Raw genomic sequence first — 72,089 nt, 5'->3', positions numbered from 1 at the left:
CATTTGTAGGAATGGCGAGCTATTGTACACAATACATTCATGACTTTGCGTCAGTGAGCATGCCTCTCGTGTTACTCACGGAAAAAGGGCAAGAATTGTACTGGTCCAATGCATGCGAAGAAGCGTTCCAGGAAATGAAGAAACTCATTGCTTCCGCATCTTGCATGGCGTATTACGATCCAGACCTCGACACATAGGTGATGGTTGATCCCAGCCCTGTCGACCTGGGGGCGATCCTAGCCCAAACCAAATCAGGAGTCTCGCCTGATGCACAGAGACACATAGTAGTGTACGCAAGTCGCAGCCTCTCAGCAACCTAGTGTGCCTATTCTCAACCAGAGAAGGAGAGCCTGGCAGTTGTGTGGGCATGTGAACACTACCATCTGTTCCTATATGGCCGCCCATTCACCATCCTCACTGTCCACCAGGACCTCACCACCATATATGGCAAAACAACGGCCAAATGCCACCATGTATTGCAGGGTGGGAACTTAGGCTGCAAGAATATTCCTTTAAAATCATACACCACCCGGGGAAAGACAACAACCGGGCGGACTTCTTATCCAGATATCCACTTCCAACTTGTGATGAAAGACAGTCCACCAAAGCCAACCAATACATAAATTATCTGATAAGTAATGCGCTCCCCAAGTCCATCACAAGCGCTCAACTGATACAAGGCCTGAGTAATGACCACCTACTACAGAAAGTACAGGAATGCCTGCAGGTGGGCCAGTGGCACGTCAAGAATAGCCATGCGCAACCCCTATCTGCAGCTGAAGAGAAGCATTTCCACACATTCAGACTCATACGACACACGCTGTCCATGTCCCCAGAAGGACTCTTGCTAAAGGAAAGCAGAATTGTCATCCCAACAGACCTGCAGGAGCAAGTGCTCGCACTTGCACACGCCGGGCACAGAGGAATCGTCTCATCAAAATGACAACTCAGAACCAAAGTGTGGTTCCCACAGATGAATGAAAGGGTAGAACAGATGCTAGGCAAATGCATTTCCTGCAAGGCAGTTGCCCCACACAGCTTTCCCAAGCCTCTTAAGATGTCATCAATGCCTTTGCAGGTATGAGACAAAGTTGCCATCGACATGTTCGGCCCGTTAGCCAACAGCAAGTATGTACTTGTAATTATCAATGAAATGGCCAAATTTCCAGAGGTGCACCTGATCCACTCCGCCAGCACCCAGGCGGTGATACCGGCATTGGACAAAACATTTGCAGACTATGGAATTCCGTCCATAGTAAAATCAGACAATGGCCCTCCTTTCCGCGGACAACATGTTTGCAGAACATCTTGGCTTCCAACATCGCAATATAACGCCACTATGCCCCCAGGCCAACGTAACCATGGAGAGATTCATGGGGAACTTAAAACGCACCATCCAGGTATGCTCGATTACCAAAGGAACATTTATGCAGGTAATATGTACCTTGTTGCGGGACTACAGAAACACACTGCAAAGCTCGACAGGTACATGTCCTTCGGCGCTAATGTTTGGGTGAGTAGTAAAAACCACACTGCCACACAATCCAAATACTTCTCTCCGGACAACATACGCTGATGCCGTAAGGACAAAAGACAAAAAAAGCAAAACCAAGATGAAGGAGTATGCTGATCTACGATGAAGAGCAAAACCCAGCAGTTCCCAAATAGGACACCAAGTACTGGTGAGACAGACTCAAGACGCCAAAGACGTCCCTGCCTTCAGACCCGAACCAATGACTGTGACCCACATACAAGGCTCAACCGCCATGGGCACAGTGACCCGAAACTCTTCATTCTTTTGAACTTTTAAAGGTGACAGATGCCGGGAAAGCAGTGGCGCTGAAGGGCCGCTTATCTAGGGTGAGAGGATAGGTAAAGAAACTGGCCCTATCGCTATTCTATCACAGTCACTGTTACCATTTAGTTTAAAAAACACATCTTGGTGGCCTGGTTCGACCTTTTGTTTTGAAGCGATAGACCACTGGGTTGGTCAAAGGGTCTTGTCTTAGAGGATAAGTAGCCTCTTCTAAGAACACGACAGGAGAATGAGAGTACATTACCGTGGTAATGTCAAGTTGGCACACCGATCGAGCACGGTCTACCAGCCGATGAGAGCTTCTTTGGACATTAATGGTGTTTTATATATTGATTGTTGTTTTTAGACGCTAAGCAAAGAAAAAGAATAAAGTAGAACAGATTTTATTTGCAAAGCATATGACACATGACCTAAAAACCAAGATGTGTTTTGTAGACAAAATGGTAACAGTGACTGTGATAGAATAGCGATAGGGCCAGTTTCTTGACCTATCCCCTCAACCTAAATAAGCGGCCCATCAGCGCTACCTAGGCATAGCCACCACACGAGGGATTAGTTAGATTTGTTGGAGGGCAAGCTATGTTAGTGTTACACTATTGGTAACGGTTAAAAAAAAAAGTAATTTTGAGTAGTGACCTGATGTCTCATTGTGTGATACAATACTAGGGGAATTGTCAGGTACGAGACCCCAAAAAGTCCAAAAAGTGTGTTCCGGGAAAGCAGTGGCCACACTAAGGGAGAGGACTCCTCTGATTTAGACTCTGAGTACAGAGAAGACAACATGGACGCAGATAACAGTACCAGTGACTGCACTATGAATGAAGTCCCCTGTGCACATAGCCCTTCTCAGAGAGTGGTTTGCAAGCCCTCACGGTGGATCGAAGAAATTAACTGACAGAGCTATATTTCATGATAAGCAAGGGGGAGCTGTAACGTCCTGTTTCTATTGTTCTTGTTGAGAAAGGAGGCCCCCGTCTCCTTTCTACTGTTGTGGTGGGTCGCAGCACACATGTTTAGATGGGCGGGGTTCCGCCAGGGTGCCAGTTTGCGCCTCATTAATAAAGGAGTAACAACTGGATACCTTGGCTCCTCATTTTATTGAATATTGTCTCATTGATATAAAATAAGGTAATCATTGTACGCATTCCAGAAGTCAACAGGCTTATGCTAAACTCAACTCTTTACTTCTCCGAGCAGCCAAACAATACTTTCAATTAAAAACAAACTGTCAAATGAACTACAACATCCATAAACACAGGAGAAATTTGAAGTTTGTGTTCCATTGGTTCCACATTCCACGTGATCACCAAAGTCCAATCACGTCCCAAAGTCCATTATATACATCCCCGTCTTCCTTCCTTCATCCTTTCTTTTCTACTCGAGCAGCTGAGATAAATGTATTATGATTTCTTTTAGTGTAATCGTATATTGTTTATGGTGTGTATGTTGGCACGCAGTGTGGTGACGAGCGCATAGCGCGAGGCTTGGTGGAGCGTATCCGCAGTTAGGGAGCATGACGGGGCTGCAGCTCTGGTGTTCTAAGATCAGCAGGAGCCAGTATCCACACGGAAGTTCGTGTCGGGCGCAACAGGACTGTGAGAGGTTCCGGGGCGCACTAGCGAAGCTTCCGCGAGGAGACGGCCTGATCTATTGTGGCAGTTGTAGTATAACTTTTCCCCGATAGAAGACAGGAGCCAAGCAGGAGTTTCACCAGTACTTTATTTCTCCTGGTTGCTCCGGAACGTTTCTCATATAAACAGAGCCCTGGTAAGTATGGGGCCAAACGTGGCCAACTGGGGTCGAGCTGCAGCAAACATAATATCTCTGCTTTAAGGCAGATTGAGTCCCGTGCTCGGAGGAGCCGGGAAGACGCAGCTGTCCGCGTCCTCAGCTCGTCCCGTAATGCGCACGGAGCGCGCGGGGGCGGAGTTGTCTCGCGGGCGAGATCTCGCGAGAGCGGAACTCTCGCGACATCTCTACACATCTCCCCTTTTCAATGCAGAGCGGGTTCACTGTAATACATAGTCATTGTATCTCACCGGTCTTCTGTGCTCCCTTCTGGGCCTCTCACTGGTTCCAGGGCACGGTCCCTGCTGAACCGGTTCTGGGCTTACATTCGGTTCTTCCAGTTCTATATCGGTTTCTTCTCTTTCTCCGTCGTTTCCTTCGGGTTCTAGTTCTTCATTTCTCTTGTCGTTCCTCTCACTTTCTATGTGTGGTGTCTCTGGGATCCTCGCTTTTTCTTGCCTTCGCTGGTATAATGCTACTCTTTCCAAGTTCCACATGCGCCCGTCTTCTGTGCGGACGTGATTGGTTCCTTTGTGAGTTACTTTTATGGGCTGACTATATCGGGATCCGGTGACTTGATCTTTTCTTGGTAGCTTGATTTTGATCCAGTCCCCTTTTTCTATGTTGGGCGCTTGTTTCGTTCTCCTTCTTTCGTCACTCCACGATTTCATGCGTGTCTTGTTTCTTTCAATGCGCCAAACCACTTCTGTCATGTCTACTGCTTCATCTTCCCTTACTTTCGACAGCCATGGTGGGATGAGCGTAGATGCCGCACTCCTCCCTCTCAACATTTTGAACGGGGATATTTGAGTAATTCCATTTGGCGTGAGCCTGTGGGCCGCTATTGCTTCTTTGACGGTTTTGAGGGGGTCCATGCCCGACGCTGTTGCTAGTTGGATGGCCCCCTTTATGAACCTGTTCGCCCTCTCCACAAGTCCATTTGCTTGGGGGTGATATAGGGCCGCCTTCTTTTGTTTGATGTGGTTCCTTTTTAAAAATTCTTCCATGTCTTTGGAAACTAGTTGTACTCCATTGTCCGTGACAACTTCTTTGGGGAGGCCTTCCCTTTGAAAGATTTCAGTGAGTACTTCTATGACTGTCTCAGTGGTTATGTTTGGAACAAACTCAGCTTCCACCCACTTAGATAGATAGTCGACCAGCACTATGCCATATCTGTGTTCCGTCGGCATCGCCTCAAGGGGCCCTATGAAGTCTATGCCCACCTTGGACCATACTGCTTCTGGTATCTCCGTGGGTATGAGAGGTGCTTGGCGAACCTTCAGTCTTTTGTCGCTATTTAGGCATTCGTGGCAGCGCTCTATCATGGAGCGTATTTCTTGATCCATGGACGGCCACCAGTACGCTTCTCTCACCCTGCGGCGGGTCATCGTGTTCCCGAGGTGTCCCGCGTGGGCCCTGCAGAGAATTGTACGTCTCATTCCTGTGGGGGGGATGATTTGATCCATTCTCATGATTATCCCCTCTGTTTCCGACAACTCATCTTGCACCTTCCAATATGGTCTCATGCCTTCGGGCAGCATTTTCTCATTGGGCCACCCTTCTCTGATCCATTTGCGAATCTTAGCCATGGTTGGGTCGTTCCCATCTTCTTCTTCCCAATGTCTCTCACTGAGTTCCAGGTAGCCTGGTGCCCTTATGTCTGAAATGGATGCAACGATGCATTCTCCGTGTAGGAATGTGGTGGGCTTCTCCTTGTTCTCAGGCAGTCTTGACATGCAGTCGGCTTGCGAGTTTTTCCAGCCTGAGATGTGATGGATTTCAAATGTGTATTCCTGTAGTTTCGCTGCAAGGCGAGCTAGTCTGGGCGTCGATGCTTTGGTGCCTCCCGGACTGAGCATGTGGATGAGCGGCTTGTGATCTGTCACCAGCTTGAACTTTGTGCCCCACACGTATGTTCTGAAATGTTCGACTGCCCATGCGCATGCTAGCATTTCTTTTTCAATGGTGGAATAGTTCCGTTCCGCCTCTGATAGTGCCTTTGACGCAAAGGCCACCACATGTTCGGTGTCACCTCTCCCCTGCGTTAGCACAGCTCCTAGTCCGTACGCACTGGCGTCAGTGGTGATGACTGTATCCCACTCTGGGTTAAATGGTTGGAGACATGGAGCTTTCATGATATGACGCTTTACGGTGTCTATCGCCAACTTCTGGGGTTCTTTCCACGAGAATTCTGTCTCTTTTTTGAGTAGATCGCGTAGGGGTGACGTGGTTTCTGAAAACTTGGGTATGAATTTCGCATAGTACTCAGCCAATCCTAGAAATGACCTCACCTCTTCTTTGTTGGTGGGTTCTGGAGCTTTGATGATGGCTTGCATGAGATTCTGTTTTGGACTGATGCCCTTTTCCGAAATCTTGTAGCCCAGATATTCGACTTCTTTTACCCCAAAAGAACATTTCTCATGGCGTAATCGCACTCCTGCTGCTTGTAGCTTGCTGAGAACCAATTCAAGCGCGGCATCGTGCGTCTGTTTATCGCCTGCGTAGACTAATATGTCATCCTGAAAGTATACCACATTTTTAACATTCCGTAGAAGAACGTCCATCATACGTTGAAAGGCTGATGCGGCGGATGACAACCCGAAAGGCATTTTGGTGAATTGAAACGTGCCAAATGGAGTGATAAATGCCGTAAGGGGTTTCGATTCTTCGTGCAGCTGAATTTGGTGATACGCATTTCTCATGTCTAGTTTAGAGAATATTTTGGCCTCTTTCATTAATAAAATGAGTTCATTTATACTTGGGAGCGGGTAATTGTCCGTGATGACTTCTAAGTTTAGGCTGCGTAGATCTATGCACACCCTTAATTCTTGTGATTGGGGTTTCTTTATGAGGACGACTGGGCTCAGCCATTCGGACGCTTCAATTTCTTCTATCACTCCTTCCTTCTTCATTTTGTCTAGCTGTTGTCTAAGGGCATCCCTGGCTGTGGCCGGTACTGGTCTCACGCGGTGCTTGACGGGGACAGCATTTCTTTTGAGCACAATTTTGTGAAGAAAACTTTTAATGTGCCCCGGCTCCTCCGAGAAAAGTGTTGGGTAATCGCTCTTGACAACGGATCCGCTCCTCGTATTGACTGATAGGACTTGATCTTCTGTGCTGGGGTCTAGTCTGATTTTTAATTTGTCTTGATCGTCCCAGCCCAACACTGCCGGCCCTTCGTGGCTGAAGTAGACCCTGGTGATGGTTTCTCTTCCTTTGAATTCGACTTTGCCGTTGATATAACCTAGGAGTTCAACTGAGGCTCCCCCAAACACTGTGGGCTTGTGTCGCGTGGTGAGCACTCTCACTTTCTCTTTACCCACCATTTCTTTATATGTCTGAAGGGGTAAGATGGTGAGATCTGAACCGGAGTCTGCCATGACCCTTGTCTCTCTTCCATCGATTTTGATCACGCAGTGGGGCTTCTCTCTCCTGGCTCGTGTGCTGTTCACCATGATGACTGTGGGTCTTCCTTCCTCATCCGAGGAGGATTCTCTTTCCCTTGTACGATCTGTGTTGAGGCTGGCGACTTTCTTGTTTCTCCATCGACACACTATCGAGAAATGTCCAATGCGTTTGCAGACGGAGCACTCCTTGTCTGTGGCTGGACACTCTCTGTCGAAGGCCAAGTGTTTGGTACTGGTGCACCTATGACACTTGAGGGGTTCTTTCTTGTTGCTTCTCACTTCTCTCGTGTCTGGTGCCAATCTTTCTTTTCTTGAATGGAACCCCATAGCTTGTATTTCAGTGGGACCTTGGGCCCCTGTAAACTCTTTCCTTCTTCCCGCCGTTTCTTCCACAGCTCTGGCGATCTCAACGGCTTTCTCTAACTGCAGCTCTTTTTCAAGGATGAACTTATCTTGAACTTTCCGACTGTTGGTGTGGACAACTAGCATGTCGCATATGCGGTTCTCAGCATTGGTGCCGAAGTTACACAGGGCTGCTAGTTCTCTCAATTTCGTGACGTAGTCATCGACGGGTTCGGATTGTTCTTGTTTCCGAGTGTAAAACCGTATCCTATGGAGTACTGTGTTCTCTTTATTGGCGAACCTCTTGATGATTCTTCTAACCGCTTCCTTGAACACATCATCATTGTCATCCTCTACCGGAATCGGGGTAAGGCCCTCGAATATTCTTTGCCCTTCCACCCCTAAGGCATTGAGTAACATGGCCCTGCGTCTTGCCGCCGAAAATCCTGCTCCGCCCATGGCCTCCACGTACGTCATGAACAGGGGCTGCCATTGTGGCCAAGGAATGGCAGGCCTACCTGGCGTTTGTAAAAAGGGTGGCGGCGGTGTGGCTCCCTGCATGCTTCTGCGCGGATTCTGGTGGTGTTCCTCGTCGCCAATTTATGTAGTATAACTTTTCCCCGATAGAAGACAGGAGCCAAGCAGGAGTTTCACCAGTACTTTATTTCTCCTGGTTGCTCCGGAACGTTTCTCATATAAACAGAGCCCTGGTAAGTATGGGGCCAAACGTGGCCAACTGGGGTCGAGCTGCAGCAAACATAATATCTCTGCTTTAAGGCAGATTGAGTCCCGTGCTCGGAGGAGCCGGGAAGACGCAGCTGTCCGCGTCCTCAGCTCGTCCCGTAATGCGCGCGGAGCGTGCGGGGGCGGAGCTGTCTCGCGGGCGAGATCTCGCGGGAGCGGAACTCTTGCGACATCTCTACAGCAGTGCTATTTCCTTGTCAGGGGAAACAAGTAGTGAATTAAAATTTGTAAGAGCATAACAGAGCGGTCAACTCCGGACTAACAGGCGAGTGCAGAGCACGGAGCCGCAATCACTACACGCCATCTACTGGTGGCGAGGGTGCACCGCAGTCAATTAATCAGCCTGCAGAGGAGAAAGAGGTGCACGGACGGCCACAGTCCCAGGGGAAACTGTACAACCTCCAAGAGGCCCCAGACCCAAGAACAGCTCCTATATTTGACATCACAGTCCCAAGTAATATTGTTATTCAAGACCTGAGCTGCCTAGCTACAAAATAAAAACAGGATTGATCGGGGCAGCCCAGGTAAACTGCATATATTGTCAAACCCGGCACAGTCATTAACATGAGTGGAGAGTACTCTGAGGAGGACTCTGACAGCCCACACGTAGGTGGCATCAGAATGTCATGAGGTCCGGCAGAGGCCCCATGCGTGAAGGCCGGGTCATTATGGAGGACCTCGTAGCTTTATCTCAATGCATAGCAGAATTGAGGAGAGAAGCTTGCAGAGGCAAAGGGGGAAGAAAGAAGACCTGCAGGGTTCATAGCAGCCAGATCTCCCCCCCAGGCTTGCCACATAAGAGAAGGGGTGACAAGAGGAAGGCATGGTCAGGGGCCAAATACGGCCGAGATAGCTCAGAGGATACCTCTGAGGAGGACTGCATGAGCAACAAAGAAACAGAAGATAGGAGCTCTCAAGAGTCTGAGGACTCATCATCGAGCGACACAAGAGGACGCAGGGGCAAGAGGTGCAAGCCTATGGCCGAGAAGCCTCAAGGTGACAAATTCGATCCACATGCCCTAGTGCACCCAAGGTCATCAGAGTGGGACCCTCCGGAGAACATTACAGCCTACATAAAAAGAAGGCTCAGAGCACCCTTGAGTAAAGAGGCCATGAGTAAAATGAGGGCAGAATGGCCCAGGCCCAGAGTGCCGAAAGGGGTAGCCGAGACACCCGAAATTGATGACCGCATGCTGACCTTCACGGGAAGGTACAGCAAGGACATCAAAAAAGGCATTGATCGGTCTTGGAGGAGGTGCCAGAACAAACTACTCGATGCGGTTGGGCCATTTACAAAAATATGGCAATTGGGAGAGGAGGCTAAGCAGAGAAAGGAAGCTATCGACCCGGAGGTCCTCTCAGGATGGGCTCAAAGGGCAATATGTCTTTTGGGCAACGCAAATAGTGCCATTGCAACAGGGAGGAGGCGCTCCATTCTCATGAAGATAGACTCCACATTGGAAGAACTAGCACCATCAGAAGCAGCAGCAGCTGCCAAGGGCAAACTGGGGAGACATTCATCAAAGACATGGCAAAGTTTGCTAGCACATACGCCAAACTTGATAAAGCACAGGCCTCTCAAAAGAAGATCTTTGGGAGGAATATTTTCGACAGGGCTGGCAGAGGCAAGGGCCCCTCGGCCAGCCGGTACCCCTACTACAGGTCCTCGGGCCACAGAGCTCATTGGATAGAACAGGAAGACTGGCGGGCCAACCCCTTCTTTCCATCGAGGGCAAAGGGCAGGGGCAGAGACTGGAGAGGCAACGGCAGGCAGCAGCAACAAAACAACGCAGATAAGAGAAAGAATAGCGCTAGCAGGGACACTAAACACAGAGATCCCTCCAGTGGGAGGGTGGGGGTGGCGCAGCATATGCAAAGATGAAAAGAGTTATCCTCAGATGCCTGGGTTTTGCTAACAGTATAGGGTTTCCTCTTATAATTCTGTCAGGAAACAGTACAGAGGTACCTTCCGACAAGGCCAATCAGGTACAGCAGGTACGACAAATTATTGCTAGAATCCGAGTTAGAGAAGCTGTGGCTAAAAAAGGCCATTGGACCGGCGGTCGGAAATCAAGGAGGCTTCTTAAGCAACATGTTTTTAGTGAAGGGCAGACGCGAAGTCAGGCCAGTGGTCAACCTCAGAGCACTGACTTCATTGCTGGTGTACAGACACTTCAAGATGGAGAGAATTCATCTACTAAGAGAGATACTCCAGAAGGGAGATTGGCTGGCTTGAATAGACATCAGGGATGCCTACCTCATTCCCCATTCACCAGAGTCAACGGCGGCTACAGCAATTCCTCTGAGAGGTCAGAGATGGGAATGTGTAAGTCTCCTGTTTGGACTAGCCTCAGCCCGTTGTTGCTTTACCAAACTAATGAAGCCAGTGGTGGGACACCTCAGAGAGCAGAGTGTTGGGTTGATTATTTACCGGGACGATATATTAATCATGTGCCAGGACAGGGAACTGATACCACGACAGACTTGTTACAACAACTGGGGTTGCTGATAAACTGAGAGAAATCACAGTTGGTCCCATCCCGGTCGATGGAATTTCTAGGGTTCATTCTAGAAACAATGCAGGGCACCCTCACCTTACCATTAGAGAAGGTGAACTCTATCAAGAGGGAGATAAATAACATGATTTCCTTGAGTGGGATAGCCAGACTGGTAGGCCGTCTGTCATCCTCGATTCAGGCCATTTTCCTGGGGCCACTTAAATACCGGGCATTACAGTGCCTAAAGATAGAGCATATCAGATGGGGATTGTCATACGAGCAGAAAGTCCCCATTTCTCAGGAAGCAAGGACGGAACTAGAGTGGTGCTATCACCACATGGAAGCCTGGAATGGCAGGGCGATATTTGGCTGCTCCCTGGACGTCGTGATAGAGTCGGATGCCAGCCACTGGGGTTGAGGAGCCCGATGTGGTGAACTTCCAACCAGTGGGAGGTGGTCAGAGGAGGAACAAGCCCTCCACATCAATTGCCTCAAACTGCTAGCAGGATCATTTGCAGTTCATTGCTGGACTCAGGAAGGTGCAAGGTGTACCAACTTTCTCAAAATGGACAATGTCTCCGCAGTCAGGTACATCAACTGCCTACGGGGGACAAGGTCTAGAATGCTGGCTAAGCTAGCCAAGGACTTTTGGCACTTATGCCTTCAGAGGAAAGTCAGCGTAACGGCAGAACATCTGCCGGGGCTACAGAACCAGGTAGTGGACTTGAATTCGAGACACCTGAGGGACTCCAGCGATTGGCAGCTGGAGGAGTCATTTTTCCAGGAGATCATGAGATGGAGAGGTCCATGTCAGATGGACCTGTTCGCTTCGAGACTGAACAGGAAACTGTCCAGGTGTTTTTAGTTGGCGACCAGACCCAGAAGCATTAGCAACGGAGGCCTTTCTCCAGGTCTGGCAACCAGCGACGGAATACGCGTTCCTGCCATTCGCCATTATAGTACGAATGTTAGCGCAGGTCAGAAGACAGGAAGCGAGAATGATACTGGTGACCCCCAATTTGAGAGGTCAGGCTTGGATCCCAGACCGGCTCGAAATGTCTTTCGATGCTCCAATTTTGCTTCCACGCAGACAAGACTTCGTGCTGGGCCTGGCAGGGGAGCATCATCCAATGGTTCAAATAGGGGGTTTGAGCCTGATAGCCTGAGAAATTTCAGGAGATCCTGGGCCAAGCTGGATCTTCCCAGAGAAGCTCAAGAATTCATCAGAGAATCCTGGGCCCCGGGCACCGGGAAGGCTTACAGAGTTGCATGGCATGTGTGGAGTAATTGGCGCTGGGAGAGGAAGGTACATCCCGTTCGAACATATGTAATTCAAGTGGTGAACTTTCTGACCGGCCCAGCAGCACAGTCCAAGGCTTACAGAAGGATAAACACCTACCAGGTTTTCGGCAATCAAGGCCGGACACGAATATGTTGAGGGTAGACCCATGGGGGAACATCCCTTGATTTGTAGGTTCCTGAAAGGAGTTAGGTGCAGGAGACCTCCAACTCTGAAGTATCCTTGGCTCTTGGATGTGAGTGTGGTGTTGAGAATGTTTGAGTCATTGCCAGATAACAAAGAGCTATCCAGAAAAGCTCTTTGGGCGAAACTAACTACATTGCTATGTTTAATTTCCTGCAGGAGGGTTTCAGAGGTCAAGGCTTTGGAGGTAGACAATCTTTTTCACCTATGGGTATTACATGCTATATAGAAAAAATAACTAAAACAGGAATCTGAACAGTAGATTATGCGGCCTTTCCGGACTGACCCAGGGTATGTCCAGTCAGATGCATGAAGGCTTATGAGAGAATGGCAGAACAGTTCAGACCCATAGGAGAATCTCAACTGTTGATAGCGGTAAAGAAGCCATTTAAGGGTGTGGCATCGGCTACACTATTAAGATGGGTAAAATGGTGCATGAGTCAAGCAGACATTGATGTGGTCAGTTTGGCTCTCACTCGACTAGAGGTGCAATGGCATCCACAGCCTTTAAATTGGGAGCACGCCTGGAGGACATTTTGAAGGCGGCAGATTGGTCAAACGAGACGACTTTTTAAAACTTCTATGTTAGACCAGTAGATCAGGTGGCTACGTTGGTGGTAAGCTTTAAGTGAGCATAATCCGAGCTTCTGAGTCTTGACATAGAATACAGATTTTCAATACATTTGTTATAAAAAGTCATGATTCTATTAAAGACACAGAGGCGAAGGATTATTCCACCCTTTCAATCGCTAGGTTTGATATGATTGGTTATTTGTAACATGCTTAATATCCAGAGGTTTCTAAGCACGCACCCGAGGATCGAACCTGTGTTGCTCCGTGTCATCTTGCTTCCAAGACGAGCACGTTGCCCCCGAGCTATCCTCCCGAGATAGGTATGACTGATAACATGGTGTTTATCTATGTAATGCTCTACGCCAATTCTGTCAGTTATGTTTGCGATTGCCCACCCATCCTGGAATGGTTGTTTAATTACTGTTATATATGTTTCGACAGGTGCAGAGTCTAAGCCTGTGGGCACATGAGGTTTGATCGATGGTGATAGGAGAGTTCAAGCATTTACCGGTTGGGACGCAAGTTTCAGTTGTCGACCAGCTTCAGAAAGAGGATGAAGGAAGGAAGACAGGGGTGTTTATTATGGACTTTGGGATGTGATTCGACTTTGGTGATCACGTGGATTGTGGAACCAATGGAACACAAACTTAACATTTCTCCTGTATTCATTAATGTTGTAGTTCATTTGACAGTTTGTTTTTAAGTGAAAGTAATTGTTTGGTTGCTCGAGAAGTAAAGAATTGAGTTCAGCATAATCTTTCACCTCCGAGTCTTTAATAGAATCAAGACTTTCTATAAAGAATGTATTGAAAATCTGTATTGTATTGGGGTTGGAATTATTTTAGGAGGCAGAAAATCAAAAATAGCAATATATTTTAATAAAGGAATCGGGTGTCTCCCGCCTAAATCAGGATGGTTGGCATACATGGTGGACTTACACACAATCCACTCATTTTTTTGTCATTCTTCCAGACAGTTCTGTGTGGAACCTGCTGGGCTCGCTTTCACACTCTCTTTGACTGTTGGGCTCCTGGGTGTCCTGCTCAGCTTGATCCCCAGTGGAGTGTGAGGAACATGAGGTCAGTATGGCTGTTCCCCTTTGACTTCAAACAGGGCAGGGGGCTCAGCGTGGTCACGTTCTCATGGTACAGCAGCAGCCTGCATTGGTGATGGGCTATGCACGCTCAGGGATCCCGGAACATTGCCCCCTGTGATGAATCAAGTTACGGGGAACCAGTGGTCCAGGGATGAATAACAGTTTCTAAACCATCAATCAGCCCCACACTGTAACGCTCACCTGGTTCCCACAGGGGCGTAGATCGAACCCGGACAGCTAAGGCCTCCACAAGCATGAAGCGTAGGGCAAAGATGACCATCTGGACGGACCCCCTTAGTCTCGTAAGCTTGACTCGTAGAAATATTCTCCTGTAGATGGAGAATGGTATTTAGCCCTGTGGGTGTGAATGCAGACCCTCCTCCCTGCTCCCGTTCTCCCCACTTGCCACCTCCGATATTCCCAGTCAGTGTCCTCACCTTATGTTTTTGATTGGTGAGCTCTCCATCCTGCGTGGCATGCAGGGGCGCGTAGATACCAGTTACTTCACTGGTTTTAGGTGCTGGAGTTCTGGACGATTATTGAGTCCGGAGTTCGCCAAGTTTAAAGAGTTCAAAATGTCCAATGTTCACTCTTGCACTTCCCTGTTGATTTGCGGTGGCAAATTCTGTCTGGGGGTTGCTGGCGGCGTTCAGGTGAGAGTCTGTATCACCCAAGTTGTCCAGTAAAGTTGCGTGAGATTAGCTCACTGTCTTTTCCTTTTTTCCTAGATGAGGCGTATTGAAGGATAAAGCCTCCGGTGATAATCAGGTAAGTCTTGTAATATAAGTGACTGGGCCTCATTCCGAGTATGGCGGTAAGGGATAGCGGCCACCGGTAACGAGACCGGTGGCGGTAATCCCTTACCGCCATACTCCGAGGTTCCCTTTGCGCCCTCGCCCTTAACGCGTGCTTTGAGCAGGTGTTAAAGTCGAGGGCGCAAAGGGGCCTCCAAGCCAATAACGGTGACCGTAATGAACGGTCACCGTTATTTGCATCTTCCCCATTCCCATTGAGCCCTATGGGGGCTCATTTGGGAATGGGGAAGAGCCTTGGTGAATGGGGAATTACCGCCCCGCCAACCTTGGAATGGGGCGGTAATTCCGCCATCCACCAAGGCGCTGCCGGTCCGGGTACGGCGTCAACCAAGGCGTTAATAGCGCCATTGGTTAGCGCCGTACTCGGAATGAGGCCCATTGTCTTTTTAGTCTCTTTAGGCTCACCTTGCTATTTCTTGTCTTTTCCCCAGAGGTCGAAAATCACCAAAAAAGTGACGGAGGCAGCGCCGAGTCGGAGATGCTGTGGGCTGGTGAAAATGGAGAGGCGCTGCAGCTGGGATGCGACGCGTGCCGGAAGAATGTCCCTTCAGGCTCGGAGTGATGCAAAATCCGAAATCAGGTGAGGAATCAGATTAAAGTCTGTAATCTAACCTCTTCTCCTATTTTCCTTTCTCTCCTAGGGGCTCCGTGTTCGAGGCGGGCGTGGCAGAAGACTGGATGCAGGTTTGCAGACACGGTGAGCGTTACGCTGCTAAATGCAGAATAACGCGAAGCGTGTGTTGAAGATTGGGCGTGGCTTAAATAGCTTCAAAAGTAGTCCCAGGTAAGAAGTCCCTAGAACCACACCCGAATGAAAAGTAGTCCTTGTGGAAAAATAGTCCCTTCCAGGTCTCACGTTGGCCTGGATGCATGTGCAGCATGGTCTGCCTGAGGTAAGTGATGACTATGAACCTGGCGCATTAGGCGCCAGGACTGATTTCTACTATGAGCCTGGCGCCTAAGGCACCAGAACTGAACCCAGATAGCCCCTAGCCGGGTCTTCTGAGGTTTAAACAAATGTCCGGATGCCTGCTTCTGGGGCGGATGGGCTTGGTCCAGCTGCCCGGTGGTAGGCATCATGACACACACTTCTAGTACACCAGAAGGGACTCAGACAGATTGGAAACACAAGCAAATTATAAACCTCCTTGTCCAATTTTGGTAACGTGGACAGAAAGACTGTTGATTAGTTACAACACAGTGAAAATACAATTCTATGTCAAGGCCCGGATTATGCTTTACTCTCAATTTTACTTTTCGAGCAGCATCATTAACTGTAAAAACAATAACCATAACAAAGTGAAAAACTACTATCTCGATGTATTTTAAGTCCTTTGTAGTCCTTAGTTATTGGTCCTTCCAAACATGTGACCCTTCTCAACCAATCATCCATATCCATTCCTATAAAGATTGTCCACCATCTTAAATCCTCTTTCTTTGCTGCTCGTGCAGCCAGTTAAGGGCATTAATTGTATTACTAATTAGCTGTGTGAAGAAACTGTGTTCAATTTATATTGTTTAAAGCCAGCGCTAGTGTTGTCAGGGCAACGTGAACGTGGCACGAGAGAGAGTTGGCGGAGCATATCCGCAGTTCAGGTAGATTATTTCTTGAAAAGCCGCAGTTCGTGACGGGGCGAAAGGTTCCAGCGACCGCAGCGTTCCCAGAGACTGTAAGGGGGCACTGCGGTCACAGAAGTGATCAGAGCGTGACGGGACTAATTACAATTCCAGCGTTCAATTATCACTGTATCGTGACCATTACCATAGCGGCCAGCCCCGTAGAGGAAAGTTGTAGGCTTCAGTCTAAGGCGGAATAAGAAGGAGGTCCGACAGATCAAACTGTGAGCAATAAGCATTGGGTGTGTGGAAGCCTCAAGCTTCAATAGAACTCTCTACGGAGTGGTTCAGCGCCTATATATATATATATATATATATATATCTATTTGGATGGGTGCAGGCCCAAGAATCCTGTTTTATTTGGTGGCTAATCTCTCATGGTGAGCGTGTAATGATGTCCAGCTCCAGTGAAGAAGGAAGGGATCAGGACAGGCAAAAAAGAATTCAGCCCAGTATGGGGCAAGCCTTGCAGCATACTCTGGGAGTCAGTTTGGAACATGATCCCACCAGTTGTCCATCATGGAGGAATGGCTGAAGTTCTCCAAAGGTATGGAGGAACTCAGAAGTGGACAGGCGAGAGAGAAAGGGGGAGGAAAGAAAGCCCATAAGGCCAGAGAGGCCAAGACCCCCAAAGCCCCCAGACACACCAAAAAAAAAGAAAGGGCAATAGAATGGCAGTGAGCTCTAGCGCAAAGGGGAGCAGATGGCCGGTTGCAACCTCAGAGAGCTCAGAAGAGTATGAGGAAGACGACGGGCAGAGTCAGTCATCAGAGGAATAGGTTGAAATAATATCCTCTGATGAAGGGGGGGGGGAGAGCTTCCAAGAAAAAGAAAGTACATGACAAGGAAGAAGAAGCCGGGATGATTTCGACCTGGACCCATTGATTACCCGACACTCTACAGAATGCGAACAGACTTCGAAAGTAGAGGCATGCATAAAGAAGCGTCTCAGGACCCCCTTGGCAAAGGAGGCCAGGAATGAACTACAGGCGGAGTGCCCAAGGCCACATCTGCCTGAGGGGATAGCAGAAACCCTGGATATTGATTACCGGATGGTCACGTTTATGGGAAAATACGTGAAAGATATCAAGAAAGGTTTAGACAGGTCGGGTGCTCTTGCCAGGACAAGATGCTTGATGTGATCAAACCACTGGCTATGATTATGAAAATGGCAGATGAGGCAAAAGAGAAGAAGGAGGCCATCGACCCAGCGATCTTGTCTGGGTGGGCCCAGAGAGCGATTTGCTTACTGAGCAACGCTAATAGCACAATTATTGTAGAAAGGAGGAGGTAGATCCTTGTGAAGATCGACTCAAAACTCAGTGAGCTAGCCACATCCCAGGCTGCTGCAACAGCCAAAGGGAGACTGTTTGGAGACTCCTTCATAAAGGAGTTGACGAAATTTGCAAATTCGTATGCAGCCATCAACAAAGCTCAAGCATCCCTAAAGAGGGTGTTCGGCAAACAGGTTTTTGGCTGAGACTGGGAGAGGCAGGGGTTGCTCTGCCAGTCGCTACACGTTCAACAGGTCTTACAATGACAGGTACCAGTGGGAACAAGACGAGAGAAAGCCCAACCCGTTCTTCGCTTTGAGTGGAAGAGGAAGAGGGAGGGGTTGGAGACAAGCAGAAAACCAACACCAAGCTAACACAGATAACAACAAGCAATCAGGCACAAGAGTTGACCATACATATTCCCCGCAGTAGATGGGAGATTAGCGCAATGCATAGAGAAATGTCATCACATATCATCAGATGCTTGGGATATAGACACAGTTCAAGGTTTTCATATAGACTGGCATAGCCTACTTATGCCAGAGAGATAGCCAAACGAGTTAGTACAGAATGAAACAGACAAGGCACTATTAGATACAGAATGAAGAGGTCTGGTTCTAAAAGCAGCCATTGTACAGGTGTCAGATACGACAGGAAATGTTATAAGCAACATGTTTTTGGTAAAAGGGCATCACAAACTGAGACCAATCATAAATCTAAGAGAGTTAAACAGTTTTGTGGTATACAGACACTTCAAGATGGAGGGCATACACATCCTGAGAGACATGTTACAGCAAGGGGACTGGCTGGTCAGAATAGACCCCAAGGATGCATATTTGACATTACCTGTTGCTGTAGAACCACAGAAATGTCTATGATTCCGATGGAAGGGTCAGATTTGGTAATTCACTTGTCTACCCTTCGGACTGGCGTCAGCCCGTGATGTTTCACAAAAGTGATGAAGCCAGTAGTAACCTTTCTGAGAGAACAGGAGATCAGACTGATCATTTACCTGGACGACAGATGCATAATGTGTCAGGACAAGGTTCTCAATAGGGAACAGGTGGACACCATAATAGATCTGCTGCTACACCAATGTTTCCTGCTGAATTGGGAGAAATCTATCCTTCGACCAGGGCAGAACATGGAGTTTCTGGGTTTCCAGGTAGATAATGTGAAAGGGATGCTGAGTCTCCCCTTTAACAAGGTAAACAACATCAATAAAGACATAAGGAGTATGCTAGCGAAGGAAGTGTTGTCCCTACGAGAGATAGCAAGGCTGGTGGGACGCCTGGCATCTTCATACGAACAAAGGATACCTCTAATGCAAGATGCGAGAGAGGAGCTAGTGTGGTGGCTACTGCATATTGATGCATGGAATGTAAGGGCAATATTTGGCTCATCCCTGGACCTTGTGATTGAGTCTGATGCCACTAGGGAGGGTGGGGAGCCTGATGTGGAGATCTGACAACAGGGGGAGGAGGGTCAAAGGAGGAATTGAACCTTCACATCAACTGCCTGGAAATCCTGGCAGGTTCATTAGCAGTGAAATGCTCGACACAGGAGAGAGCACAATGTTGTGTTCTCCTCGAAATGGAAAACGTGTCCATGGTTCGTTACAGAAACATACTGGGAGGCACGAAATGCAAAATGTTAGCAATTCTAGCGAAGGAATTATGGCACCTGTGCATCCAGAGGGAGGTTTCAGTGACAGCGCAATATCTTCCAGGCCGTAAGAATGAAGTGGGCGACGGGAACTCCAGATTCCTCATGGATGTTAGCGATTGGAAGCTGGACAAAAGAGTTTTCCAGAACTTGAGGGCAAGATGGGGTCCATGCCAGACAGATTGAACAGACAAATTGCTTGGTTCTTCAGTTGGAGACCAGACCCCGAGGCGGAAGCGATAGACGCATTCCTTCAGACCTGCGGTCCGAGCACAGAATATGCGTTCCCACCATTCTCAATGATAGCGAGAACACTGGCACAGGTGAGACAACAGGTGCCCACGCTTCTAATAACCCCAGATTGGAGGGGCCAAGCTTGGGTCCCAGATCTGTTAGGGATGTCCCACGACAATCTGATAGCTCTACACAGGTATGAGATAATAGGGAGGGATCCCTCAGGGGGTGGTCACCCGCTGGTGAAGACGGGCAGTCTCAGCTTCATTACATAGGCAATGTCAGGAGATCCATGTCTAGGCCAAGATTATCGGTCCAGGCTGAATATGTCATCGAAGAGACCTGGGTGCTAGGGACCAGTAAGGCATACAGTTCAGCTTGGTCAACCTGGCATAGCTGGTGCATGGAAAGGAACATACATCCTTCTGGAACAGATGGGGGGGCGTAGCTAGGTGGCCATGGCATAAGACGCGCTTCTGACCGTCTCCTGCCAATCCGAAATGATCCTTGAGTGCATGGGCACCTTAATCCTGAACATTCGCTACCAGAGACAGACTAGAGTCGGTGAGAACGATAGCTGCATCGAATGATGGCACTCCGCTCAAAATTCATCAAGTATTTGAGTGCCTACCGAGGCAATTGTGCTGGCGGCGGAGGACGGCGCTCGGAATCAAAGATGGCGGCCGTGCAAGCTTGCCGAACAAAGGAACGGATGGACTAAGGAGGAGGGTCCGCTGTGCACCTTGAGAGGAAGCGTCCCTGGTCGGCCAGGACAGCGGCCCAGATGACAACGTGAAGAGCCAGAGCTGTGCTGCTGCGGAACCTAGAGGAGTGGACGCCTCAGTTGCTGATACAGGCGTCCAGCGAAACGGGAGTGCACGGCATCGTGGCCAGGGGCCAGCAGGCCTCGCTTAAAACCGGAGGAATGCCAGACGGCAGGACAGCCTCCAAACTTCTCAAATCCAAGGTGAAGCAGCCTACAATGGAGGACTTCACCAAGACCCCGCAACAGGCAGAGGGGGCGAGACCTAAGGACAAGATTCCACCTGCAGACATCACCCCTACACGCGTCGACCGGCAGATCCTGGAAGCAATTGCAGACCTTAAGGCATCTTGGGAAAGCAAGCTGGAGGCAGCCACTGCTGAATTTAAGGCAGCGCTGGAGCTCAAAATCGGCGCAGTACAAGAGGAGGTCAACTTGCTTAGATTGTTCGTGCGGAAAATGGCGGAATGCTCAGATGAGCTGGAGAAAGAAGTGGCCATAAACACGACTGCCCGGACCTCTCACGCTTCGGAGATCCACATGCTGAAGCAGCAGGTGATCAACCTGGAGAACAGCGCAGAGGAGTCCGAAGGGCGCGCTCGAAGGAACAACGTGCATATAGTGGGCCTCCCCGAGGGGGAAGAAGGCCCTAATCCAACAAACTATGTCGAAAACATGTTGTTGCAGGAGATAGGAGCTGGGATCTTCACGCAAGGCTTCGCTATGGAGCGAGCACACAGAGCGCGCACGAGGAAACCCCCTGTAACGCTCACCTGGTTCCCACGGGGGCGCTGGTCTAGTCTGGATTGCTGTGGCCTCTTCTAGCGTGATGCGCAGGACCCAGAACACCAATTGGACAGGACCTCCAAATCGTGCTTGCCTGGCCCGTAGGAATATCCTTCTGCAGATGAGAAAGGGGATTAACAGTCTGCAGAATAGTGTGCTAGCTCCCCCCTTTCCCCCTTCCCTCTTCGTTCCTCTCTAACGTCCTCCAAACCCCGGTTTAAGCTCACCTTATGGTTTGGAAGGATGAACTCTCCATCCTGCTTCTGGTGCAGGGGCGCGTGTTCGTCCAGTTACTTCACTGGTTTTCAGAATGGCGCTGGCAAAATCCACTTGACTTTCCTGAGCGATGCGCCGTAAGTATGAAAGTTCAAAGTTCAAGTGAGGCCCCCTTTATGTTGTCTTTCTAACCTGTGATCTGTCCTTTATTTCAGGTGCAGAATGAAGGCGATGCGTCGAGGGGTTAAACTGCCGAGGTGAGTAGTGATGAGGGCGATCCCTCTAAATGTCCTTATCATTCCCCAGAAATGTCTCTTGTCCTTTCCCCATAGGGGCCGGGGTACGGTACCTGCCAATGGGAGGGCGCCGACCCGAAATGTGGAAGAAAAGCCGGTAAGTATTATGGCTGTTAATCAGGCTTTCCTTCTGTGTTCCTTCTGCTCACCTTTTGTTTCTTCCTCTCTCCCCTAGGTGCAGAGATGTGGCGTCCGATGCTGACAGCCGCGATGGAGCCGGGAGATGTCTCGAGGACAGGTGAGTGAAGCGTGGTGCTGCAGCGAGCAACGCGATGCTTTTAAATGGAAGTCTTTCTTCAGGGATGCTGGCGAGAAGATTCCGGATGCAGGTAAGAAGTTTGAAATAGTCCTTGGTTTTCACCTTTCTCTTCTCTTCCTTCCTTGCAGGTCTTCCAGGTTCGAGGCAGGCGTGGCTGGAGTCCAGGAGCAGGAGCAGACACGGTGAGCGTTAAGCTGCAGGAAGCAGAACAACGCGAAGCATGAGCTGCTGTCTGGGCGTGGCTTAAATAGCCTCCAAAGAAGTCCCAGGTATGTATCCTTCCCCAACTAGGTATGTATCCTTCCCTGGCCACGCCCGAGTGAAAAAATAGTCCCTATGAAAAAATAGTCCCTTTCAGGTCTCAGGGAGGCCTGAAGCGTGCAGCATGGTCTGCATCAGGTAAGTGCACAAAACACCTCCCTTTATGAGCCTGGTGCCTATGGCGCCAGGACTGATGTTCAACATGAGCCTGGCGCCAAAGGCGCCAGGACTGAGTCCAAAGAGCCCCTATAAGGGGCCGCTGGGCTTTTACCCGAGGGCATGATGCCTGCTTCCGGGGGTGCTGGGCCTGGCCTGGTGCTCCGGGGGTAGGCATCATGACAGCACTCCCCCCCAAGGCCCCTCCCAAGGTCGTTCCTTCTGGAGGTTTTCGGTTTGTTTGGGAAATTCCGATGGAACCTTTTTACCAGCCGAGGTGCATGTACGTGATCACTGGGTTCCCAAGACCTTTCCTGAGGCCCGTACCCTTTCCAATCAATTAGATAGAAAAGTTTTGATTTTGAGATCTTAGAATCCAAAATGTTCTTCACCTCGAATTCAGGCTCCCCATCTATCTGAATCGGTTCTGGTGGCTTTGTTAATCTGGTTCCTGGGTGCACTGGTTTCAAAAGTGACACATGAAAAACGGGGTGAATCCGCATGTTAGCTGGTAGATCGAGCTTGACTGCCACTGGGTTGATTATAGCTTTGATCGAGTAAGGGCCTAAATACCTTGGATTAAAAGTTCGAGGCGCCTTGAGTGATAGGTGTTTGGTAGCCAACCATACTTGATCCCCTATTTGGTATGGAGGCGCCTCTCTTCGATGCAGATCCGCATTCTTTTTGTATTTCCCTTTCGCATGTTGCAAATGTGCAGTTGCATCCTTGAAGGCTTGAGTAATCGTAGAATGCAAATGGTCCACTGCGGGCATTTCAAGGCTCAGAGGTGAGTCCAAGTCTGAAGTACGAGGGTGATGTCCATATAGGGTATAAAAGGGGCTCTGACCAGTTCCAGAGTGTATCGAGTTATTGTATGCATATTCTGCCACCCATAAAATGTCCTTCCAATTACCCTCCGATTGGTGCAACATACATCGTAGATATTGTTCAAGGGTCTGGTTCGTTCTCTCCGTCTGACCATCGGTCTGTGGGTGGTGGCTGGTCGAGAGTCTTACGTCGATTTGTGCCAGTTGACAACACTTTTTCCAAAAATGAGAAATAAACTGGCTTCCCCGATCGGAGACTAGTATGGACGGGAATCCATGCAAACGGATGATATTTTCGAGGAATTCTTTGGCAAGAACAAAGGCTGAATGTAATCCTTTCAACGGAATAAAGTGGGCCATTTTGGAAAATAAATCCACCACGACCAGAATAGTATTGTAACCATTACAAGAGGGCAGGTCCGTGATAAAATCTAGTGACAGGGTGTGCCAAGGTGCTGGTGGAATGTCTAAGGGCTGAAGAAGACCGGCGGGTCTTGTCTTTTGACCTTTGTTTTGGTCACAAACTCCACAGGACATCACAAAAGATTTAATATCCTTTCGCCAGGAAGGCAACCAGAATTGTCGTTTAACCTTTGCCTCTGTTTTGGCAATGCCAGGATGTCCTTCCATCAGGGTATCATGATGACGGGAAATAACCAGTTCTTGCAATTCCTTTTCTGGCAAAAATAAGCGTCCTTGGAAGTAAGGTAAGCCATCCTTGACTGAAAAGTTAGACCCCCTTTTGATCCAATCCTGCAAGGCTGAAGAGTCCAGGAATTGTTTCACTCGTGCTTGAATGTTTTCAAGGGTTTGTAAAGTGGTTATCCCCAAAATTCTTTGTTCGGGAATTATCGGCACAGGTTCTGAGTTTGTGTCTATTTCTCCAATTCCAATTCGGGATAGAGCGTCCGCCTTACCATTCTTATAGCCGGGCCGGTAGGTGATTACAAAATCGAACTCAGCAAAGAACAAAGCCCATCGAGACGATTGAGCCTTGGCAGTTTTTAAATATTGTAAATTTCGGTGATCAGTGATCACGTGATGGTATGCCGGGCGCCAAGGAGATAATGCCGCCAAGCCTTGAAGGCGGACTTAATGGCTAATAGTTCCTTATCGGTGATCGCATAATTTATCTCCGGCGGCGAGAACTTTCTGGACCAAAATGCTACGGGGTGCAGTTGGTTGGTTTCAGGGTCTCTCTGAGACAGGACAGCTCCCATGGCTAAGCTGGACGCATCGGTTTTGACTATATATGGGAGATCGGGACGCGGGTGCTTCAAAATAGGTGCGGACGTGAACTTAGCTTTCAACTCCTGAAAGGCCTGTTCGGCTTCCTTGGTCCATTCAAAACATTTATTTTTTCGCAAGAGTGCAGTGATGGGTTGCACTACACGTGAAAACTCCGGGATAAACCTGCGATAAAAGTTGGCAAAACCAAGCATGCTTTGGACACCTTTCACCGAACTAGGTGATGGCCATTTGAGGATGGCATCCACTTTCCGTGAATCCATTCGGACCCCTTTAGGTGTCAGGATGAATCCGAGAAACTCAACCTCGGTGGTATGGAAAACACATTTTTCCAGCTTGGCAAACAGTTTGTGCTGGCGCAGTTTCTCTAGGACGGCCCTGACATGCTTTCTGTGATCAGATTCCAAAGAGGAGTACACAAGAATGTCATTGATATACACGACAACACAGACATCGATGAGTTCCCGAAGGACATCGTTCATGAAGAATTGGAAGGCTGCAGGCGCGTTGCACAACCCGAAAGGCATCACCTGGTATTCGAATAGTCCATATTTTGTACGGAAGGCCGTTTTCCATTCGTCGCCTTCTTTTACTCGTACCAGATGATAAGCCCCCCGGAGATCTAACTTGGTGTATACGCAAGCGTCCTTCACCTGGTCAAGGAGTTCAGGGATCAGAGGCAGAGGGTAACGATTTTTAACAGTTATCTGGTTCAATGCGCGGTAATCGATACAAGTTCTAAGGTCGCCTTCTTTTTTAGGCACGAAGAACAAAGCTGTGGATGCCGGGGACTTTGACAGGCGAATGAAACCATTGGCGAGGTATTGATCTAAATATTGTCTCAAATGCAGATTCTCTGGTTCAGTAAGGGCGTAAATCCTGCTACAAGGGGGTTGTGCACCGGGCACCAGATCGATTTGGCAATCGTACGATCTGTGGGGAGGTAACGTGTTGGCCTGTTCCTTTTGGAAGACGTCCTGAAAGTCTTGGTACTCTGGAGGTAGTTGCACGGGGACAGAGGTTACTGATGCTAGATTAATCTTTGGATTTTCTGGGTAGCAGGTTTGTGCACAATCCGGGAAGGTTATTCTCTTCGCTCGCCAATCAATTCGAGGATTATGTGTCTCTAACCAAGGGATTCCGAGAATAAGCTGAAACTGTGGAGCCTTGATTACATCAAACACAACTGCCTCCCGATGGCCATCCGGACCTACAAGTGTCACCTCAGCTGTGGAATGTGTTACCGGTCCAGAGGCAATTTCGGTTCCATCTACTGTGGTGATGACATCTTTGTTGGTTTTAGGACGCAGAGGGAGGTTTATCCTAGAGACCAATTCTCGATCCACATAGTTTCCTATAGCCCCGCTATCGATGTATGCCTTTATAGCATGCAACCGTTTAGGCTGTTCCGGATCTACGAGGACCATTGGCACAATGAAATGCGAGGTCTGAGAGTTAGTTTTCAAGCTCGGCAAGCGGACCCCTACGCTTGCCGGGCGTGGTCGTTTCCCGATACAGAGTTTCCATGGATTTTATCAGCGGCTCCTACCACCTTTTTGGGTGGCTTAACTGGGCAATCTCGTAGAAAGTGTCCAGAGGACCCACAATAAAGGCATAATTGCATCTGTCGTCTTCTTTCCCGTTCTTTTTGAGTTAGGGGTCCTTTAACACCTCTGATTTGCATAGGCTCCGAGGCATCAGCCCCCTTGGGGTTAGCGTGGGTCTTGGCCAACACCGGGTTTCAAACTTGGACCGATCTGCTTTTCTGTTTTGCAGCCTGTGATCCAATTGGACCACTAAGTCTATATATTCAGTGCATTCTTGGGGCGGATTTACAACTTGTGCCAGGACATCTTTAAGTTCTCCGCGTAGACCTCGATAGAATAACGTGATTCTTTTATCCTCTGGCCAACCAGTTTCCAGGTAGATTAATCTGCACCGGGTTACTGGAAACCACAGGAGCGGGGTTCCCCCCGGAACCGGGTAAAGGAGTTTGTCCAGCTTGACCTTGCAAAAGCTGTCTAGCCAGGTCATCAGCTCTATCCTTTATTACAATCACTTCCCTCCTGAGGGCACTAGTCTCTTGATGAGCGGCGTGTACTTCGGCCCGTAATTCCCCCAGTAATTGGGCCAACTGGTCAGTTTCGGAAGTTTCTATAGCGCCTGGGTGGGAATTTGTAGGAAGGCTTTGTGTTCTGTAACGCTCACCTGGTTCCCACGGGGGCGCTGGTCTAGTCTGGATTGCTGTGGCCTCTTCTAGCGTGATGCGCAGGACCCGGAACACCGATTGGACAGGACCTCCAAATCGTGCTTGCCTGGCCCTTAGGAATATCCTTCTGCAGATGAGAAAGGGGATTAACAGTCTGCAGAATAGTGTGCTAGCTCCCCTCTTTCCCCCTTCCCCCTTCGTTCCTCTCTAACTTCCTCCAAACCCCGGTTTAAGCTCACCTTATGGTTTGGAAGGATGAACTCTCCATCCTGCTTCTGGTGCAGGGGCGCGTGTTCGTCCAGTTACTTCACTGGTTTTCAGAATGGCTCTGGCAAAATCCACTTGACTTTCCTGAGCGATGCGCCGTAAGTATGAAAGTTCAAAGTTCAAGTGAGGCCCCCTTTATGTTGTCTTTTTAACCTGTGATCTGTCCTTTATTTCAGGTGCAGAATGAAGGCGATGCGTCGAGGGGTTAAACTGCCGAGGTGAGTAGTGATGAGGGAGATCCCTCTAAATGTCCTTATCATTCCCCAGAAATGTCTCTTGTCCTTTCCCCATAGGGGCCGGGGTACGGTACCTGCCAATGGGAGGGCGCCGACCCGAAATGTGGAAGAAAAGCCGGTAAGTATTATGGCTGTTAATCAGGCTTTCCTTCTGTTTTCCTTCTGCTCACCTTTTGTTTCTTCCTCTCTCCCCTAGGTGCAGAGATGTGGCGTCCGATGCTGACAGCCGCGATGGAGCCGGGAGATGTCTCGAGGACAGGTGAGTGAAGCGTGGCGCTGCAGCGAGCAACGCGATGCTTTTAAATGGAAGTCTTTCTTCAGGGATGCTGGCGAGAAGATTCCGGATGCAGGTAAGAAGTTTGAAATAGTCCTTGGTTTTCACCTTTCTCTTCTCTTCCTTCCTTGCAGGTCTTCCAGGTTCGAGGCAGGCGTGGCTGGCGTCCAGGAGCAGGAGCAGACACGGTGAGCGTTAAGCTGCAGGAAGCAGAACAACGCGAAGCATGAGCTGCTGTCTGGGCGTGGCTTAAATAGCCTCCAAAGAAGTCCCAGGTATGTATCCTTCCCCAACTAGGTATGTATCCTTCCCTGGCCACGCCCAAGTGAAAAAATAGTCCCTATGAAAAAATAGTCCCTTTCAGGTCTCAGGGAGGCCTGAAGCGTGCAGCATGGTCTGCATCAGGTAAGTGCACAAAACACCTCCCTTTATGAGCCTGGCGCCTATGGCGCCAGGACTGATGTCCAACATGAGCCTGGCGCCAAAGGTGCCAGGACTGAGTCCAAAGAGCCCCTATAAGGGGCCGCTGGGCTTTTACCCGAGGGCATCATGCCTGCTTCCGGGGGTGCTGGGCCTGGCCTGGTGCTCCGGGGGTAGGCATCATGACACCCCCCCTGGTACCCCAACCGAGGCTGATCATCTCGGCATATCCTGACTATACACTTCAAGTGCAGAGGCGGAGGCTGAACTATGGGACAGTGAAGAGGAGATTGCGAGCGGCAGGGATGCGATACCTGTTGATGTACCCAGCTAAGCTGAAAGTGTTCCACAAAGTCAAAACTTTGTTTTTTGAGAGTCCGGAGGATGCGATGGAAGGGTTGGATGGCCACAATTGCCCGGAGGGAGCGGACGGCCGGAAGAAGGATGAAGCGGACAAGTGAGGCCCGTTTACGGGACCGGGGTGCTGTACATATTGTGACTCTGGGACTAGATTATAATACAGTGTAGAGATGTGTTGACTCTCAGGGGCGTCAAATTTTATTGTAATATGGATGATGCACAATGTACCATAGTAACTAACAGGAGACAAGTAGGAAGCACTCTTAACCCCAATAGCTAGGCCAAATATTGGTGACACCCTGCCGGGTTCCCGACCTCGGCATTTCGAGGTGGGACCAAACGCAGGGGAGCCTGAGATCCAGGGATGGAGCTGGCCATTTGTTTGGGTGTGGTTGAGGGGCGGGAGGGAAAGGGAAGTGTGTTGTGGGGAATAGTTGAGTGGGGGGGGGCGGGCTAGTTGAAGAGCCCAAGTGGGGGGAGGGAGGGGAACGAGCCCAATTTCATGCTGGCCCTGACTGGGACGGTGACCCGGGAAGGGGGGAGGCGGTACATACTTCGCGTGGCTATGGATAGTCTCCGGATTGTGACTTGGAATGTAAGAGGTCTCAACAGCTACCTGAAAAGGAATAAAGTAATGATGCACCTGAGAAGGCTGAAAGTCGATATAGCATTACTACAGGAGACCCACCTTACTAGGGACAAATTAGAGCTAGTCAAGAGGAAGTGGAGGGGAACCACCACAGGAGCTACATACTCAGCATATGCAAGGGGGGGGTGGTCACGTGGGTAGCACCTCATGTACCATTCCAGCTGCTTCAGTCCACGCCAGATCCAGATGGGAGAATGTTAGTGGTGCGAGGGATGTTGGAGAATAGGGAGGTCAGCATCGTGAACACATACTCTCCCAATCAAGATTCAGCTGCCTACTATAGGGCCCTATATGATAAAATTAGCCCCCTAATGGGCAGCGCTACCATCTGGGGAGGCGACTTCAACTGTACAATAGATCCCAGAATGGATAGGTCTGATAAGAAACTTGAGAGACCCACCCCTGCGGCAAAGGCACTACCGGCCCTCCTGCGGGATTTTGATCTGGATGACATATGGAGGCTGCTGCACCCGGGGGACAGGCAGTACTCGCACTATTTGGCCCCCCACAACTTATATACTAGACTGGACTACATGTTCGTGTCCTCGGGAATAGCCAGGGAGATGACGGGCTCGGAGTATGAGGCCAGAGTGCTTTCGGACCACTCCCCCTTGGTGGTGGAGTGGATGCATCGGCCCCCCAGGAGGAGAATCCTGATGTGGAAACTCAGAGCTGAGGCTTTGCAGGACTCGGGATTCTGAGAAGACCTAAGGAAGGCCATTACCGAATTCTTTGACATCAACACTGGCAGTGTGCAGTCGGAAGGTACCCTATGGGAGGCGTTCAAAGTGGTAGTACAGGCCGTGGCCATATCCAAGTCTAGAGGGCTCCAAGGGGGCACAGAGCAGGAGCTACAGGAGACAGAGAGGGAGCTTGAAGAAATAATACAGTCGGGGGTTACCTCACAGGAAGATACGGCGAGGGTGGCCCTACTCCAGCAAGTTAGCAGCGGGCTCTGGGACAGGCTCTGCAAGTTAAACTATAAAAAGTACATCGAGAGGCAACATGCAGGGGGAGATAAACCTGGCAGGCTGCTGGCGTGGCTATATAAGAACGAAACACTGTGCTCAGTGATCAGGGAGATAAAGGACGAGGACGGCCAGACATGGGATACCCAAGAAGGAGTCAATGAGGGGTTTCTTATATTTTACAGGCGCCTATATGCTGACACGGGGGAGGAGACGGGGCAAGAGACTCAGGAAACCCTGGAGGACATAGGACTGCCCAAGCTTGATGACCAGAAGCGGGAGGACCTAGACGCCCCAATCACTCTTGAAGAACTAGAGATGGTGGTACAGCACCTACCTACGTGTAAGGCCCTGGGGTCAGATGGGATCCCGAGTGAATTTTACAAGACATACAAGCAGGAGGTGCTTCCCCCGCTGCTCGCCGTGTTAAACGAGGCGTATGAACAAGGGAGGCTGCCGGAGTCCCTCAGGGAGGTGGTAATAATCCCACTCTTGAAACCAGGTAAACCAAACTCGGACTGCGGATCCTACCGACCCTTGTCCATGCTCAACCAAGATAGCAAGATCCTTACTGCTGTGTTAGCAAACAGGCTTAAACGCGTCATAGGGAAACTAGTCCATACCGATCAAACAGGTTACGTGCCAGGCAGGAATATAACGAACAATCACAGGAGACTCCACCACATAATTGAGCAAACAGAAAAGGACCCGGGCGAAATGGCGATAGTCTCGTTGGATGCCATAAAGGCGTTCGACTCGGTGAGGTGGCCGTGGCTGCTGGCAGTGCTGAGGGAATATGGCATGGGGCCAGGGTACCTGAGGTGGGTAAGAATGATTTATAGCTCCCCAATCGCCAGGGTTAAAACCGGCGCCATGATCTCGGACAAATGGCAGTTTAGCAGGGACACGAGACAGGGCTGCCCCTGGTCGCCCATGTTGTACATCCTTGCTCTGGAACTGCTGGCAATATGTCTCAGACAACAGTATGGGGATTTTGGCATCCCCACAAAGGGAGGGACGCACCTCATTTCCCTATATGCGGACGACATCCTGTTATACCTGCGCTTCCCAGAGGTAAACTTGCAATTTGTCCTGGAGGTGATGGAACATTATGCCACCCTTTCGGGCATAGCGGTGAACCCCAGGAAATCGAGCATGTTCCCCTTGGGGAGATACAGAGGGGTCCCAGTGGAACACTTGCCGGTCTTGCCAATACCTTGGCCGACCAGGACTTTTAGGTATATGGGCATCGATATATACCACTTGGTTGAGGATGAATACAAATACAACACGGAACAGGCAGTGGTAGGCATTAAGAACAGCATGGGGTTTTGGTCTAGGCTCCCTTTGGCCATGATGGGTAGGGCGGCGCTGCTCAAGATGGTGGTCCTGCCGAGACTGTTGCACCTCTTTGTGAATATTCCACATATGCTCCCTAGACGGTTTTTTGGGAAGCTCCACAGCCTATGTAGGGGCTTCATCTGGCACAATACCAGAAACAGGGTGGCTTTATGGAAGTTACAAAACCCGAGTGACAAAGGGGGCATAAATTTACCGAACATTGAGCTATACTATCTGGCGGGACAGCTTCAGTATGTGACCAGGTGGCTGTCCGAGGAAGAGTCTGCTGAGACCAGGCTTTTGTACAAGGACCCTGCCCCTTATTACCTGAGCGAGGTGGTGTGGTTGCCAAAAACTAAGGTACAGGGAAGGGCAAGGCTCCTAACACTGGGCTGGGAAATCTGGAACAAAACGTGGCAGCTGGTGGGAATCCCAACCCCATGCTCCCCGCAGGTGTCGTTGGTAGCGGTATGTGGGAGGACCCGCAATTGATAATAGAGATCCGTAAATACTGGGAATCAACGGGACTTTTGACCCTGGGAGATGTATGGCAAGAGGGCGAGGCACTGGACTTCAGTAGGCTGATGGAAGACACCGGGGTGCATGTAGGTCAACACATTACCCACACTAGAGTCATTAAACGGGTGTTGGACAGATGGTCTGCGGAAGTGCTATCAGAGCAACCTGACATGGTCATCGAGACAATGGGCCTCATTACGACCCTGGCGTTAAGGGTTTAACGGCGCAGTAAAAGGTGTTGGCGCCGTAAAACCCTTAACGCCTGATTACGAGGTCTCTTTGCGGGACCCGATCTTAACGGCTGGTTTTTCCAGCCGTTAAAGTAGGGACCCGCAAAGGGACTTTGGTGCTAATAATGGTACCGCAATTTGCGGTACCGTTATTAGCGCCTTCCCCATTCCCATTGAGCCCTATGGGGCAAAAATGGGAATGGGGAAGGGCCATGGCGGCATGGGAATTACCGCCCCACCAACCTCGGAATGGGGTGGTAATCCCCCATTCCGCCATGGCAGACACCGGCATGGACCATGGTGCTAATAGCACCATGGTCCTCCGCCTGGGTCGTAATGAGGCCCAATGTATGATATCTTGGAGGGTGGGCATGGAGTTTCCCGTATATACGAGTTACTGATGTCTAGGGTGGGTAAGGAGGTGCTGCAATTGAGACGGGATTGGGAGGAGGAGGTGGGAGAACCCCTGTTAGATGGACAATGGGACAGAGTCCAGAGGTACCACAAGAAGGTGTCTCGCAACGCAAGACTTCAGCGGATACAGCTGTATGTCACCCATAGGGAGTATATGACCCCCGGAAGGATTGCCAAGTTTGTGAACCCAGCGGTGCTAAAGTCCCCACGGTGCGGGGAGGCGGAAGCAGAGCTGATACACATGTTCTGGGCTTGCCCGGAGGTGGGCAGATTCTGGACAGAGATCAGGCTACGCCTGGCGGATAAAGGGATTGCATTGGAGGTGGAATCAGTATGGGCATGTTTGCTGGGGGTGTTCGCCAGGCCGCGTAACCTGAAACACGTTAGTAAACTGAAGGACCTGGCCTACATTCTGGCCAAACAGAGAATCGCAATGTGCTGGAAGGCCGCCCGACGCCCCAGGATAGAGACGTGGTGGGCGGACCTCCTAAAATGGGCGGACGCGGAATCGACAGTTTGGTATGAAGCAATCAGTAGGGGTGGGGAGGAAGAAGTGGGACCATTGATAGAATGGAGGCAACTGGTGACCACACTAGCAGGCACCCCCAAGGTGGGTCCCACTGAGGTCACTGCGCAGGAGACGTGAGTGCAAAACGAGATACTTTGGCGAGCGGCATGGGAATAGGGGCTCAGGTTAAAGGGGAGGGGGGGGGGACCGCAATGTTTGTTGTATGACTATATTGCAGTAGACTTGAATGTATATGTCCTCTAAGTTGTAATGTTTGGTGTGTTGATATTAAAAAATAAAAATAAAAAATAAAAAATCCTCCTGGAACAGATGTGGTACATGTAGCCAATTTCCCAGCACAACTGGCGGCACAGGACAAAGCATATAGGACTATTAACACAGCCCGTTCAGCAATATCAGCAGGACATCCTAAAATAGAAGGGATGTCAGTTGGGGAACATCCATTAATATGCAGATTACTGAAGGGTGTTAGATTGATCAGACATCTGAGTGATAAGTATGACAAAGTGTGGGACGTAGATAAGGTCCTAAGGATGTTCGCAACATGGCCTGATAACCGTGAACTAACGAGGAAAGCTCGATCCACCAAAGTGGTTATGCTTTTATGCTTGTTGTCATGTAAGAGAGTATCTGATGTGAGAGCATTGGAAGTCAATAGGAAATCCTTATCCCCGCAGGGGATAACCTTTCACATCACGAAATGAACTAAAACAAATTTGATAACTGTTTCATGTGAATCTTTCCCAGACCATCCTAACTTATGCCCAGTGAGATTTATATTGGCATCTGAAAGTATGACAAAAGACCTACAACCCACAGGGTTTCTTTAAGGAAACCCGTTTGGGGCAGTAGCTTCTGTGACCCTCGATATTGACTGTTATGGCACCCATTCAGTGAGGGGTGCGATGGCCTCTAAGGCTTTTCATATAGGGGCCATGCTGAAAGACAGACTGGTCGAATGAGTCGACATTCAAAAGTTTTTATTTCAAGCCAGTAGAAAAAGTGGCAACTCTGGTGGTAAGTAAGCTTTGACCATGCATAATCTGAGCCTCTGGGTCTTGATATAGAATTCAGATTTTCAACACATAGGTTACAGAGAGTCATAATTCTATTAAAGACACAGAGGTGAAGGATTATCCGACCCGAGTAATCGAAGTCAATGATGAATAATGTAATGTATGGTTATTATGTTTCTTTGTGTTACGATTACCCACCCGGTTAGAACAAATGCCTAAGGTATGGTTTATGTTGCAGGTTCCATGACGGATAATAAGCTGACGGGATCATGATTATCATTGGGAGGAACAGTTTAATCAGCATTTAGTTGGGGCGCGAGAGTTGAGAGGACCAGCGAAAGAAAGAGGAGGACTTAAGGACAGTCTTTATAGGAATGGATATGGATAATTGGTTGAGAAAGGTTACATGTTTGGAAGGACCAATAACTCTATGGACTACAAAGGACTCAAAATAGATGGGGATTGTAGATTTTGCAGGTTATTGTGTTTACTGTTAATGATGCTGCTCAAGAAGTAAAGTTGAGAGTAAAGCATAATCCTTCGCCTCTGTGTCTTTAATAGAATGATGACTTTAACTAACGTATGCATTGAAAATCTGAATTATTACCCAATGCTAAAAGGGACTGTCAAGTCAAGTCAAGGTTTTATACATATATCTACTTCATTATTATTATTCAATAGACAGTTTTAGCACACTACAAAATACAACCCACCCTGTAAAGGAATGCAGAGGACAGACAATTTTAAGAAGGAAAAGGGATGCACTGTGGATACTGACAGGAGGGTAGTCAGTAAAGTAATTAAATGTAATAGTTGAAGGATATTTGGTTTCAGCACAAATGGAGCAATGGGTCACATAATGTCACTAGGGGCCTTCGGAGAAGGACCAAAGGGGACAGAACCACAATGTACCTTGTGCTTGTAGAAGTTCTTGGTGCTTGACAGGGTCAAGTCGGTTTCAGGGCGCTTTGCAGCTTCTGTGACAGAGTTCAAGATGGTAAACAGCTGCGGGTATCAGGCGACAGGAGTTTGGCGAGTGAAGCTGGCAGACGGCTGCAGGCTGGCCTACACAGCGGCTCAGGGTCAGGAATCGCTGTCTCAGTACGGGTCTGAAGCACTGGTCGAGGCATCTCGGATGACATTAGCGACTGCGGCATGATAACAGTCAGCGTGCAGATGGTTGCAGCTCGAGGGGCTCGACTGGCTCAAAAATGTCCTTTAAGGCAGACACTGATTGATGCTTGTCGATGCACTCCTCCTAGCTTCTTCACTGGGTTTGTGTTGTCCTTTAAGGCGGACGGCCCAAAGCTGAGGAGAGTGTTGCAGGCAACTGCCTTGTCCTTGGTTTGGTTCAGAGACTCTCTGGCACTTCCCACCTAGGAAGCTTTCTGCCAAGCATAGCAGGGCATGCTACGTGCTGGCTGGGTACCGGTTCTTGAGCTGGTGGAGGGTCCTCTGGATTCAGTATCTCCCTCTTCCCTGGGAGATGTTTAGGGGAGGGATCTTGCTTCCCTCTTGGAAATCCTGGCCTTCCTTCACTGGTGAAAGCCAGCCATAAGGCAGACTGCACCTTCAGCCAGTGACCAAATGAGTTCTTGTTACTCCTTACAAAGTCTTCAGATGATCTGCCAAAAGAGGAGCTCGTCCGAAATGGGCCCTAGTGATTGGTGTAAGCTAAGCCTACCTTAATGAACCAATCCTGGGTCCCCACCAACAATCTCCTGTATGCATGACCAGAGAGTTTTGCAACAGAAAAAGTAAAGGGGTGAAAACATGTAATACTAAGTCCCACCTACCTTCCTGTCTGCTGTGGATCAAAGGGTCTCTCTGTTTAATTGAGCTCTCTGTGGTTCCTGATTAAAGTGGCAGGTCTCCCTTGAAGCTGTGGCGAGACCAGACTTTTGGTTGCTGCCAAACCACATACTCGTACCTTCTGAATAGGGTCCCCCAGCGGTGTTGACTTCTGTAAATCCATAGTCCGAGACATGACAGGTCACTGCCATTGATACTGAGAGGCAGGAGCTGGCTTCAGGTTGACACAGTGCATATCAAAGGTTGTTGGGTTCTTCCTGTCTTTTGTTAACCTCTGCAGCCAGGCCCCATGTGGGCCTGGTTGAAGTATACTCTATTAGTATTTTAATTATGTTAATTGCGCCCACCAACTGCAGAGGGTAAAGAAACAGACAGGGCGGATTCATGGAGCCTTTGATTTTATTTATTTTCAAATTTGTTCATTGGCATTTGCAAGCAAGCATTGGTACAATAAACCATTGTGCAGTAGGTACAGGTATGCATTACACTTAATTGGTGCGTTCTGCCAAAATAAGCAAACAAAACAAATTAAACAACATAACAACATTTCTCCACACATGTCAACTAGGTCTTAGTGTATCCTCTCCATGATCAGGCCCCGAGTAAAGATCAACAACATACTAATCATACATAGTTGGGCCATGGTAACCAAGTTCCCACACAGTCTGGGAGTATTAGAGCTGGCGATAGGGCAGAAATAGTAGCAAATCTAGCTGTTTATACAAAACATAAGTTGTGACAGGGCGCTCACAGTGGCCTATCATCTGAGGCATGAGACATATCCCAAGCCAACTGCTTCCATAACTCATAAACTCCACCCGAGGACATGTCTAGGCTCTGAGTCGACCTGGCCCACACTTTGGTCTCTGCCTCGGCCAAAGTCTCAAAGTCCCTTAGCCAACGTGAATATTGTGGGCCCCCAGCCGACTTCCAGGACATGGCAATTCAGCGCTTAACAAGGCTACACTCCAGATCCATAAACTTAAAGATGTGCCTGTGTTTACTACTTTTCGGGTATGCGCCTAGCAGGCACTCCAATGGATTCCAGGAGCACCTTGTGACCCCAGCCTCCCTACATACCTGTTCAACCTGGGACCAGAGACCTTGCACTGCAGCGCAACACCAAAACATGTGTATCAGATCATCCCAACACCAAGGGCAGGTTAACTGTTTGCCTTCATTGAATTTGGCCACTTTACTAGGTATCATATAGGTGCACTACAGCAAATTTAATTGGATCAGTTTGATGGGGGCATTCCTGGACAAATATTTGGGAAACCGAGAATACGTTCCCACTCCTGCTCCCCAATCTCCGCTCCCAGGTCTGATTCCCAGCATGTTTTTAGTTTGGAGCTCTGGGGATTAGGTAAATCCATTAAGATACCATACAGTCTAGACACCGGTCACCAGCCATCCTCCAGAGAGAACATTAAAACCTGCAGCGCTGTTGCAACCGGCTCCTCCGGCCACCCAGACAATAGTCGTTTTAGCCACCCCCGCTATTTTCATATATCGCAGGATCTGCCCACCAGGAAGTCCAGTTTGCTCAATGATAGTGTCCAGTCTCTAAATTTACCATATTCGAACATATCGCCCCAGGTAGAGACCCTGCCAGCACTCCCAACGTCCTGCCACTGCACGTTCCTCCCTGTTTCTGCATACATCCACCACTATTGTTAGATCAGGTGAGTAAGGGCAGTCCAAATTCAATAATTTCAGTGCTCTATGCCACACCTTCCTGCCCAAGCTGATTAATAAGAGTATAGTGTCCAGGCAGTTCAGTGGTAGCCATATCACTTCTCTGAGGTGGGCAGGGGCCACCAGCTACTGTAGCAGTAGCAACTCAGATGTAACATCATCCAATAGCCATTTCGTCACATAACTACGTTGTGCCGCAAGGTAGTAACATACCAGATTTGGGAGCTGCACATCACCCTCCTTATATAGTAAACACAGCGTTGCTAGGGCAATCCTATGATGGGATGAGCCTCACAGGAAACCCCTCAGGCATTGATATAGTGGTGGATATTGGTTAAGAAGTACAAGAATCTAGGCAGAACAATTATCTTTATAATTGCTACCCTACCCATTAGCAAGCGAGGGACCCTAGACCAAAAGGACATTGACCTTCCCAGCCCTGGCATTACCCCAACTGTGTTGCGTGTGTGTATGCCTTCAAGCGTGTGCATGATGTGTACACATAAGTAACGGAAGGCACCCACTTCCCACGGAAGCCCCATTTTCAGCAAAGCCTCTACCTCGATCCCACGGAGTCCCGCCAATAGAAAAATGCAAGACTTCTATCTATTAAAGGATATCCCAGACAATTTAGCAAAGTTGTCCAATACTTCCATAACTATTGGTAGGTTGTGCTGCGGCTCCCCTTTATACAGCAGGACGTCATCGGCATACAACAATATTAAGTGTTTAGTGCCACCAACCCAAATGCCTGCCTCTAAAAATTCTTGGCGAGGTAGACCGCTAGGTGCTCTAGTGCCAGTACATACAACATGGGTGATAGCGGGCATCCCTGTCACATTCCCCTCTGGATGTCCCACGCCGCTGACACCTGCCTCCCAGATTTGAGTCTGGAGTCGGCGATGTGTATAGGATCCTTAACCACCTTATAAACTGTACACCGAACCCAAATACATGCAATGTTGCAAACAGCCATTCCCAATAAAGTATATCATAGGCTTTAATCGTATCTAGCGATACCACCACACACTGTTAGGGGCATTCGTTGGTCTGTGCAATAATGTGTTGCAGTCGGTGCAAATTCAGGGCGGTGCTTCGCCCTAGGAGAAAACCTGTCTGGTCGCTATGTATCAGGCCCGCAATCACTCTGTTGAGCCACCCTGCCAATATCGTTGTCAATATTTTCATATCATAGTTTAGCATTGCCAGGGGCCGATACAATTCACATTTATCCAGTGTTTCCCACATGCTCGCCGGGAGTGCACCATTAGTGTAGGCTTCCTCAAAAACCTTAAGCAACACAGGAACTAGTGTCGAATTATATGTTATTTATAAAATTCATGTGGAAGTCCATCACTTCTCGGAGCTTTACATGTAGCAAGTGAAGCAATTGCATCACGCACTACTTCTACAGTGATGTGCTGGTCTAATGTGGCCTGCTGTGTGCTCTCTGGTTTGGGATGTGCCATCAACGAGAGGGCTTCCTCTAGATCTTCTTGGGGAACCTGCTCTTCATGACTGTACAGCTGGGAGTAAAACTGGCAAAGATATTGTTGATTCCAGATTGTATCCTGCATATATTCCCATCTTCCTCACGCAACGCGGTGGTCAGGTGCCTGGGGTCTTCCCACCTACACAGCCATGATAAAAGCCTTCCTGGCTTATCCCCCTCTGCATGGGCTCTGGTGGTTCTTGCAATGTAATCAAACTTGGATAACCTTTCCAACGCCTCAAGGCAGCTGTACTGGGTTTTAGCCAGCCTCTCTTCACATGGTTGGAGACCCACATGCCTGGCCTCCAGGTCTCGGATCACATCCTCTAGAGTTTCCAGTTCCGCCCTCAGCATTCTTCTGATACCCCCGGCACTAGCTACTACATCTTCCCTGACCACCACCTTCAGGGCTTCCCACACAGTACCCCACTCGTTTACACTGCCCACATATGTTCTAGAAACTCTACCAGCGTCTTCAGCAAGTTGTCTCTAAAGAATGGGTCAGTCAGTGCATCCGTTGGCATTCGTCACATCGGGATGGGGGTCTCGGGCTCTCTAGATTCCAAGCAACCACCAGAGGGGAGTGGTCTGATACTGTTCTCCCCAGATACACAGCCCCACATATATCAGCCATCTGATGTTGCCCAGCAAAGATGTAATCGATCCTGGTGTGCCGGGCATGTGGTGAAGAATAATAGGAGTAACCCCTACCCTCAGGATTCAGTTCTCTTCATACATCCGCCAAATCCAGGTTGGTCAGTGCCACGTTAAGTGCAGTGGATGCAGATGATGGACCTCTCTGGGGAATTGAGGATATGTCAAGCACAGGAGCCCTAGCACAATTAAAATTGCCTCCCCATAAAAGAAGCACTCCTGATGATGTGCCACTCGGCAACAAAGTATATGAACGTGGGATGGATATTGCAGCCAGTACCAGATCTTCCTGAGAGCATGCGCCAGATACACACACCTCTGTTTGCGTTGCCAGTGCACTTTGTGAAAGTTCACGGGTCTTACCCATATTAGCAAACAAGTCCATAATTGTGGCTTTACCATTGCGCTTGGTCGGGGAAATTATTCCAAGGCCCAAGCAAATGTGGATTCAGCTGCAGCAGAGACTCAGGCACGCAGCCGGCAGCAGCAGGAATCACAGGAACCACCAGACAGGGGGGGGCACCAAATGCAGACTCCGGCACCCGTGAGGACTGTTATGCGCAATCCCACTGACCCAACAATGTTAGTACAGTAGCCAGCGGCAACTAGCCACACAGGAGTATCATATCTTGGTCATCGCAGGGTGGGCACAGTGGCGTAACTATTGAATTTGAACTATTGAATCTGTTCCCCCAGTCGGACCTCCCGCTCCGCATATCCACCACTTCAAGCGGCTGCAGGGGAAGTCTGAGTTAATCCTGCCACGTGCACATCTCTTCCCTGCACTTGCATGCCCTACCTTCAGCACTAGCAGGTGCCTTCACCTTTTGACCAGACTAGGCCCTTAGAGGCGCACACATCAAGGCCCTCAATCTTATAAAAGCAGCACTCGCCTCACATCAAGCGCTCGATACAAGTGCTCCCCAGAGGCCCAGTCGTTGCACCAGATGGGTAGCAGATCTTCTAAGTCTCCCTCCTACCGTACTCGTCTTCCGCACAGAGCAGGCACCCAGGATCAGCACTGCCAATAGCTGGTATCCCGTTAACATCAGGATCCCGCTCACGTCACCCACAGGCTAGCATGGGGAAGGTGCAATGTTCGCTTATTGTGCACAGCGAGGGATTTCAGGCGGAGCGGATTCACACCGGGGAGGGAGAGCTCCAGTACCTCAGTAGGCAAGTCTGCAGCGGAGCGGTACATCTCAGACCCCTGCTGTGCCTGCTACGGTGTGTCGGGTCTTTTCAGATGTAGAGTGCAGTCCCTTGTCTGCTCTAACCCGAGCCACTCCTCAAGCACCAGGCACCAGCTGATGTGCTTTCACCCGCTTCTGGTCACAACAAGATCCATGTCGAAGGATAAGCATTGGTCGGCCGCACCACTCAGGCTCGTTCGCCGCCACTCCAGTCAGGCATCCGCAAGCTCCAGCTTGCCAGCCCTGCAAGCAGGACAGCGCACAGATAAAAGCGCAGCATATGCCTCAGGCCGGCATACGATCTCCAAGAGCCAGCCGACCAGCAATCCAGGCAGCCCCCAGTAGTAGATACACCGGAGATAAACTTAACACACAGGGTGTGACGTGCAGCGCCGGTGCGGCTCTGCCCCTCCTCCTCCTTCTCACTGCGACGTAGCTCCGGTCACCATCCTCTTCCTCGCCCGGACATAATTCCAGCTGCTTGTTCTCTGACAAAACCAGTGTGATTTAGATCGGGACAACGCTTCCCAGCAGGGCGCTGATATCCCCTGCAGGTTGATGCAGCTTGCCCCAATCCATCCTATCCACCTTTGTTGTCGATGGGATATTGTCACCCATGTCCTGTCCTACCCCTTGACCTTCCCTCACGAAAAGGAAAGAAAATATCTTGGATGGCTAGGGAGGACAAATCCATTCACAACTCTTGACACCGACATTGTCTCTCCTTCCTCAAAACCCAGAGGATATGTTGGGAACCCACCCTTTTCCTCCCAGTTATCCCCCTCCAATAAACAAAGGGATTTAACATCATTCACTCACCTTAATAGGACCCAGCAAGTCCCCTCACCCGGTACTAAAATGAGGATGAGAAAAGCTCAAACTCCCTCAGTCTGTCTAGGGCATTTCCAATCCCACCCTCCCCATTGCCAATAAATACTGGGACAAGGATGAGGTGATCCAGAGCAATGAGGATTACCCACAGGAACAACATGGAGAGGCAAAGAGAGACATTCTACATAGCACCATGAGGCTGTCCCACTAATAGAGTCAGGCAAGGTCAGACACTTAACTACAATTGTGCACACCTGACTCACCTTGACTCTCCGCTATACTATAAAAGGTGTGGTTCTGCCAGAAGCAATGAGCGAGCTGGGGTTGCTGGATGGAACTTGGAGGCTAAGGATCAGAAGGCAGCAGAGAGAGGAGCCCAGAGGATCCATTGGAGCGTGCGATGTCGAGACGCTGGCCCGGTGTGTCAGAGGGACTGCAGCGTGGCGAGGGAGCGGTGTCTCGAAGGAGCCAGAGCAGGAAGAATTGCAGGCTGTTGGCCATGTTCAGGACAGTGCTCATTCCCCTGGGATGTGTGCTGGTCCCAGGGGTGAATGAGGGGCAGGTGGTGAGACCCTGACCTCAATCCAATACCCCAGAGAACTGCTCACCAGCGCCGCACTACTTTGGTGAGTTTCACAAATTAGAAAGAGAGAGAGAGAAACTCAGTAGCAGGTGGCTGGAGCAGAAGCAGTAGAAGCGGGCAAGTGGCCCGACGATTGAAAGCAAGAGAAACTCTGCTTGCAGCGCAGAAACCAAAAAGACAGAAAGAGCAATAAAAAGTGTGTTAGTGGTGCGAAAATCAAAAAGGGTAGAAAGAAAGTGAACCAAAAGCAACGAGCGGGTGCAAACAACCCGAAAACGGAGAAAAGGGTGCAGGTGACCTGATCAGAAAAAACGGAAAGAAAAAGAACAGAAAGCCAAGAGAGGGTGCGAGCAACCCGAACATGGGGAAAAGGGTGCGAGCAACCCGAAACAAAAATAGAGTGTGCAAGAAGCACAGGCATGGGAAATGAAAATGCAAGAGTGCATTAAACAGTAAAGAGAAGTGTGCAAGAGGCACAGCAAGGTGAAAACAGGGTGCAAGTGTGCATGACAGAAACAAAGGTGTGCAAGCAGCACGGTGATGTGGAAAAGAACAGATTGAAAAATGCACAGAAGGGAAAGGTGCAAGAAGAAACGTGCAGAGAATAAGGAGAGGGGCTAGATGTCATTGTGGTTGCGATTGGGAGGAGCAAAGAGCTCAGTGTTCTCGAAAGTCTCTGATACTACCCCCCTGAAACAACTATAGATTGAAAGGTACATCCTGACCAGGAGTACCTTTTTGTTTAAAGACCAAAAGGTGCCTAAGCTTAGGGGAAGGGAAGCCGGAGAGACCCAAAGCGATTTGTTGAAAGGTACATCCTAACCAGGAGAACATTTTGTTTAAATACCAAAAGGGGCCTAAGCTTAGGGGAAGGGAACCCTGAGAGGCCCATTGACATTTGTAAAGAACATTGATATAACAATCAACAAGACTATCTTTTCATTTTGAATCAAAGGGGCCTAATCTTGGGGAAGGGAACCCTGAGAGGCAAACAGAGACATTGTGAACATTACAGGAAAGGCCTAAGCTTGGGGAAGGGAACCCTTAGAGGCCCAACAGCAATTGTGTCTTTTATTGTTTGGAACTGGAAGAATCACAGCTCAGGGAAGGGAACCCCAGGAGACCCAGAGACCTTGTGAACTCTATTGGCTTGCTGCAAAGGCCCTACGTGGAAGGTTCCGAGGGCAACCCTTTTGAGGTGAACTATTTTTGAAACTGGCAGAGCTACACCTATTGGTAAGGCTACCTGAAACCCGCTATGGTTTATGTTTCTTTTTTTTGTGCAACCATTTTTCTTTAAGAAAACCCCCTATCACATTTGGTATAAGAGTGAGGGCAAGCAGGGGTTTGGACACTGACAAATTTTAGTTTTGAACTTAGGGACTTCAACGGCCCTTAGAAGCATCAGTTGAGGGAACAACCCCCTTAGAGTTAGGGCCAGGTAGGCATTACACCGACCTCACACAGTCTGACAATAAAGGTTTTCAAACTGTTACTTTTGAGTCTGTGGGCCTCATTACAACCCTGGCGTTAAGGGGTTAGCGGCGCCGCAAAAGGTGGCGGCGCCGTTAACCCCTTAACGCCTGATTACGAGGTCCCTTTGCGGGTTGGCGATTTTAACGCCTGCTTTTTGCAGGCGTTAAAATCCAACCCGCAAAGGGACCTTGGTGCTAAGTACGCAATTTGCGGCACCGTACTTAGCGGCTTCCCCATTCCCATTGAGCTCTATGGGGCAAAAATGGGAATGGCCCATGGTGAATGGGGAATTTACCGCCCCGCCAACCTTGGAATGGGGCGGTAATTCCGCCATTCACCATGGCGGACCCCGGCATGGACCATGGTGGTTTTAGCGCTGGGGTCGTAATGAGGCCCAGTGTCTCTCTGGATACCATGCCTGTCTCACAGCATCTATGTGCCTTTGTTGTACCAGTCATACGGCATCTGTAGCTCCTGCTCTTCTGTGGCAATGGGCAGTTCAAAGATCACATTTGCATGCCCGACAGTGACCAAAAGTCACTGCAGACAGAGATGACATTTTAACTTCTCCACCTCTGATCTAAAGTATAATGATTGTGCGCCTATCAGTCTTGTGCAGGGTAATTTCTAATATGGCATATTGGGTTGTGGTATTATGGTGACTGATAAGAGCACACAATTATTATAGCCACATCAATTTGATATCATATAAGTGACAACCCTGTGATCCCAGGTCAGTGATGTCAATGTGATGTATATTAATGGCTAGCCTAGCTGTCACTACTGCTCCCAATAGACAGGATGCTGTCTTCCTTTGATTCCCTGCGTGGGTAATATCTCCCCTCAGGCAAAGAGCTCTCACCAGGAGATCTCCCGGGAACCCTGCTTAAAAGGGGCACCCGCATAACAAAGGCCAATCTCCCACCAGGGTGCTGTACTCCAGAGGGCCTTGTAAGTCAGCAGGTATGGGAAAGGGGCAGAGTTAGAATAGTCATAGAAGTAAAGGTGGACCTGAGAAGGGGTTCCAATAATCTTGCTTCTCTGGTGGGGCTCTTTACTTTCTGTCCCCCTTCATTTCCTACAGGACAAGGCACTCTAGGTGTGATGTAATAAGGCAAGGGTCACTTGTTACAGCCACAGGGATTAGACCACTTACAGCTGGCTTGCTTTTGTCCAATCCACAATGACAATTTGCCTTTATACAGAAAGAGGTCTCCCACTCCTTCTTTGATTCATCCATGGACTTTCAAGAAGACAATAAGAATTCTTTGGACATGTATTGGGAGTGCAGTCCATTAAAAAGTCCTCCAAATGTAAGGTGACGATAGAAAGCATCTAAGGCAGAGGAGAGGCCTGCCCCCTAACCATCACTAGGGAACAGTGGGGGTGACTGCTGTTTGGACCAATGCCTGCCCCTCTGCCAGCTGCACTGGAGCCAGGCTCTTCATTGGAGGTGAAGGATCCCCTTTAGATGCCAGCCACGATCCCTGGACTGGCGGTGCAGACACAAATACTTACCCTGCTTGGATTCCCTGAATTGGGACTCCCAGCAAACAGAAAGCCCAAGATCAGCTGGTATGCTGTTAGCAGAGCTTGGAACCGCATTGGAAGTACTTTGAGTCACTAGGACAAACAGTGCTGCTTTTGGCACTCTGCATCTCAGAACTGTTTGTCTCCGTCTTCGAACCGGCTTGACGCCACTTCGCACCAGTAGTGATCATCAACACCTCGACTCAAACTCCAGCTCATCACTTCGGAAGCCTTTCACTCACTGTACCTTCGAGCACCATATCAAGCCAACTGGATCTCACTTTGACCCGAGTCGAATCGCTGCAAGCCATTGTGTCACACACTGGCTCAACCCACCGGAATAATCTCGAAATGACTCAACCAGCATTCCGAAGCCGTTGGACCTTCCAAATTGCATGGTTTCGAATGCCCAATCAAACTGCACAGATACCCTTCTCATTCAACCACAAGAAAACACCAAGAAGCCCAGGTTGACACTGTTAAACCACCAAAGATCAATTGCAAAGTACTGTCAAGAGGCCCTGGTACAATTGGGCCCTATGGTGACTTATACGCCACATTTTCAAGCCTTTTCTTGAAAGACATATCCTTTCAATAGTGACATTGCTGCAATTGCCTGTCTGAACACTCCTGCTCAAGTACCCACATTGACATATAGTATTATCTGCAGCTTCTGTGTTCTTTCTTATAAGGGTGGGTTTTTGCTTGCATTTTCTAAATAGTTATTTGCATTTTTTGTGTTTTATTTAAAGTTTATATTTTCATAGAACCTTGATTGGACATACATTTATTTTGGACTATTGTACCCAAGTTGTTTGGGTTGCTACTGCCATCACCACACACCCCTCCTTAGAATATAGCCTGCAGTTGGCTCACGTTATCACAAAAGGCAAAGGGGGCATACTGGTCAGGCAGTGTCTGTTTTACCTTTGTAATTGGGATAACTGCTGGCTTAGTAGTGGTGTTGTGATGAGTGGCAGTTTAGCTCCTACACATACCTGTACTCCTGCAGAGTAGGAGTCATTTAATCACAGCTGGTACAAAGGCTAGGCCTCCCCACTTAAGGTAGGTGGTCACTCTGATTTCCCAGCGACATTGGAAGAATCCAATAGCTCATCACCAAATAATCCACCAAGGAAAAGGGCAACAAAGGGCGAGACAAAGTTTATTTTGATACAGCTATCAAGAAATGGGTTGGGAAACCGGCATGTATCCCTGCCTCAAAATTGTTCCCCCACCCCCGAAGCACAGAATCCTCTGACTTTTTGTACAGTATTGCACAATAAATCTCATACCGAAAATCAGTGTGATACATTTAGTCTGTTGCATCAATAATGGACTCCACAACATCACATCTTGGGAGCATGGCTTTACAAGACCACCCAAGTGAGATATAATACCACTCGGTCCACCCACGTGACACAGACCATCTCCACTCCGGGAGCTTTCTATTGCACCAATTGGTACTAGAACTGCAAATACAGCAGTCGCGTGGTCGCAGCTCACCCCACCATCATGTTATAATGGGGGTTATGTAGGTAGTGTCACAGATGGCACAAGAATCACTCGAACTCTGAGGCTGTCCAAGTGTTTTAGTGATATTTGTGTGTGCCCTAGGGCCCTTCCCTTTTCCCTCCTACCTAACCTAAGCACTGTTGACCTCAGGCTAGTATAACAGTATGTACGGAAGGATGGGTCCCTAATGTCTAATGTTTGTCTTACACTAGGGATGAGGGCCTAAAGGCATATTTGCCTTCTCTAACTAAACTGACTTCCTACCTTAAGCTACTCTGTACAGTTGTAAGTGTTCTAATGGGTTTGGAAATTGTCTTACAAACAGATGGTTGGATTCAGCCCCCCTTCTATCATGCTCACGTTTTCCTCTCCTACTCGTCTTCCTTCTACTCCCTCCTTTCTTCTGTCCCTCCGATACCTTCCATCCCTTCTAGGTTTCATCTCCACCCTTTGATGTTACCCTCCCTTCTACTACATTTCTCTTGCCTCCTCGACCCTACTATACCCTCTTCCCACTACTACTCCCTCCTACTAATCCTCCCTGCAGATACTACTCAACCTCTCCTCTTTCACCCCGTAACATACACTTTGCATACACTCATTACACTAAACTTTCTTAAGCACACTTGCCACACTAACACAACACTCACAGTCCAGTACCACTTCCACAGTTTAGCCAATACATCACCTTATCCCAAAAACACTTCCAGGCTCTGCTGCTCCTCCCTCCTTCCTGCTCATCCCTTGGTTGTGCACCTACTCCTCCGACCTCAACCGAATAACCCCTACTGCCTGCTTCCTGTTGCATCCTTACATTCCCTCCTTCTATTGGTATTGGTTTGCTCTCCTTGGCCAATCTAGTCATATCTTTCTCACCCGGGGCGTGTTAAAGAAATGAAAGGTCATAAGTAGTGGGGTAAGCCCTGCCACACAGCTCCACGGCCGAACAGCAGTGGGGGCTCGAAAAGGCAACTGTTTGTGTTTCAGTTGCTCCTCAGGTAAGACCCCTAGGAAGTACTGTTGTTTTTCCCCTCTTAGTCCTTGGTGGTCTAATGAGCTTGGAGGTCATTTCTCCCCATTGGGGATCACAGAAGCATGCTGCATTCATCCACCTGGGTGTCTTGGCTTTGCTTTTTCTTTGTGGGTTTCTCCTTCTCTGCGGCTAATTACTAATGCAAATTGGCGTCCTCAATGGTCATAAGTGGTATCAGTGGCAAATTTGAGGTCCTGAGGGAGGGGAAGGGTTAGAAGGGGAGAGGGTTAGGGAAGGGGAGTCAGGGGGGGAGTGAAGAAGAAGGGCTTTCAGGGAGGAGCGGAAGGATGAGTAGGTGGGGTGGAGCGGATGGAGAGTGGGAGGGTGTTCTAGTGTAGGGGGTCCAAGAGTTGGAAGGAGCGGAAGCGCGAGGAGGCACATGGGGCTGGGGGTACAGTGAGGAGGTAGAGGTCTGCTGAGTGGAGAGAGCGGGAGGGTGAATAAAAAGAGAGGAGGGAAGAAAGGTAGGGGGGGGGCAGGTCATAGAGAGATTTGTAGACAAGGCAGAGGAATTGAAATTTCAGTTGTGAGAGGAAGGGAAGCCAGTTGAGTTGAGAGAGAGAGGAAGAAATGAAGTCTCGAGGGCAGAGGAGACAGAGTATGAATAGAGGAGTGGTAGATGGATTTTAGGGGAGTTAGGTGAGAGACAGGGAGTCCAAAGAGGAGGGAGGAGCAGTAGAAGAGGCGGGAGAAACTAAGGGAGGATATTAGGAGTTTGGAAGCATGGAATGTGAGAGGAGCGGATCTTGTGGATGTTGAAGAGGTGGTGACGACAGGCTTGAGAGGTTAGAGAGATGTGGTTGGAGAAGGAGAGAGAGGAGTCGAGATGGAGGCCAAGATTGCGGGCAGGGGTAGATATGGGGAGGTTGGATGGTGGAAAGTGGATGAAGGGAGGGGGGGAAGGGGCGAGAGTGTTGGGAGGGAAGAAAAGCACCTCAGTCTTGTCAGTAAAGAGGGAAAGAAAGTGGGATGACATCCAGTTTTTTATGGCTGTGAGGCAGGAGGAAAGAGTGTGGTGGAGGTCAGGTGTGAAGGAGGAGAAGGAAAGAAAGAGTTGGGTGTCATCAGCGTAGAAGTGGTGGGAAAGGCCGAAAGAGGAGATTACAGGGTGGACAGGAATTTGAGCCCTTTCAACTGCCTTCATCCACCTCAGGGATGGGACTGGCCCTGAACTTCTCCCTACTGAGTTCCCTTCCCCTCCAGGCAAGGCCTTGGTACTGGCCTTGTCACAATAGGTGTTAAGATGGATTTCTATAATCTGGCCTGATGGACAGATTTTAGGATGCCAACCTTGTTATACTGAACAGGGAACTCTGAGAGGTAAGCCAAAATGTAATCAAGGTACGTGGATGAGCAGTCAAGGCTTAGTCTCAGGTGAGTGAAAGTTGGGTCAGGGGCCCTGAATGAGTCTACACAATATGGCGCAACAACAATTCAATTTAGACAGTCATGAATAAAAAAAAGTTATTTTATATAGGCCTTCCGAACACACTGGAAAATGTATCTAACAGGTAGTATTATCACACAGCACTCTGATACAAATATATACATTCACCATAGGTTCAAATATACATCAACTGACCAGCAAAGCACATATTTCAGATGCAGTCAATGATGGAACCAGATCACAAGATAAAAACCTAACTGAAGAAGGTGAATAGGGCATTGTGCCTAAAAGTCACAGGAGCCACAAAGTTTCTCACCAGAATGGGGTGTCTATAGGTAGGAGGCAATTGGCTTGTGTTGGTGATAGTTTTAAAGTTCTAGAACAATTTTACCAGAGGTAAGTGTTTTCCTTTCTTCCAGACCCAAGACTAACCCAGGGGCAGGATACTTGACCCAGGTTTGATGACCAAAAGTTCAGTGGAATGGAATTAGGAAGCAAAAGCACCTTTTCCCAATGGAGGATGAAGGGTGGGAGGGGTAGGTGATTAGACTGCATTTACTTACCCCCTTGACTTTGATTTTCCCAGATCCCAATGTGGACCATATAGGGATCTATGGGGGCTCAATCTTCCAACGTTGGTTCCTGTAAGAGGGACCCAGGAGTTGCGAGTTCAGTGTTTCTTCTGGTCGGGTGTAGCAGCAAGATGCAACCTCTGGCAAAGAAGAAATGCAAGAACCACTGATGCAGGGTTGTTCTGGACTATTAACAGGTTGGAGGAAGGCAATTTCCAGCAAAGGTTTACACACAGAGGTGACGACAGGCGTCCTTCCAGTCATGGTCACAGCACCTGCTCCAGGACAGGTTCCCTTGAAGATGGAAAACTGGAATTTAGGGAGAATGCTGCTAGTGGCACAAACTGGTGACCATCAAAGATCCACACTCGAAGGCGGAACAGAGACGCTTCTGGCAAGGTGGCCCATGAGAGAGCTGGTCGGTCCACAGGGCAGTCCAAAGACACTTCTGAAGGCTCAGAAGGGCAGGATCCTTGAAGTCGTCAGACCTAGTTGATCCCACTAGTCCAAGGGCTGAAGCACCGCTCAGGGTCTTCAGAGATCAGAACGAGGAGCAGGATTTCACTGGGCTAACTTCTGGAAGGGATTTCTTAGGATCTTCAGCAGGCTGCTCTTTTTCAAGGAATTCCTCGCTCCAACAATGATCTGAAGAAATGGTTACTGAGGGCTTCTTATCCAAAATCTGAGATGGAAGCATGTTCAAACCATGGGCGTAATTTTAGAGGGGCCAAGGGTGTTTGTCCCCCCCAACTTTCATGGCACACCATTTTGTCCCCATTCATTTGGCTGGGGCACCTTTTCTTTAGATGTCATGCCCCCCCAACATTTTCAGCAAAGTTCCTCCACTGGTCCAGGGTAAGGATCTGCACCATTCAAACAGCCATTAGTTGTCCAATAGGATTATACAATTACCGCAACCACAAATACTGTGACCCCCAAAATGCCGACCTTTTTTAAAATGTCAACCCCTTTACACCCAATATATATGTGGAAGGGCTTGGTATAGTATTTAATATGTGTAAAGGGGCTGCAGGTGATCTCCTCCTGCATAGATATGGGGTGAAAATGAGATTGAAATAAAAAAAGTCATCATTTTACGGGGTCACAGTAATTTGGGTGCAGTAATCACATAGATCCTTGTCCAATCAGGGACAACTAGTGGCTTCACATTTTTCCGCACACCTAGACTAAAGCAGCAGCTCTACCGTGCAAGTGCATGACCTTATAAGGAATTTCATGACCTGGCAAGGCAAGGCACGAAGAAGGCCAAACTACAATATGGCTAAAGAAGCAAGTGAAAATCTTGCGGCATGGCCTTTTAGGGTACTTGCCACGTTTAGTAGACATACACGGTAAATGAGCATGCACACACCAAAAATAATGCAAACACTGTAAAAATGTAACTGAGGGCACCAGCTCGTCTTTAGGCACATATAAAAGTAACAATGCTAAAAAGTACAAGAATTCAAAAAGGGAAATATAGTTTCCTACTACTGATAGTCTGAAGGACTTATCAGTTTCCCCATAACAATGAGCAAAAGACAAGGGGAGTGAAGATGAAGCCTTTACTTCCCTTCAGAAAGTCAGGACAGGATCATAAACAGCAAAAAGAATGGGGTTCCATAGGAAACTATGGAGGGAAAGTTGCAAAGAGAAATATCTTTGCTAATATTAGGCACCGGACAGTAGCTTACTTCATCCTCGCACAGACTTATGGGCACCCGCCTTCTTGCCAATCAGTGTTTAGTCCAGACCACCACCCCATAGCATGGCAGTTTTCTATGCCGTTGCCACAATGAAGATTACCCCTGCTATCTGCGCATGGAGTATTAATTCTATTAAAGACTAGGAGGCAAGCATTATGCTTCAACTTCCATCTATTACTACTCCCCAGCAGTTTCAACAAAACATAAATTCTCTGAAAAGTGTCCAACATAACTTTTTAAAAAAAAAAAATACAAATCCCAAAGTCTCTGTAGTTCATCCCAGTACAGCCCAGCTATGACACACATCCTGTCTCTGGGCTCCTCCTCTCCTTTACGTGCTCTGAACTGTCTCGTTAACGTTTAGAACTAAGTCCCGCCAACAGTGCACAGACTCCTCAACTGCAGTGTCGATGAATGTACAGCGTCCTGTTCCTCATCTTGAATCTCGGTGGACAACGCCTCCATGCTAAGTTATTCTTCTGCTCTTCCCCTAGGGAACATACAACAAAGAAATTCATGGTGGCGTCCATGTACTGTCATAATCCATACATATCACACTATTAACAATACATGATCAGGTGGGAATGTAATGCTCGCCTCCTAGTCTTTAATAGAATTAATACTCCCTGCGCAGAAAGCAGGGGTAATCTTCATTCTATGACAAGACAGGAGGCAAGCATTATGCTTGTTCAAAGCTTCCCCAATACTGTAGCAGCTAGACTCTCAGTTGGCTTAAAGTAAAACTCTTTAAATGTACGAACACTAGCCCAATCTGCTGCTACCATGATATATCTCAGGGATACTCCTTTTGTAAAGGCTCTCGAAGCCATCGCTCCCCTAACTGAGTGTGCCCTGTACATACTTAAATCAATACCTGCTGCTAGCATTATCTCTTTGACCCACCTCGCTATGGTGGCTGTCGTCACTGCGTGGAAAGGCTTTCTACGCGCTATTAGCAATTGAAAGGTCCCAGCTGGCCTGTACTCTGCTGTCCTACTCTCATATTCTTTGATGCATCCCATTAAACACCATTTGGCATTGCTTGGAAAATAAGGATTATGAACCCTAGTGGTCCCCGTTTTAGTCCTCATAGCTATTGAAAAGGTCACTCCTTCTGGCCCAAAGGACCTTCTATTAATCTCAAGCGCTCTGACATCCGATACGCGCATGCATGATATCAGGCATAACAGCATTTCCAGCTTGCCTGACAGCTGCTTCAGGGATAAATATCTATTTGTCGGCCAGCTTTCTAATAAGCGCAGTACTACCGTCATGTCCCATACTGTATTGTACTTAGGCTCTGGGGGCGCATTGAATCCGACCCCTCTAATGAGCCTCGCTACTGCTGGATTTTCTCCTGCTGGAACTCCCTCAAATGGCAGATGACCAGCGGAAATCGCAGATCTGTACACTCCTATGGTACGAAACGCTCTCCCATCTTGCAACAATTGAGCCAGGAAATTCAGTATGGCCACTACAGGGGCTGAAATGGGATGAAGGCTTCGCCCCTTACACCAACTCGTCCACTTGGCCCAACCTGTGTCGTAGCTCCTACTAGTGGATGGAGCCAAGGATTCTGCGATAAACTGTGCAGCCTGTGCCGAAATGCCTGTCAGCGCCCAGCGTCTCCTGATATCCTGCACACGACGAGCACGAGAGTCCCTCTTACTCTCAGAGGATGGCATGACCCAGCTGGGTCCGTGAGTAGTCGGCCTCTCTCGGGAAGCACTCTCGTCAAATCCGCTGCTAATTCCATCAATGTTGGGAACCACACCTGTGACTTCCACAGTGGCGCTACTAAAATTAACTCTGCTCTCTCCCTCCGACACTTCGCTAGAACTGTGCTCAGCATCACGAAGGGGGGAAATGCGTAGTTCAGTCCTCCTGACCACTCTTGTAGGAATGCATCTGTCCCTTGAGCATCTGGGTCCAGCCTCCAGCTGAAGTACTCGCTCGTCTGGGCATTCAGGCGAGCTGCAAAGAGGTCCATGTGTACTGGACCCCGCCTCGCATTCAGCCTCTGAAACATTTCTGGATCTAGTCTCCAGTCGCTGCAGTTTGTCAGGTATTATGAGTTCCAGTCGGCCACTACATTCAGGGCCCCGGGCAGGTATTCTGCTGTCACTGACATTCCTGACTGGAGGCAGAAGTGCCAAAAGTCTTTCGCAAGTTCTGCTAGTAACTTGGACTTCATCCCTCCTAGATGGCTGATGTAGCACACTGCTGAAATGTTGTCACTTTTCAGCAGGTCACAGGACTTAACTTTCCCTCTCGTGAATGCCTTGATCGCAAATGACCCTGCCAGGTGTTCTAGGCAGTTTATGTGTAGACGAAGCTCTTCTTCGCTCCATTTTACACCTGTTTCAGATCTCCGCATCGGGCTCCCCAGCCTATGCGACTGGTGTCTGATTCTATGATCAGGTCTGATCGGTCTCCGAAGATGGCACGCCCATTCCAAGCGTCCATATTCTTCAACCACCATTCCAGCTCCGTGACGGACTCCTGATCTAATGGCACTTGCTGAAGATATCTCAAGCCCTGCTGAAAGTGTTTTATTTTTTAGCCTCTGTAGGGCTCGGTAGTGTAAAGGCCCTGGAAATATGGCCTGAATAGAGGCTGCTAATAACCCCACAATCCTTGCCAGGACTCTGAGGGAGATCAGCTGCCTGCTTAAACAGGCCCTGATTTCCCTCTTGATATCCCTTATCTTCTGGGTTGGCAGCTCCAATGTGGCTTTGCTGGTGTCTAGGATAAATCCTAGGAAGTCTAGCCTCTGTGCTCGCATGGTGTCAGATTTTTCCACGTTTAATAGGAAGCCTAGCGACGATAACAGTTCCTGCACCCACCTTGTCTGGTAAGATAACGTGTCTCGGTCCTCCGCCAGGAGTAAGAGATCATCCAGATATATAATCAATCTGATCCCTTTCTCTCAAATCGCTGCTGCGACTGGCTTCATCAGTTTGGTGAAAGCCCAGGGCACAGAAGCAAGACCGAAGGCCATTGTCTTGAATTGCCAGAGCTGCCCGATCAGCGAAAAGCTAGGAACATCTTGTAATCCTCCTGCACTGCAATTGTCAGGTAGGCATCCTTCAAGTCCAGTCTCGTCAGCCAGTATCCTTCTCTCAGGGAGTCTCTGAGCTGATGAATACCTTCCATCTTGGAATGGCAGTATACGATCCATCCGTTCAATTCTTTTAAGATTTATAACTGGACGGACCTTCTCTTTTCTGTGCACTAGAAACATGTTGCTCACAAATCTGGGTTGCGCTGTGCACCTCTCTATGGCCTCTTTCCCTGCTAGCTGGGCTAAATCGCAATCTAGGCATTCTTGCTCTGCTCGAGATAAGCGCTGCTGGTGCGGCCGGCCAGTCTGCACTGGTGGTTCTAGGAATTCTATCTGCAGACCTCTGACGGTTTGCAATATCCAGGCATCGCTGGAAAGCGTGTGCCAATTTTTCCAAAACATACATGTTCTCCCCCCAACCGGAGGATAATCTATCACTCTCACCTGGTGTGAAACTTTGGCCGCGGCCAGTTCCTCTTCCTCTGCGTCCTCTGGGGAAGCGTCCCCTGGCTGGGAAAAATGTATCCTGCTGTTTGCTCTCCCAGTATTGTGCCCTGGGATTAGGGGCCCTTCTTCCTCCCTGGTTCTGACCGGCAGCAAGGCCCCTGAAGCAGCCAGTCCCGGCAAAAACTCTGTTAGGAAATATTTTCCGTATGGAGGCCTGCACTTTTTCTAGAGACGTATACATGCCGACGAACCGGCCTATTTCCTTCCCAAAAGTCTCTCCAAAAAGGAGGCCCTGTGCCGTTTCTCAGGCTTCATGTGATGCAAGGTCACTCAGTTTTGGGTCAATCTTGAGCAGCAACCCTCTCCTTATCTCTGAGGCTATGGCGCAGTTGGCGTTGCCTAGTAGGCACACTGCTCTTTGCGCCCATCCTGCTAATGTGTCGGGATTCACTTCTTCTCCCGTATCCTTGGTCCTCTCCACAAGATCCATTATCTTTGCCAGAGGTCCTGTCAAATCCAACACTTTCTCTGGACAGCTCCTCCATGATCTGTCAATCCCCTTGCAAGGATCTTTACTGGTCTTAGACACAAAGATAAACATTTTAGGGTCCAGTTCGGGGGTCTCTGCTACCTTCCCCGGGAGGTTTGGGCGTGGGCATTCTGCACTTCTTTATCGAGGGCCTTTCGCAATCTAGATGTCATGTACTGTGCCACTCTGGGTATGGCTGCCAGTCTGAAGATCTTGGGTTTCGGATGCTTTCAGGGTCAAACATGTCATCTTGCTCCTCTTCGAGGTGCTTCTCCTTGCGGGCTTTCTTCCCCCGCTGGGTTTAGCCCATTCCTCCTCTGTTACCTGCTCCTCATCTTGGGAGCAACAGTCTCTCTCTGTTGGCTCCTCTTCCGAGCCTGTGTTGTCTTCTCCTGCATTATCATCCCCTGGAGTGGGGGTCGTGAGGCCTGGCACTGCCTGATGTTGCAAATAAGCTTTCTTCAGCTTAGCGAAAGCATCGGCTACCTCTGGGGTCTTATCTCTCACCCCGTCTGATGGGCCGTAGGGGTTGCAAGAGGATTTACTCTTTCGGGTCTGGTTACTCCCCTTTGACCTTGCTTCCGAGGGTCCTGTGGGCGTGCGTTCAGTCTCCTTGGTGCTCTCTCTGGGCTGGACCAGCATAGCTTCTAGGGTCTCCAACCTCTCGTGTAGGGGCCTCACCCCCTGCGCCACTGCAGCGACTAGCGAGCTCCCAAGCACTTCTTTGAAGCTGGCAGTGAGGTCAAGAGGCTGCTCCTCTTCGCTCCATTTAAATTCCAACATTTTTGGAGGTTTGCTGTGTGCCTGGTACCTGCAGTAGGTGTCTTGGCACACCCACGCTCTTCGTGCGATGCTTTCTCTATATATTCTGATTATTTTTTATTTTTTCTTTACTTTTTATTATTACTTAGTCTCTCTCCTATCTCTTTTGTGGCTTGCACCAGACTCCTGTGTTCACATATGCTTTAGTCTTTGCTGACTGCGTGTAATCCGCCCCTAAGTGAGGCTGCACAGTCTCTGGGCAGGACCAGATGCCTGCTTCCGTACGGAGAGTGTTTTCCTCTCCTTTCCGCGGCTTCCGACCGCCGACCAGCTGATTCGCTATGTTGTGCCGCTGCTAAGCGGTTTGTAGAAGCACCGACTCCTGCTTTTAATATATATATGTGCTTATTTTACTATCACCGCCGGGCCCGGCGTCCGTGATACTCCTCCGTCGCAGCTCAAATCCGACTTCTAACGTATTATGGGCGCTCCGGCTCCTCCTCCCCAAAGGTGGGGGCCGGAGCGCTCAGAGTGTCCGTGCCACGCCTCCATGAAGGGGGGGGGGCGAGCTGTTTGACACATAAATGCGCACTGAGCCCTTCGAGTGCACGGCCCGCTACGCCTCGCGGAATCCTCTGCGGCCGCACTTACCTGGTCCTCGCGACTCCAAATGTCGCCGCGGTCACTTATACCTACACGCTCCAGATCTTACTGTGCTTAAGCGTGAGCGCTCATCACTATGTTTGAGCATAAAACTAAATCCAAACGGTATTTCTCATTCTAAATATCATTGCTATGCTCCCTACATAACGTTTCCCATGTCCAGTCCTTCGCCTAAACAATACCCCTATCTCTAAACAAAGGCAGTATATGGAGAGGAGAAAAGTGGTACTTATCTGCTCAAGAGCAGTGAAAGAAGAGGAGGAGCCTAGAGACAGGATGTGTGTCATAGCTAGGCTTTACTGGGATGGACTACAGAGACTTTGGGATTTGTAGTTTTTTTAGAAGAAAAGTTATGTTGGACACTTTTCATAGTTTGTATGTTTTGTTGAAACTGCTGAGGAGTAGTAATAGAAGTTGAAGCATAATGCTCACCTCCATCCACTGGTCTAAAGTAAAATGCCATCAGCTTCCACACATTGCAGGTGGGGCACTCATCTGTGAACTTACGCTTTAGGTCGAAAAGCACTCAGCCCATATTCGACACGCTACTGTTACAGCTTGCTGGGCAGGGGTGGGGATTAATTTATCAGATTGACAGCAAAGACACACACCGCAGATTGTGAGCCCACTTCACCTGTCCTTGCAAGTTCTGGAAGCATATAAAGGTACTGCAACAACCCTTTTGTGTTTGTGAACTGTTCTCAGTGCTGGCCGGGGTTGCTCTTGTGAAGCACAAAAAGAAAAGGAGCCATGCTGTTATATGTTACGTGTCGGTGGCGCGACTTCCCCTCTGCATTAATGCAGGTTCACACAGCCTGGGGAAAGGCATCTGTGTGGCTGCCTTACTAGTTGCCATGGAGACTGTATGGACGCCGGAATCGGCCGTGTCAGCTGACACGTTCATTACGCACGATGCGTACACCGAAGCTCCGCCCCTTGCCTACATAACTCTGTTCCTCTCGGGGCTCGCTGCTGCTAATTGTAGCATACGCGTATACTTACGTGTGTAGCCTCCGCACTATATCCCTCATCACTCCAGTGAACTTCCTTCTATCTACTTGATATCCTGGTTACTCGACCTTGCTTGCCTTTTGGACTGCCTACGGATTTCCCTTTGTCCTTGGTTCGACACACCGGTCACGACTCGGAACTCTCCTCGGATTGCTGGTGGCTTCCTGTCAGAAGCCTTCCTTCTCCGCTCCTTTTTCCTTTTGGTTCTTTCCTCAAGGGCTGCGGAAGAGTGGTTTAACCTGGGCATCTTGGGTTCACTTAATAACATAAGTGTGCCTCCATTCAGAACTGTGCCCCTTTGTTGTTGTTAGTTTTTTCATTTGTTCCTTTTTTGATCATCACACCCTGCGCACGCATATATTTGGATACAACTCTCTAGTCTGGACACGTTCCCTATAGTGCTGGATTTGAACTATCATACCTACCAAGTGCATTCCAGGACGCTTTCCAGTTTTGCCTAGCAAGTGCATTCCAGGATGCTTTCCAGTTTCATGCACCAACCCGTACCTAGCGCGTCCCTCGTGCCGTTCAGGTGTACTTTACCTTACTAATTTTCCTGTTTATTATTTTCTCTCCTGACATTGTGTTCTCTCCAGCAGGAATTCCTTTTGCTCCCTGTTCATACCCTTTCAGGTTAGTATTGCATATTTTAGTTATTAAGGGGAAGCGATTTAAGTCTGTTAGTTCCTCATTGTCTTTTTGGAATTACTCTTTCAGGCACAGTACCTATTCTCCTAGTCTAACTCCAACCAACCTTATATTCAGGTATTCATTATTATTGAGTGTCCTTTCATTTACTAATTTCATCTGTACCACACCTAACCCTTTCTGTGTTTCTTTTTCAGCTGTTGGTCTAGCGGTGCGCGTTTACCCCACTCTTTTATTTGATTGATACCTCTGTCATGTAACCACAGCAGAAGGCTACAACATAGAAAAGAGCCCCTCTTCTTGAGGAAGCCTGATTCATTGTAATTAGGGTAGCTGATGTCTAGAGACTGATCGCTCCGAGAACTCCACCACTGTTCTGCCTTCAAGGTCAGGTTCCATTCTTCCGACCATTAGTGTGGTGAGTAACATATATAATATTACATTGCAGAAGGGCTGGAAGGAAACCTAGGACCAGTTCCACTTAAAAGTTCAAATGCGTCATCAGAGAGACAATGCAGGAAGAAAGGTAGGCATGGGGCTGGACCAAAAGAAAGAGTCAAAGAACCGGACAATCTACCCCCTACTGCTCCATAGCTTCCTGTGACAAGGCCAAAGACTTGACGCTGTCCGTAAAAGGGGTAAACCCCTGTTCTTGTGGGGGAGGATGATGGAGTAGATTCAGAGACAACATTGGGGCTGAGTAGAACTTAAGCAAAACAGACCCACATCCCTTTTCCCCTTGTGCCCATAAGTATGCATGCAGAACCATGTCTCCTACCATGCATCATAAATCAGTATTTCTCTTCTTACTGCAGATCCACTACAAAGCCATACTATCACACTGAGCAACAGAAACATAACCCACAAACACCTGGCGGTCTGCTGAGTGGCCCCCACGCCAACCTAAACCAGCGAGAAACCGCCCAGTGAACAAGGAAAGCACGGGAGACGCAAGGGGGAGGCGCAAGCATACACAATAATCACAGAGACAGCGCAGTCTCGGCTGCACACAATGGTGAGGGCTCCCGCATGGCCCGCTAAATCACCAGGGACAAAAATAACAGCAGGTTCCTCCATAATACAAACTGTTACCAGAAACTCGATACGCTGCCATGACAGAGGTAGTGCCCTCAGAACCAGCGGGTGGGGCATATGCCCCTTTTGAAAGATTCCTTTCTCTACAGAACGTGAATCAGATTAACAAGAGGAAGAGAATCAATTCCTGAGAAAGGAAACTGGAAGTTGCAGGTGTACTGTGTGAGGTCGGCAGTGGAGGTGGAGGATGACCAAGAGACCAGCAGTAGGGAGGAAGGACCGATGGATTGCAGAAGAGATTGTTGGACAAGGTGTCGTACTGGTTGAGGAGTGTTAGTGGTGTGGCAGTGCGAGTGTGAAACAGGTATGTAGTGATGAGAGGGTAAGGAATGACTGTGAGAAAGCTGGTTCTGGGTGAAAGGAGGGTGTATGATTAGTGGTTGAAGAAGACTAGCAGTTATTGGAGGGGAGTAGTAGTAGACAGGAAGTAGTAATGTGGGAGGAGTGTTAGTGAAGAGGAATGTAGTGTAATGAGCAAAACCTGCATAGGTGCATAAACCTACTGAGCTAACTATAATGTATAATAGCCCTATAGCCTGCTGCATAAGGAACTAAGACTGATAGCTTATTTGAAGAGTGTACTAAATGCTGGTTATCATAGCTTTATACACGGCTTAATAATGCTTTAGTAGCGCTAAAACAATGAACACAGTGAGTTATATTAAACGTAAACCCTCATGAGGTTGCTAACAGAGGGTTAACCGCAATACTGGTATTTAGCTTCCACTTTCACAAGAGGCTTCACTGTACACAGACACTGAGTTGTATTGGAAAACAGAGCTGAAGGCGCGACCTTGGCAGCTGCAGATCAGGCTACATTCCTAAGTAACGCTTCCCTGCTATAGATGCGGGAGCACAGCGCAGAAGTGCATTTTCCCATCAAAAACGTTTTTCACCCCACAAAGATTTTAAAAGGTTGAGTCACTCTGATTGATAAACCTGCCCAATAAGAATGCAGACCCACATTAAATGGGAGGGACTTGTCTGATGGACTTCTGCTGAGTGCACATTGTGAAGCGCCCAGAACCAGCATATCCCACCTTCATGCTGGTTTCCAGAGAGGTGCGGAGCGAAGGCGCCAGGTGTGAGTGTCAAGAACCAAGGGAGGAGAGTGCATCGACACTCTCCACCGAACCACAGAAGCTGAATAGATCGACCCTCCCACTGTGGTTGGCACAGGTGCCTGGATTTTGGATTAAACAGGGAGCCACGTGGGAGCCAATTGGAGGAAGAGGGATTAGGGAGAGGTTGTGGATAGGTATGGGGAGGTAAGAAAAACTGGAAAGAGGAATAAGGGTAGCATAGTTGGATAGGTTTGGGGGAAGTTAGGGAAAAGCAAACACACATATCAGCAATCCTGACCTACTCTCACCACTAATCCTGCATACCATCAGAACCTAGTATCCTAACCTGAAGGCTCCTATCTAAACCTATTTGCTTGCTCCTGCGAGTATGAAACACATACAACGTGGATCTTAATGCAGCATGGAAGAACATAACATGTAAGCACATAACATGGAACTTAATGCAACATGAAAATACAGAGCATGGACCTTATTGCAGCATTGAAAACAGGCATGGACTCTGTAGCAGCAACATGGCATGTACAAGGGTCTTCCCCCCTCATGGAAAAACAAACACGTGGCCCGTTGGGCAAGCAAAAGCAAACATGACAGGACATTACATTCAAGGGTTCCCTATTGTGCAACATATAGGTCTGACCCCTTTCTCCTCATGTAATGGCTGTGAATTCAGACACCCCATTCCTAGCGTGTCTTCCGAGCTTTCACCGCTATTTGTAATCTACCGTTTAATTGACATAACAATGCTTGCAACAAGTACATTCGAAGCAGTTCCTTAATCAAGAACTCTAGTGTGAGCAGGCATTCGCCCTCCCTCCAAGTTCATATAACCGTGCGAGCAGCGCACATTCCAAACACCCACGCCAGCAGGAATACAATAGGCCAACACTCCAAAACCATCAATTACAACATTAACTCTCTCGCCCCAGCCTTGACCGACCTCTGCAATCTCTCCTTCACCACTGGAGTTTTCCCCACTGCTTTTAAGCACTCCCGTGTGCACCCTCTCCTCAAAAAACCTTCTGCTGACCCATCCATTCCAGCAAACTATCGCCGATCTCTATCACTCCTTTCATGGGCAAACTCCTGGAGAAGTTGGCAATTTCTCAGCTTACCCACCACACTGAATCTGTTGGTTGCTTCCATGACCAACAGTCTGGCTTTAGAGCATCCAGAGGCACAGAAACTGCTTCTCTGAACACCTGTGAAGAGATGCTCTCAAATCTTGATTCTAACTCTCCCTCTGTCCTCATTCTACCCGACCTCTCCTCTGCCTTCGATACGGTAAACCACAACAACCTGATTGCACGTCTCTGTGATACCCTACGCATCACTGATCAGACCCTGTCGTGGCTAACCTCCTTTCTCTCGGACCGCCCATCCCAGGTGGAACTGGCGTACTTTCTCTCCCTTATCACTGTCTCTACATGCGGTGTCCCCCAGGGATCTAACCTATCCCCCTGGTTATTCAATGGCTACATGCCTCCCCTGGCCTGTAGGATAGCCACTTTCACCTCCAACTCTCAGTGTTACACCAATGATACACAGCTTCTCTTCAGGCTACCGTTGGTCTGTTCCTCTTCTTCACTCAGACCTGACTGTCTGTGTGCAATTCAGTCATTTTTCTGCTGCAAACGACCCCTGCCTCAATGCCAGTAAGACAGAGATTGTCCTCATCAGGACCCCTGCACCCACCTTCCCTCTTTCTCTCTGGCCAGCCTCCCTTGTCCCTGCGCCACCATCTACCAACATGGCAACAAATCTGGGGGTCATCTTTGACTCCACTATCTCCTTCTTGTCTCACATCGTGGACATCTCTAAAAAGTCCCACTACCAACTTCACCTTCTCTGAGGTATTCTACTTTTTGTCACTTTCCCCCAGAGACTCACCGTCTCCAAAGCCTTGGTCCTCTCTAGGCTCGACTACTGCAACAGCCTCTTTCTCAACCTTCCTTCTTCTACTCTCCATCCTCCTCAACTCATACATTACAGAACTGCAAGACTTATCCTTGGCCTCAAGCCCAGGGACTGCATATCTCCGGTGCTGAAATCCCTTCACTGGCTCCCCGTGGCTGCAAGGATTAAGTTCAAGACACTTTGCATTGTTCACTAGGCTTTATGAGGCCTGGGCCCACTCTATCTGCAACACTCTCTTCCTAAATACTCTCCTTCCTGAGTCCTCTGCTCGTCTTCCTCCAACTCGCTGCGGGTGTGCCGCTTCTTCAAGCAGAGACATGGGGGGTGATCTTTATTCACTGCAGGTGCTTCCCTCTGGAACAGCCTCCCTGCCTCTCTCCATCTTGAGTCGGATTTCCTTAAGTTCCAGAAACTCCTCAAGACTTTCCTCTTTGCCTCCTCCTATCCCCTGCTAACCAGCTCTTTCTGCTCTATCGCTCTCTTCCTCTACTTCTGCTCAGTTTTGCTAACTGGTTGCCTGGTGTACCTTCAGAGCATCACAGGTCCCAAGCCTCCCTCACCAGTCTCCTGCAGCACTACTCCACTTCGGTTATGATCCATGAGAGTGGTATCTCTCTCCACTTAACCCATGTTCTGAAGGGACTGGACGCACTTGGTGCCTATTGCCCCCCCGCCCCACCCCCACGCACTTCCTGTTTTTGCACCTGCATTATTAGAATGCACCACCCCTAGTAAGACCGTTCGTTTTGTCTTCCTTATGTCTTATGTCTGCCCCTCCCCTGCATGGTTGCACTTTGAAACACTTGTGTATAAGCACATAATACATAAGCAATCAATCAATCAACAAATAAAGGGTGAGACTTTGTGGGAGAGATCCAAATTTCCCAGTGTTTCAACATCTTTGAAAGGTTTCTCTCCCCAAAGAATAAGACCTGAGGTTAAAAAGCATGTTGAAGTGATTACATTCCCTGAATCCAAAAGGGACATTTTCAGCCACACATTTCCCCTGAGTTACTCTTTGTCTCCCTTAAGGGAATCTGTAAGTAAACTCTGTGGGAGCATAAAACAGCACACACCAAAATTGTCCATCTCATAGGTTAAAAAACGTTAACCATAACATTCTTAAAGTGACTCTCACCCATTGGTCATTGCTTAGTTTTTCCCAAATGCGCCGGAAGATTGAAATAAACCCAGGATGCACAAGGCTAAGAATAGCTCCTGTAAAAATAAGCAACATGACTCAAGTGTTAAGGGAAAAACTCGCAGCAGGACAGGTATCTTAATCCAGCATGCAAAATGAATATACATCTGTTCTTTTGGCATTTGCTGAAAAAAGTTCTGGGGGTTTGAAAACTAAATTTGTCAAGCAACATAGTTATGATGCGGATGTTACAACCTGGGAAAAACTGCTTCAAAAGGAAGTGAGAAAATTGGTAAAAATGAACTCAACCAACGCAAGGTATGAAATAAAAAAACTTAAACAGAAATACAAAAATTGGGTTAAGTCGCACACATTTTTATTACTACAAAAAGACTCAGAGAAAATGCTTAAGATGATAGCTGATAAGAAGAATGCGGAGATATGGAGGTCATTCCAATTTTTGAGCAGTCCAAAGGAATCATCCCTTGCTAAGGCAATAGAAGCAGACGTCTGGGATACTCTCTTCACAGGTTTATTTAAAAACTATGGTAATATCGAAACACTGCTAACATTAAATTCCCCAGATTATTGGGTCTTCAATACAGACATAGAGGAAATTCTATCACTGATCCATCAGGCCAGTCATTCAAGGGCTGCTGCTCCAGATGGCGTAACCAGAGTTATTTTCTCATATAAAAGCTACAAAGAAGATCACCAAGTAATGGACTCATTCCATTATAGTGCCCATTTTTAAGAAAGCCGATAGGTCTGACCCAAACAACTACAGACCTATCGCCCTATTGGACGTAATGGGAAGCTCTTTGCAGCGGTTGTTTTGAAAGAACTGACGGATTGGAGCAAGTCATCTAAACATCGTGACATCTGACAAACAGGATTTGTCAGGGGCATAGGTACGACCCTCAACCTGTTCTTGATAAACCTATTAAAAATGAGGGTGAAGTCAAAGGAAAAAAGCTAAATTTTTCTTGCATCGATTGACCTCGTTCAAGCTTTCGACCTAGTAGATAGAGGTACACTTTGGTCGAAGATGACCAGTTGGAAATGCCCAAATAATATTCTGGAACCCATTCAGGCACTACACACGCGCACATCAGTCTTGGTTAGATTGGACGCCAAGGGAAATCAGACACAACCAATCATCACCGAGAATGGGTTAAAGCAGGTATGTAGACTAGCTCCTGCTATATTCAACCTATTTATCTCGGACATTGATATGGCATTTGCAGATATAAGATGTTTCCCGCTGTTGTAAATAGCGTCACGAGAACGCTGCGTACCTGTTCGTCCGGTTGGGTTCCTTGGTGATGAGGCCAGGCTGTCAGATGATCCGGATAGACGTGACTGATGGCGCGGGGAACCAGCCCAACACCAGCCCAAATGGAACCGGATTGGAGGTGAGCCGGCTCCCAACGCCACGGGTTGGCTCACCCCTGATTGAGTGGCGTCAGGACAGTGCAAGCACTGGCAGGGGGAGCCTCTGAGTAGATAGTCCGGGGTCCTTAGTGGGATTCCGACGGAAGGCAGGTCCGGGGACTGGAAGCAGAACGGTCCCTCCAGGGACGAAGACAAGGAAGCAAGAAGAGCAGGCTGGTAAGGAGAGGAGCACGGAACTTGTGGGGGTAGACTCAGAGCGAATAGAAAACAGGAAGGACTGAGCTGGGACCAGAACCAAGGAGGGCGAGCGGAACCTCTGGGGCAGGAAGGAAGGAGGGAGAAGGAGTGGGACAGGAGAAGGTGGAAGACAGGGGGTCCCCCAGGCAGAACAAGGGAAGGTGGAAGGCAGGGGTCCCCCAGGCAGAACAAGGGAAGGTGGAAGGCAGGGGTCCCCCAGGCAGAACAAGGGAAGGTGGAAGGCAACAGGCAACGGGGATACAACGCAAGGCAGCAAAGACACGATCCGAACAAACCGCGTTGAGACGCGGTTTGGAAAAGGATAAGGGCTCCTTAAATAGGCCCGCCAGCACCTGGGAGGCTTGCAACGCAAGCCGTGCCGTCTCCCAGGCATCGGACACCCCACAACGAGGCTTGAGCCGCATACCCTCCAGAATCGAGCATCCTGCGCACTGCGCATGCGCGAAGAGCGGAGAGCGGGCGCCCGCGCATGCGCAAAGTAGTGCGCGTAGGAGACCCGGAAGCGCCCGGGACCCAGGACACCCCCGGACCCCGAAGCCGAAAACGAGGATACAGCCTCCAGGACGGGGAGCGCCGTAGCGGGTAAGGAGACCCCAGGACGGGCGGCGTGACACCCGCCAAGGTTGATGGGTGAGGACATAAACCGTCTCCTCTATGCAGACAATCTTATCTTGATGGACCAGACCCAGATAGGGTTGCAACGACCCTGCTGCTCTGGAAAGCTATATCGAGACAAATGCTTTAAAGATCAATGTAAAAAAGTCTATGGTTTTGACCCTGGGGCGAAGGAAAGGTGGGAAAAACTCCCAGTATATCCGGTACTTGAAAGGTGAAAACATTATTGAGGTCACCTCACTGAAATACTTGGGAGTGGATATTGGAAATAGTGGGTCGGTCATTCATTATGAAAGTACACTGCGCAACAGGGTTAAGACCTTGGCTTCATAGAAAAAATCGATTTCAACAAAATACTGTAAATTCACTCTAAAACCAGCAGTCGACTTTTACATCAAAATGTGACCCCGATCTTGACTTACGGTGCAGAGGCAATGTTGGCCTTATCTCATAACTTATGGCCGATTCTGGCAGGGCTCTTCTGGAGAAGGGTACTTGCCCTCCCGAATGGGTTTAACTCACTTTACATCGTGGTTGTTTGGAAATCCATGGCATTTCTTATCAAGTGCTGACCGCTCAAGGAGAAGGATGGCTGATGGTTCTGAAAAAGGCGCTTGAGGCTAAGACAGGGCCACTTTTAGACCTTTGGAAGAAGATTTGCATTACTCATTTGGCAAGTGTCATTTCTACACTAGACGACGTTCTCAAAAACCCGAATTCAGTCATGAAAAAACTGTTGAATCCAGACTGGATTAACTCAATGGAGGCAAAAGATAAATGAAAACTATATGGCGGGTGATACCAGAAATCAGGGCAAGGGGGTCCCTTCCTTCCTACCTGATTAAATTCCTGAATCATCTGAAAAGCTGCCAGTTCATGTGATTCCGATTAAACTTGTACCCCACAAGGGAAATCTTAGAGGTAAGAAAACCAAGAGTGGAGAGGAATTTTTCATGCAGACTTTTTGATTGTGCCAGGGAAACACTCCATCACTTTGTTCTCATCTGCATGGCCCTTAGGATCAACGTACACAATTCTTAGAAAAATATGTGGCAAACTTGCGTACACTTGACCTGGAAGATTGGTGACTATTACTGATCTCAGGAGAAAAAGTGTCTTTGACCATGGCTCTTTTGGCATTCTTGAACGTTATCTTTGAAAAATGCTAAATGGACGTGAGCGCTAAAGTGTAAGTTAGGTTCATTAGTAAAATAGAGAACCAAAGAACGAGCCACTTGAGTTCTTAAGGGACACATAGTCAATAATTGGCAATGTTTATTACTGTTAAAATTGTACTTGATTTAAACGGGAGATGTGAAAATTAGCACTCTGCTGTAACTGCATTGTGTGTTCATGTACATTTTCTTATTTTCTCCTTCCCTCTTTTCTTTATTATCATTTGTTTTCTCTTTCTCTCCCTGGTTGCTTGTTTCTTTATATATTGTACATTTGTTATCTTGTGTTTTTTTCTTTTTGATGATTGTAAGTATAATAAGTAAAGGTTTGATTTCAAACCATGTACTTAATAAAAAATAAATATATTTGAAAAAAAACGTTAACTCATCATCAGAGCAGAGAAATTAATTAACTACAGGATTCTCCAATGAAAACAAAATGTAGGCCCATTCTAGAGAAACGATACCCCAGGGAAAATGTGGAAGTCAGAAAAAATATAACATTATCCTATGCACTGGGGAAAAACATATTTATGAAATCCCTGGTGTCCTAAAAGGAAAGATCATTTGAGCCTAATTGGATACAGGTAGTAGAGGATGTGCCATAAGAACAGACTTGCTTCCCCAGGGATGGAAACCAACCAGGAATAAGAAAGTAGGTTGCGTCCATGGCCATGTTGAGGAACACCCACAAACACAGATCCCTATCACTATCCTGGGAAGAGAATTACATCTGGTGGTAGCCGTAATCCCTGACCTACCAGCCCAATTAGTTTTAGGAAGTGATGTCACTCAATTTGACCAGCAAGTCTCACAAGTGGCCCAAATAAGAAGTTGAATATACAAAGCTAATATAATTTCCGAACTACCCAAAGAAACAATAATTGGCACCAAAAAGACATCTGTTTCATATTACCCAATTTGTTCACGGAAAGAAGAGGGTTTTCTTCAACAGACCCTGTTTGGGAGTGGGAAATACCAACTACAAAGCCTCTTCCGTATATGGTGCAGGCTGTTGATTGTCATCAAGATGACAGCACTAGAGCGGGAAGCCGGGTCTATAGCAGAGGGGTATGTGATGAATACAGTGGCGTCCTCACTGATTTCCCTGCCTTGGCCTCATACCGTGTGGCCAGGGGATGGCAGCCACTGCCTGATTTTGATCCTGATGGCGCTGTATAAGGAAGGATTACATAGGGGAAGACAGTTGCCGGGGAGAGGTGAGGACTCCATCGGATCAGGATAGATAATCCCATCTTTCCCTGGAGCAAGACTCTAGAATACCCAAGTCCTTAAGGGCCTGTTTTCATCTAGCAGTTCCACCCTATAGTAATAGTCAGAAAACCTTTCCCATAAATCAGACTAGTCAAGCCCCCATGTATGACTTAAACACTCACAACTCATATATAGCATCTTATGGCTTTGATGTATCTTTATGTGAAGATTTTGAACAACCACATCTAAGAAATCCATTAACATCTATGGACTTCAAATCCCATAAATCAGCAGGTACTGAGACTAGGAGGAAGGAGTTTATGCAGATCAAGAGAAGCTGGAATTCTAATGTGCAGACTAGTTGTTTTGTTGGATTCAAAGTAAGCCAGAAATGTAAAAATGGCAAAGGCAGTGCAGAACACAGCTATGCACAGAGAACGGGGAACCCTGTGCTGGTGCTCCTGGCCGCAAGGGATCCGGACCGGTGTGGTGAGATTGAAAGCAGAGCGGGGAGAAAAGCAAGCCGTGGTGAGGCTGGAGACTGTGCAGAGACTCCGGGGAACACGACTGCACAAACAAACAGAGTTCTCCATTCCAAGGAAGTTGGTGGTTGCTCGTGGACCCGCGTCAGACGTTGACAGAGTATCTGTACAATCCCAACATGGAACAAACTGTAAAAGCGCGAGCAGGGCTGAAGATGCAAAGAAGACCCAGTGAGTCTACATAGAGCCACAGGCAGGCCCTTGGGGCGTTACCACGCGCAAGACAGCTTATGTTTGAACTGTATGAAGTTGCAAATGACAGAAAGACACCAAGCCTGGTTAATTGCAAACAAGGAAAATCACAAGTTCAAATGCCAATAAGAAAAGTGTTTGAAAGCCAACGAAACAAAGCCCAGATGCATGAGATGTCAATGTGGGGGAAAATTGAAACTTGTGCTACCATAGGCAAATATATTGAACACCTTAGGACATATGCTACTTTGTACAGTGAAAAGAACAGTGAAACTAATACGAAGTCCTGGGAGATGAGTATACCAGACAATTGGGAAGCAAAGCCTGTGAGAGGAAAAGGGGGGAGAAAGTAAATCCCTTACCTCGTGAACTTTTGCTGAAGTCCTGGCAGGGGAATATACCACGCACCTGAAGTTGTGTAAAAAGCTTGACCTTTGGGGATCTGAAAACCCCATAGAAGGATTCCTGGCAGGAGTGTACACCAGGCAATCTGCAATTGTAACAAGAAAAGCTAATGAAAGACTGTTATGAAGTGTATTATTTGAAGTAAAAGAAAGACTGTTATAGGATTTATTATTTGAACAAGACCGTTGTGAATCCATTACCAAAGACACGAAGAAACTGTTGGATAAAGAGACACTTTTTGCCATCCTACGTAAAAATCCTGGGGAAGAAAACCACCCATTGGACCCAAGGGTCTCTCCTTGGAAACAGCTTTTTTTGTTGGAACTATTCTTATAAACTTGGCTGTGAACACCTTTTGCTAATATCAAGCCAAAGACATTTCCATGCACTTTTCTTTCTATTGTGAGGGTCAGGTTAGAATGTTTTGGACACAAGTACAGCTTTTTAAGTTACTGACTACTTGACACAGACAGATCCTTAGTTTTAGTTTTGAGGTAAGGAGAATCCTCTTTAGAATAGGGCGAGAGAGGTGTTTTTCCGACCCATTTCTGTTTAATAAAATGTCTGATTTAGAGAATAACATATCTTTGTGTCCGTCTCTCATTTCTGACTCCTCACACATGACACATTGGGCCCCTTTTGCCACCCAAAAAAACACCACAATCCTCTAAAGGACTTTCTCAATTTGAATTATTATATGGCAGAGAACCACATGATGTCCTTGACATGTTATGGGAGACTTGGGAAGAATGTGAGGAAGCCATTTTACCCCTTTCCCAAAAAGCCCAACCGTTCAAAGAACATATGGCTACTGTCAGGACAATAGTTAAAACTCATATGGTTAAAGCTCAAGAAAATAAAAAGACCTACCATGACAAGAAAGCTTTGCTCAGGTCCTTTTCCATTGGACAAAAGGTTATTGTTCTCTTCCCATCTCTTGAGAATAAGATGTCCAAATGGCATAGTCCATATGAGGTGATAGAACAGACAGCGTCATGTGATTATCGAATCTCCCAACCAGATAGAAGAATTAAGACCCATTTGTATCACATGAATCTTCTAAGGCATTGGAGAGAGGATCCCGTTGAGAGCACTATAGTGGTGCTAACCAGTCTATTAAATGATGAGATAGAGGAAAGCACCTTGGGGCTCATTGCGAGTTTGGTGGTATCTGGGTGGTAAATCTGCCCCGATAACACCAAACTATATTACCGCTATCACCACTTGGTCTGGCGGTATTGCCGGCAGATTACTAGTAGTGGTGGTGTAAATCAAATTATTTCTAGTCTATAGGACTCAATGGGGAATTTTCAACAGAATTACCACAGTGGTAATTACACTGTGGTAATTCTGCCACACTTTTTGCGGGAAACTGGCAGATTTACCTCCAGCTCATGGCTGGAGGTGAATCATCCAACTTTCCGCCAAACCTATAGTTGAGCGGTGCTGTAATGCAGAAGTATACTGTAATACCGCTGCATTTAACCTGCACCGCCCAACTTGTAATGTGGCCCCTGGATTCCTTCCCACCTATCCCAGAATCGGAGATAAGATCTATTGGAGTTGTTAAAACAATTGCCCAATGTTTTTAGATCTGAGCCAGGAAGAGTAAAAGGGATTTTTCATTACATCCGTACACCCACAGGAAAGGTGGTCCATTTGAAACCCAACCGAATCCCAGAATCCAGAAAAGGAATAGTCATAGAGGAGGTGGAGGATATGCTCAGAGCTGATATCATTGAACCTTCCCAGAGTCCTTGGTCCTCTCCAGTAGTACGTGTTGCCAAGCCTGATCAATCGTGAAGGTTCTGTATTAACTTAAGAAAGGTGCATGCAGTCTCCCAATTCAACAGTTATCGTATACAAATGATAGATGATCTGATTGATTGGAGTCTGCCGTTTTCCTCTCCACGATTGATCTGACAAAAGTGTAAAGGCAGGCACCCGTTAATCCAGAGGACCAGGAGAAAACAGCTTTCTCCACCCATATTAGGCTATTCCAGTTCAAAATATTACCTTTTGGACTACACAGGGCCCTGGACACCTTTGAAAGGTTAATGGACCAAGTCCTCAACCCTTACTCCTCCTTTTGCAGGGCTTCCATCATTCATAGTAGAATGTGGGAAGAACATCTACACCACCTATACTCAGTTAGAAATTAATAATTCAAGATCAATTCTTCTGTAAAATAAAAAGGTATAAATAATGTATTTTCTTGCTATATTTACATAGTTCTTGCAATTTACCGAATAGAAATTATTAAACACAAAACAAAGTCTGACTGTGTCCAAAACCTATACTTGCCCTCACAACTAAAGCTTACCAATGTGTAGGGATGTCAGAACCAAAAGAAATACTGTTGAACTCAAAGTTCTTAGCTTCTTCTAGCTCACAGCTTCCTCTCAGCTCCCCTTCCCCAACGATAAATAAGTTCTACGAAAAATAGCCTTTCACCAATTCAAAGTGATACAGATAAAAACCAATCTTTGGAGTTCCCTTCCCCAAGTTTCAAGCTCCACAGTTCACAAAAAACAAAAATCTCTTGAGGCTTCATTCTCAAGACCACACACGTGGCACCTCAAGTCTCAGGGTTCCCTTCCCCAAAACTTAACTTCATCATCACAATGTCTTTGGGTTTTCAACATTTAGGGCTCACAAGTCTAGGCGCAGTTGTCAGACCAAACGGTCCACCCATCAAAGGTTGCGCAACTAGGATCCAACTAGGATGCCAAATTCTCAGCCTCTTGGCTTGCTTTTCCTTATCACCCTCTTTGCTCTGCCATTACCTGTCACACATCCTTTACAGTCTTTGACCTTATCACACTGCATTCATTCATAAAAGTTCAACTTAAGGA

At 48.2% G+C, this 72,089-nt stretch overlaps 1 long non-coding RNA gene across 1 annotated transcript; it reads right to left on the bottom strand.

The window, feature by feature from the left end:
* Window positions 1–46,012: 46,012 nt before the first annotated feature.
* On the bottom strand, window positions 46,013–56,787 carry LOC138488011 (uncharacterized). Its single transcript, XR_011274574.1, has 2 exons — window positions 54,587–56,787; window positions 46,013–51,568 (listed from the first exon to the last, which is right to left on the bottom strand). It is a non-coding gene; the product is annotated as an uncharacterized lncRNA (long non-coding RNA).
* Between the last annotated feature and the right edge of the window lie 15,302 nt (window positions 56,788–72,089).

This window comes from Ambystoma mexicanum, chromosome 9 (assembly GCF_040938575.1).
Source record: "Ambystoma mexicanum isolate Mex_15411 chromosome 9, UKY_AmexF1_1, whole genome shotgun sequence".
In the NCBI taxonomy this organism is placed as follows: Eukaryota; Metazoa; Chordata; class Amphibia; order Caudata; family Ambystomatidae; genus Ambystoma; species Ambystoma mexicanum.
The sequence above is the reverse complement of the archived record's forward strand: the minus strand, read 5'-3'. Positions and strand labels throughout refer to the sequence as shown.